This window comes from Anolis carolinensis, unplaced genomic scaffold, assembly GCF_035594765.1.
Source record: "Anolis carolinensis isolate JA03-04 unplaced genomic scaffold, rAnoCar3.1.pri scaffold_13, whole genome shotgun sequence".
NCBI classification, from domain to species: domain Eukaryota; kingdom Metazoa; phylum Chordata; class Lepidosauria; order Squamata; family Dactyloidae; genus Anolis; species Anolis carolinensis.
This window is the reverse complement of record NW_026943824.1, coordinates 16,028,325-16,100,413: the sequence shown is the minus strand read 5'-3', so window position 1 is coordinate 16,100,413 and position 72,089 is coordinate 16,028,325. Positions and strand designations below refer to the sequence as shown.

The 72,089-nt window shown below is 36.0% G+C and overlaps 2 protein-coding genes across 4 annotated transcripts in view; both read right to left on the bottom strand.

Moving 5' to 3' along the window:
- The window catches only part of vrk3 (VRK serine/threonine kinase 3), a 37,216-nt gene extending 6,678 nt beyond the window's left edge, over positions 1-30,538 (bottom strand). For 2 of the 3 annotated variants that reach the window (XR_010001130.1, XM_062964226.1), the window contains exons 1-11: positions 30,384-30,538; positions 26,686-26,816; positions 23,436-23,579; positions 20,070-20,210; positions 18,647-18,699; positions 13,121-13,187; positions 10,457-10,541; positions 8,089-8,191; positions 5,729-5,821; positions 3,237-3,369; positions 1,287-1,407 (exon numbers count right to left, since the gene is read on the bottom strand). Coding sequence is in view for 2 of the 3 variants with exons in the window: in XM_062964226.1 (XP_062820296.1) it covers positions 1,287-1,407; positions 3,237-3,369; positions 5,729-5,821; positions 8,089-8,191; positions 10,457-10,541; positions 13,121-13,187; positions 18,647-18,699; positions 20,070-20,210; positions 23,436-23,579; positions 26,686-26,816; positions 30,384-30,469 (1,157 nt within the window). In the remaining variant the exon portion in view is untranslated. The remainder of the gene's footprint in view (positions 1-1,286; positions 1,408-3,236; positions 3,370-5,728; positions 5,822-8,088; positions 8,192-10,456; positions 10,542-13,120; positions 13,188-18,646; positions 18,700-20,069; positions 20,211-23,435; positions 23,580-26,685; positions 26,817-30,383) is intronic. The other variant, XM_062964227.1, reaches the window with a different exon arrangement.
- Positions 30,539-33,473: 2,935 nt separating this feature from the next.
- Positions 33,474-61,192, bottom strand: ccnf (cyclin F). Its single transcript, XM_062964225.1, has 17 exons — positions 61,070-61,192; positions 56,244-56,398; positions 54,713-54,819; positions 54,493-54,560; positions 53,494-53,690; positions 53,041-53,094; positions 49,959-50,063; positions 47,893-47,970; positions 47,652-47,803; positions 45,090-45,254; positions 41,981-42,104; positions 41,621-41,801; positions 39,039-39,126; positions 38,852-38,951; positions 37,480-37,604; positions 37,053-37,222; positions 33,474-36,687 (listed from the first exon to the last, which is right to left on the bottom strand). Exons 1-17 carry the CDS (start codon positions 61,080-61,082, stop codon positions 36,230-36,232), a joined length of 2,340 nt encoding a protein of 779 aa, XP_062820295.1. The 5' UTR covers positions 61,083-61,192; the 3' UTR covers positions 33,474-36,229.
- Between the last annotated feature and the right edge of the window lie 10,897 nt (positions 61,193-72,089).

Genomic DNA, 72,089 nt, shown 5'->3' with positions numbered 1-72,089 from the left:
TACTTGTATTATTTTCCTGTATTTATTATTATTATTATTACATGTATTATTTTACTCTATTTATTATTAAAAGGATACATAAGCACATTTACATTGAAGAAGATGAGAATCATGATTTGATCAGAGTTGGACAGCCTTATCTTAAATTTGAGCTTTATGTCAATATTCAAGAACCTTTAACCTACTGATGCCTCAATTAATGTACAGTAGAGTCTCACTTATCCAACATTCTGGATTATCCAGCGCATTTTTGTAGTCAATGTTTTCAATACATCGTGATATTTTGTTGCTAAATTCGTAAATACAGTAATTACAACATAACATCACTGTGTATTGAACTACTTTTTCTGTCAAATTTGTTGTATAACATGATGTTTTGGTGCTTAATTTGTAAAATCATAACCTAATTTGATGTTCAATAGGCTTTTCCTTAATCCCTCCTTATTATCCAAGATATTTGCTTATCCAAGCTTCTGCCGGCCCATTTAGCTTGGATAAGTGAGACTCTACTGTACTTGTATTATTTTACTGTATTTATTATTATTATTACTATTACATGTATTATTTTACTCTATTATTATTAAAAGGATACATAAACACATTGACATTGAAGAAGATGAGAATAATGATTTGATCAGAGTTGGACAGTCTTATCTTAAATTTGAGCTTTATGTGAGTATTCAAAAACATTTAACCTACTGATGCCTCAATTAATGTAATTTTATCGGTATCTGTTTTTATTTCTGAAATTTACCACCCTCGGCTTATACCGGAGTCAATGTTTTCCCAGTTTTTTTGTGGTGAAATTAGGTGCCTCGGCTTATATTCGGGTCGGCTTATACTTGAGTATATATGGTATCTTCAAAAAGACAGTGCCACAATGCTGCCACGCAGTTCTTTACATAATAGCAGTGGTTTTCCTGACCTTTCCTTGCTTCCCCAAATGTTTTTTCTCTACTCCCAGAGTATAGAGAGTGCTCAAGATATAAAACAAGGGTTTTTGTCGTCACAGTATACACATAATAATAATAATAATAATAATAATAATAATAATAATAATAATAATAATAATAACAACAACAACTTTATTTTTATACCCCGCCCCATCTCCCCGAAGGGACTCGGGGTGGCTTACATGGGGCCTGGCCCGATAAAACAAACAAATATCAAAACACAGCAATAAAACAGTTATCCAATAAAAACATCAATTACAGTAAAAACAATCGTTAAAATCAACATAAAACATACAATATTAACACTGGAGACTAATTCATAGTTCCACACACCTTTCCTTCTTTTCCATGACTGCGCATGGATTCTTCAGGTCCACAGACCACGGGAGAGAGCCACAGAGCCACTTGACTAAACAGTAACCCAAGGACTCGAGATCACTCCGACGGGATGGTGCTATTAGGACAGGAAAGAAAACACATTCAACATTAGGAACAGTATACTATATAGAGTGATAAACAGCAGGCATTGGCAAACTTTGGCCTTCCATGTGTTTTGGGCTTCAACGTCCACAATTCCTGGAAATTCCTGGAAAAGGAAAGGGCCGAGGCCAGGAATTGTGGGAGCTGAAGTCCAAAACACCTAGCGGGTCGAACTTTATCCATATCTGATATACAGCCTTAGGAGTCACATAAAGTAGAATCATTCAGTGCTGCTTAAAATGTGCTTTGGTTTCTTGCTCGTCATTCCAGGCTTCTGCTTGCTCGAAAATGTCCAGAGCCATTAATAAGGTTTTGTAGGCTCAGGGGCCCCTGGTGGCGCAGCGTGTTGAAGCGCTGAGCTGCTGAACGAAAGGTTGCAGCTTCGAATCCGGGGAATGGAATGAGCGCCCGCTGTTAGCCCCAGCTTCTGCCAACCTAGCAGTTCAAACACATGCCAATGTGAGTAGATCAATAGGTACCGCTCCGGCGGGAAGGTAACAGCGCTCCATGAAGTCATGCCAATGGTCACATGACCTTGGAGGTGTCCATGGACAACGTCGGCTCTTCAGCTTAGAAATGGAGATGAGCACCAACCCCCAGAGTGTGAGTAGATCAATAGGTACTGCTCCGGCGGGAAGGTAACAGTGCTCTATGCAGTCATGCCGGCCACATGACCTTGGAGGTGTCTATGGACAAAGCCGGGTCTTCGGCTTAGAAATGGAGATGAGCACCAACCCCCAGAGTTGGACATGACTGGACTTCATGTCAGGGAAAAACCTTTACCTTTTACGTTAAGATTTGTCTTACTAGGGTTGTATTCACAATTCCATTGAATACTCACTGATAAACCTCACTGATCAGTCTGTTGTCTTAGTTTGTAAAGATAGGCATAAAAGTTGCAATTACTACTCAGGATTAATTTAATTCTTAGTGTTTCTGTATCACAAAAAAATGAGATATTATACTTGTCATTCCAGTAGAAGAGTAAGAGGCTCCTTTAGACACCTCCAAGGTCATGTGGCCGGCATGTCTGCACGGAGCGCCGTTTTATATACAGTAGAGTCTCATCCAAGCTAAACGGGCTGGCAGAACCTTGGATAAGCGAATATCTTGGATAATAAGGAGGGATTAAGGAAAAGCCTATTAAACATCAAATGAGGCTATGATTTTACAAATTCAGCACCAAATCATCATGTTATACAACAAATTTGACAGAAAAAGTAGTTCAATACGCAGTAATGTTATGCTGTAATTATTGTATTTACGAATTTAGCACCAAAATATCACGATATTTTGAAATCATTGACTAAAAAAATGTGTTGGATAATCCAGAACGTTGGATAGGCGAGTCTTGGATAAGTGAGACTCTACTGTAGATACAATATATCATAGTTATGGTTTAAATGCTGGAGAGAAGAATGGCATGGAGCGCTGTTACCTTCCCACTGGAGCGGTACCTATTGATCTACTCACATTTGCATGTTTTCGAACTGCTAGGTTGGCAGAAGCTGGGGCTAACAGCAGGCGCTCACTCTGTTTCCCGGATTTGAACCTGCGACCTTTTGGTCTGCAAGTTCAGCAGCTCAGCACTTTAACACACTGCGCCACCAGAGGCTCCCAAGACAAATCTTAGCTGTTACAAACAAAACAAAACTAAAATATGATGAAGAAATTAATCCTTTGCACAAAACTTGGGCCGTCCAGGTGTTCAATTGTGGGCGTTGCAGTCCCAAACACCTGGAGGGAGGGCAGAAGTGGTCCCATGGCAGATGGAACATCTATTCCCAAGGGAGAGAAACTCACCGGCTCCTTTGTGGCTGTCGAGGCTGATGAACTCCAGGGTGCCCTGGTGGGGGGTCTTGCTGCCCTCTCGCTCGGGCACATGCTTCCCGGCAGGGCTGTAGCGGAAGGCAAAGCAGTAATCTGCCAGGGTGACCTAGCAGAAGGGGAGAGAGGGCTGAACAAGGTGCAAGGGCATCCCAGCAGGAGAAAGAGAGATGAAAAGCTAGAAACCCAGCCTGGTTTGCAAGACCCTCTTTGATCCAGTTGCTCAGGATTTTTAGTCACTGCCACGTGCTGCAAAGCCCCTCTCTCAATCTTTGCAACAGCCAGGAAAAAAAACTAACATCAAGAATGGGTTTAGTGGCATCCGTTACAATGTGCTACACAATAAGAATGTAAATACTAGAGCTGTGCACAGCATCGGAGATCCATTTCGTAATTCGGAGATTTGTATGATTCGGTAATTCAAATCTCCAAATGACTAATGGAAATGGGACCCTTCCAGAGCATTACGAAACAAAATGGAAGCCTCCAAAACATTTCAGAGAGATTATTAAAGATTTGTGTAATGAAGTACGAATTTGGTTTACAGATGTTATGTTTAATTGTGTGTTTATGTTTTAAAAGGGTAAGTATTACAGTTATTGCATCTCAGCACTCAGAGGCTGGTTGCCATGGAAAAGTAGGCGGAGCCAACTACCGTTTAGTTGAAGAAGTGCAGAGTTTAAAAAAGAAAGCCAGTCTGTGCTCTGATGAGGCACAGGGAAGATTGATTCTAGGTTGATGGGATCAAGGAGACTCAATTGTTCATTTTGAGTGAGTTTTAAATAAGTTTGGTGACTTATTTAATGTAGTCTGTGTCCTGGTAAGGCACAGAGAATCTGTGACAGTATATCACAGGGGTGACTGTGGTTTGAAGTCACTGGATAGTTCAAGTTTCAGACTTTGGGAACCAATCCCAGCTGGACTCACAGAGATCCACTGAAGTAACAGTTAGAAAGGAGCAGAGGAATAGGTTTTAACTACTTTAAGTAAAAGAAGTGATACTTTAGAGAGTTTGATTCATCTCATTCTAGTATTGTAACTGTTAATAAGAATACCTCTAAGTGAGAAACAACATTGTAACCACTAGGCTCTGTGCCTGAATAAACTTGTTATTGTTCTTCCAACATCTAAGCCTCTGTCGCATATATTCTAAACCAAGTTACGCTACCATCTAAAGTGAATAAGAAGAAAGGAAAAACATAGGAAATGGTCTCCTCCCTGAATCTTTGGTGGTTGCATCTTTCTAAATTGGTGGCAGTCGTTATTAGTTCTTTACAAATTTGGGGCAGCGGGTGGGATAAAAAGATTCCTCCTGACTGAAAGAACTTTAGTAGTTATAAAGTCCTTACAATTTGTTTTGGAGAGTTTCAAGCTGTATTTTGTTTGAAGTGGAAGGGGGCTGATGTGATTGACAACGGTAGCTGAATGCTGTTTTTTTCCCCTTGTCAGCCAATTACACGGCTTTCTGCAAAGCTGGTCTCCTCCCTCTCAGTATAGTGGCACCTCTTGTGGTTTTTAAAAAATAATTTTTAATTCATTAAAAAAAATTCTTAAAAATTAGTAGACAAATGAATCTTTCTAAAACTTTGCAGGATTAATGCCCTGCTTATGTTGTCTTGTTGTGCAGATATTCAAGTGAATATTTTTTATTGTTATTGTTGTGCAACATTGTTGTCATCATATTGTTGTGCAGACATTCAAGTGAATAGCCTTATACAGTTGGGATCCAACCTATCCTAAAGACTGTATCTCTTTCTATGAATTGGTGCGGGCCCTAAGATCTGGCGGGATACAATTAAAGATTATTATTATTATCAGTTGTAGTTTTAATTATTTGTAAAAACTTTTTTTAAAATGCTAGAAATCAGTGGATGACCAAAACGTTCTGAAACTTGGCAGGCTTAAAATGGTAAATGTTGCTTACAAGTGTGCCAAGTCTCATCCTGACAGCTGTAAAAATGACAGAGATATTAGCCCGGGGAACATTTTCCCCATTGCCATTAATGGAACAAATCTTAACGAAACAATAACGAAGCTTCGGAGATTTGGATTACTAACCCCTCTGAATCTTTACAAAACAAAGCAGAAGCATACGAATCTCTGAAACAAAATACTAAGAGGATTTCAGCCGCTTTGCACACTTCTAGCAAAGACAATTTTTTGTATCTTTCTAGCTTTCATTCCCCAAGAAGATTGTGTGCAAGTGAGTGTGTGTGTATTTCCTCTGAGCTTGGAGCAGTGTCTTTTTTACTATGGTTCAGAAAACCCACGTCTTTAAAGCAACAACAATCAATGTTTGCTGGCAGGAGGAGAAAAAAACCCTCACATTTATCGAGGTAGAATTGTCTTTAATGGAACTTCTTAACATCTACACTTGGGAAAGCTTCCTAGAACAACTGAAAAAGTTCTCCGAGTCTATAGAAACTTTCTTCAGCCAGACAGAATATATTCCCTGCCTTATTCCTTACCACACTAGGATCGGTTGGATTCACATAGATGTTCTCAGCAGCAATGTCCCCATGGGTGTATTCATTCTCATGGAGGAATTCAAGGACATCCAACTAAAGACAAAGTTTACGGCAGAGAAGGAATGTCATTCAGAGCAGAGATCCAAACACTGTAAGCATCAAGGACCGCCTCAGACTGCCTCTGGATTATCTGAGTCTATACTACCATATAATCCAGTCCAAAGCAGATCATCTGGATTTTGCATGGCAGTGTGGATCCAGCCTCATATAATGCAGATTGAATGGCATTGAATTGGATTATTTGAGTCTACTTTGCCATATAATCCAGTTCCAAGCAGTCAATTTGCACTCTGAAACTGCATAATAATAATAATAATAATAATAATAATAATAATAATAATGATGATGATGATGATGATGATGATGATGATGATGATGATGATGATAGGAACTTATGCCTCAAGTACCACCTGCCAGCAGCAAAGAACTGGTGGGATCACAAACCTGCAAAAGTATTGGAAAATGAGCACGCAAAGATACTGTGGGACTTCCGAATCCAGACTGACAAAATTCTGGAACACAACACACCAGACATCACAGTTGTGGAAAAGAAAAAGGTTTGGATCATTGATGTCACCGCATTGACATCAATGTCGCATTGATGAAAAACAACAGGAAAAACTCCGCCGCTATCAGGACCTCAAGACTGAACTGCAAAGACTCTGGCAGAAACCAGTGCAGGTGGTCCCGGTGGTGATGGGCACACTGGGTGCCGTGCCAAAAGATCTCAGCCGGCATTTGGAAACAATAGACATTGACAAAATCACGATCTGCCAACTGCAAAAGGCCACCCAACTGGGATCTGCGCGCATCCGAAAATATATCACACAGTCCTAGACACTTGGGAAGTGTTCGACTTGTGATTTTGTGATACGAAATCCAGCATATCTATCTTGTTTGCTGTGTCATACAATAAAATAATAATAATAATAATAATAATAATAATAATAAAATCCTAGACACTTGGGAAGTGTTCGACTTGTGATTTTGTGACACGAAATCCAGCATATCTATCTTGTTTGCTGTGTCATACAATAAAATAATAATAATAATAATAATAATAATAATAATAATAATAGTAATAGTCCTAGACACTTGGGAAGTGTTCGACTTGTGATTTTGTGATACGAAATCCAGCATATCTATCTTGTTTGCTGTGTCATACAATAAAATAATAATAATAATAATAATAATAATAATAATAATAATAATAATAATAATAATAATAATCCTAGACACTTGGGAAGTGTTCGACTTGTGATTTTGTGACATGAAATCCAGCATATCTATCTTGTTTGCTGTGTCATACAATAAAATAATAATAATAATAATAATAAAATCCTAGACACTTGGGAAGTGTTTGACTTGTGATTTTGTGATACGAAATCCAGCATATCTATCTTGTTTGCTGTGTCATACAATAAAATAATAATAATAATAGTAATAGTCCTAGACACTTGGGAAGTGTTCGACTTGTGGTTTTGTGATACGAAATCCAGCATATCTATCTTGTTTGCTGTGTCATACAATAAAATAATAATAATAATAATAGTAATAGTCCTAGACACTTGGGAAGTGTTCGACTTGTGGTTTTGTGATACGAAATCCAGCATATCTATCTTGTTTGCTGTGTCATACAATAAAATAATAATAATAATAATAATAAAATCCTAGACACTTGGGAAGTGTTCGACTTGTGATTTTGTGATACGAAATCCAGCATATCTATCTTGTTTGCTGTGTCATACAATAAAATAATAATAATAATAGTAATAGTCCTAGACACTTGGGAAGTGTTCGACTTGTGGTTTTGTGATACGAAATCCAGCATATCTATCTTGTTTGCTGTGTCATACAATAAAATAATAATAATAATAATAGTAATAGTCCTAGACACTTGGGAAGTGTTCGACTTGTGGTTTTGTGATACGAAATCCAGCATATCTATCTTGTTTGCTGTGTCATAATAAAATAATAATAATAATAATAATAATAATAATAATAATAATAATAATAATAATAATAATAATAGATGGGGCCAGAGACTGGTTTGATTGAATGGCAAAGTTAACACAATCACGAACAACATGAACGCAACCACTATTTCCCATCTGGAAAATGGTGCTCAAGGCACAGTTGCTATCAAGGCAGGAAGTGATGGGGCCTCTATTTAAGTCACTTTGTCACAATAGCATAGCCACCCCCACAATCCCCTTTGTCAATGGCAAACCCTACCGTTGTATGGCTTAACTAATAATTTTGAAAAACCCACTTCTCTTTTGTTTGGCATTTTTTCATACCAGCCTGACAGCAAGTTGCAGGGCCGCTTTCTCTGTCATCTTATTTGCACAATCTTCCAGGATTGACTGAAGCGAGCGACCCAAATGAGGGAACACCAGGAACCTGCCAATCAAAGGAAATAATGATGTGCATGAACTGTATCATCTGTTGGCGATCTCCAGCCATTATTAAAGCCTTTTATCTCTCTGTCAGTTAATTTAATTCCTCTTCAGTTCCATGGAGAGCTGGAAGTGAAAACTATCAGCAATCAGTATGAAATGGGAGGAAGGCAGTCTATCTCGGCTGTATTTGCTGCAACACAATGGCTATGGCTTCCCAAAATTACACTGCCTCCTTCCTCAAGCCGGTATGTCTCAAAAGTAGTATTATCAGAAGAAAGATGCAAAGTAGAAAATGTAGCAAAGAAAGATTGCAGACAAAAAAAGAGAGTCCTGGGTAGCATGACATGGCCCCAAGCAGTGTTAAACTGTGTTAATGCTACCGTGTAGATCAGGCTCGGGCCAACTTGGACCCTCCAAGTGTTTTATTTATTTATTTACTACATTTATATCCCGCTCTTCTCACCCCGAAGGTGACTCAGAGTGGCTTACAAAGCAAATATACATACAATATATTATTAGCATAGCACAATATAAGCATTAAATTACTATATTGTACTATATCATTATATAGTAATATTATTAGCAAAATTACATCTATATATATAAAAGAGTGATGGCATCACGGCAATTCACAAAACAACAAAAGTACAGGCCCCCCAACCTCAAAATTTGACAACACAACCCATCATCCACGCCTCTAGGTTGATACAACAAAAAGAAAAGAAAAATAAAGTCCTAATTAGAGAGAGAGGAATAATTGCTTTTATCCAATTGCTGCCAGTTAGAAGGCTAAGCTCCTCCAACTTGGTCTCCTAGCAACCCAATGAAAAATAATTAAAAACACTAAAAAATAATTTAAAACACTAAAAATTAACACAATAAAATACTATAATAACAGAAAATAACTAAAAATGATACAAGAAAATAATAAAATACAATAAATAAAAAGATAACTTACAATAAAATTAATTTAAAAAATACAAATAACGTCAAATAAAAATTACACAACATTTTTTAACCAATACCACCACCACTTTGCCACAGCAACACGTGGCCGGGCACAGCTAGTTTAATATATAATATGTAATTAATACTTTAAGGAAAAGCCTATTAAACATCAAATTAGGTTATGATTTTACAAATTAAGCACCCAAACATCATGTTATACAACAAATTTGACAGAAAAAGTAGCTCAATACGCAGTAATGCTATGTAGTAATTACTGTATTTACGAATTTAGCACCAAAATATCACGATGTATTGAAAACATTGGCTACAAAAATGTGTTGGATAATCCAGAACGTTGGATAAGCAAATGTTGGATAAGTGAGACTCTAGTGTACTATAAAAATTATAGAAACGCATATTAAAATGTAATTACATAAAGAATACAGATAAAAGCATTTCTATAAAATACACATATTTGTGTATTGTCTATTGGACCTTTTAATGCCTTGGATGATTGTTTAATATTTTAATTATGTCTATTTTAAATCATGACTTGTTAATTTGTTTTTAAATGCATTCTTTGATGTCTTAACTATTGATTTTATGATATATGATTTTACTAGCTGTGCCCGGCCATGCGTTGCTGTGGCGTTGTCTGGTGGTGTCTGTATTTTATAGGCAGTGTGGAAGAGGCCTAAGTGAGGCCTAACTTTGCCTGTCCCCTGGCTGAGTGGGTTGCTAGGAGACCAAGTGGACAGAGCTTAGCCTTCTAACTGGCAGCAATTGGATAAAAACAATTATTCCTCTCCCTCTAATTAGGACTTTATTTTTCTTTTCTTTTTGTTGTATCAACCTAGAGGCGTGGATGAGGGGTTGTGCTGTCAATTTTTGAGGTTGTGGGGTGTTTAGTTTTGCTGTTTTGTCGGTCGCCAGGATTCCATCACTCTTTTATATATACAGATGATATGTGAGCCGCTCCGAGTCCCCGTTGGGGAGATGGAGGCGGTATACAAAAATAAAATTATTATTATTATTATTATTATTATTATTATTATTAATAATAATAATAATCACACAGGATAGAGACTGAATATCTCACCTTCACTATGGCAAGATAGATTGGCATGAACTACCTTCTGAACTCATAGAAAAAGGGAGAAAAGGAAGTCACGGCAAGGAAGAATGGATTGAACCATTATATGAAAGATACCTAAAGGGCTGTGTTGGTGGTGGAAATGCAAAATATTGGACACAGAAAGATAGGGGCAATAAAGAGGACAGATGGTACACAATAATGCTTTTGCCAATGCTGCCTCACCTGTAGCAATCATTATGGATGCCAAAACCAACGCACTCCGGGATCCCCAGCAATGGCACTGAATGCTGTCTCTTCCATCTCTCTACTGAAAAAGGAGATTACAAGTTTTAGGAGAAGTTTGAGAGAACAGCATGTGAGAATACATCCAGGCTGACCATGTATTACATTACTAAGAATTGTCAGAAATATTAAAAATTAACCACTGTATATACTTGAGTATAAGACTCAAAATCACAAGTCGAACACTTCCCAAGTGTCTAGGACTGTGTGATGTAATAATAATAATAATAATAATAATAATAATAATAATAATAATAATTTATTTTAACACAGCAAACAAGATAGATACGCTGGATTTCGTATCACAAAATCACAAGTCGAACACTTCCCAAGTGTCTAGGACTGTGTGATGTAATAATATTAATAATAATAATAATAATAATAATAATAATAATTTATTTTAACACAGCAAACAAGATAGATACGCTGGATTTCGTATCACAAAATCACAAGTCGAACACTTCCCAAGTGTCTAGGACTGTGTGATGTAATAATATTAATAATAATAATAATAATAATTTATTTTAACACAGCAAACAAGATAGATATGCTGGATTTCGTATCACAAAATCACAAGTCGAACACTTCCCAAGTGTCTAGGACTGTGTGATGCCTTTTCGGATAATGCGCACAGATCCCAGTAGGGTGACCTTTTGCAGTTGATAGATCATAATTTTATTTATTTATTTATTTATTTATTTATTTATTTATTACGATATTTATATCCCACCCTTCTCACCCAACAGGGGACTTAGGGCGGCTTACAATAAAACGCATATATAAAAATTATACAGTGCCATATAAATCAGTTAAAAAATTATTAACTTACATCAGTATTCATAAAACACATTATAAAATACAGGTAGGCGTGTTCAGTTAAAAAAAACTTGTCAATGTTAATTGTCAATGTTTAATTAACAATGTTAACTTGTTAATTTTGTCAATGTCTATTGTTTCCAAATGCCGGCTGCAAGGATCAGGCCTTCAGTCTCCTTCTTCAGGGTCCCATTCGTGAGCCAGAGCCAGGTCTTCTCCTTATCAGCTTTTCCTTCAATTTTGTCAAGGAACTTTCCATGCAATGTTTTGTTGTGCCAGCTGTCAGCTCTAGTTTGTAGTGCGGTTTTCTTGTGTGGCCCAAATGATTCACTGGAACTTATGCCTCAAGTCCCACCTCCCAGCAGTAAAGAACTGGTGGGATCACAAACCAGCAAAGATAATGGGAAATGAACACGCAAAGATACTGTGGGACTTCCGAATCCAGACTGACAAAGTTCTGGAACCCCACACACCAGACATCACAGTTGTGGAAAAGAAAAAGGTTTGGATCATTGATGTTGCCATCCCAGGTGTTTTTGTTCTTTTTATCACTTTTGGCTGGGTCACGTCGCTGTTAATATGATAAGTTACTCTGCTAAACATTTATGGGGAGGGTCTTTTGTTAATAAGCCCACTCACCTAACAAGAATAGTGCCATACACACACAGAGAGAAGGACATTTTGTGTTAAGAGTACAAAGTGGACAGATGAGGTTTGTGAAAAATACAAAATGTATATTCCAAAATATACAAAATGTATATTTTGGAATATACATTTTGTATTTGGAATATATATTTATACTAGCTGTGCCCGGCCACGCGTTGCTGTGGCGAAGTATGGTGGTATGGGAAATAAAGTATCTTATATTATCTGCTTAGAACTGGATTATATGAGGCCCCTTCTACACAACTGTATAAAATGCACACTGAAGTGGATTATATGGCAGTGTGGAGTCAAGATAATCCAGTTCAAAGCAGATAATATAAGATTATAAATGGGTTATATAGCTGTGTGGAAGGGCCTTGAGTCTACACTGCCCTATAATTCAGTTAAAATCAGATAATCTGTATTTTATAGGCAGTGGGGAAGAGGCCTAAGTGAGACCTAACTCTGCCTCTCCCCTAGGCTGAGTGGGTTGCTAGGAGACCAAGTGGGCGGAGCTTAGCCTTCTAACTGGCAGCAATTGGCTAAAAAGAATTATTCCTCTCCCTCTAATTAGGACTTTATTTTCCTTTTCTTTTTGTTGTATGAACGTCGAGGCATGGATGAGGGGTTGTGCTGCCAAGTTTAGTGTTTCTGGGATGTGTAGTTTTGTTGTTTTGTCCTAGGCCGAAATTTCATTACCCTTTTATATATATAGATGTATATTATAGGCAGGGCCGTAGCCAGAAAAAAATTCCGGGAGGGGTTTTGAAAATTTTGGGGGGGGGGGGGGCGGTTGAACCCCTAGCACATACCCTCCCCGCTACAAACATGTCAATATCTGCTTGAGATAGTGCCTGGTGGAGGGACTCTTAATGTTTTGCATCTCATAGACTTAGCATGAGGATTTGGTTAACCAGTTAAAATTCATGAGTAAACGAGATTTTTTTTATAACTTGAAAAATTTGTCAGTCTGGATTCGGAATCCCTAACCCCCCCCCCCCCCCCCTCGCTACAGGCCTGATTATAGGTATACATTTTGTATTTGGAATATATATTTTGGAATATACATTTTGTATACAAACAAGTCTCCTATAGATGCAGTTTTGTCTCTTAATGTTATGTTGGCTCCTTCCCCAGTCTTACCTGTGACTTTCTTTGCGGCTCGCTGAAGGAAGTTTTGTTCATTGAAGATCATCCCGTCTTTCCAGTCCTAAGATAGAAGACTGGAGTTGGCAATAATACAACTTGTTTTCTGCCACTTCACCACATTTTCTTTGATTACCACTAAACATTTTTATCCTTGAACACTGAGCAGTATTCTTAGGCAATGGCAAGACTTCCAATTTTGTTTTACAGATGGGAAATTACGTAGCGGAAACGAAATGTACTTCCATACAGAGGAAGGAAGACTAAAATGTCACTAGGTAGGTCTTCCTTTTATTTATTATTATTTATTTACTACATTTATATCCCGCTCTTCTCACCCCGAAGGGGACTCACAGCGGCTTACAAATCAAATGAACATACAATATATTAATAGCATAGCACAATATAAGCATTAAATTACTATATTGTACTATATCATTATATGGTAATATTATTAGTAATATTACATTTAATATATAATATATAATTAATATTATTATATGGTATCATTAGTATAATATTGTATTATAATATATAATACTCACTGATAAACCTCACTGATCAGTCTGTTGTCTTAGTTTGTAAAGATAGGCATAAAAGTTGCAAGTATTCCATTATATTATTATTATTATTATTATTATTATTATTATTATTATTATTATTATTATTATTATTTTGAACGATAGGCAACAATTTGTGTGTTTACTATTTTTCAAACCCCCCATGAAGGGCATTGGATAAACAATCTGTCCTTTTTTCACTTTTTAAAGAAGATAAATATTTGGTATACGTCGGGACAAAGCACCCAAATGAGCAAAGTCTGAAATGACATGCAGTCCCCATCTACACTGCCATTATAATACAGATTATAAGTAAGTAAAACTTTTATTTCTATCCTGCCCTATCTCCTTCTTCAGGACTAAGGGCAGCTCCCAACATAAAAGGCAAACATTCAATGCTGTAAAATACAACAATTTAAATAGATAGTATAGAACATTCAACAAAAAACAACAACACACAAAAAACAAACCACATAAAAACAATAATGACAAGTTACACAATATTAATAAAAACAAGGTTTGTGACTATATGGCAATGTAGACTCAGGCCCCATCTACCCTGCCATATAATCCAGTTTGAACCACATTATATGATCAGTGTAGACTCATATAATGCAGGCTGAATTGCATTAAACTGGATTATATGAAGCCTCATCTATCTCGCCATATAAACCAGTTTGAACCACATTATATGGTCAGTGTAGACTTTTATAATGCAGACTGAACTGCATTAAATTGGATTATATGAGGCACCATCTATCTTGCCATATAAACCAGTTTGAACCACATTATATGGTCAGTGTAGAGTCGTATAATGCAGATTGAACTGCATTAAACTGGATTATATGAGGCCCCATCTATCTTGCCATACAATCCAATTTGAACCACATTATAGGGTCAGTGTAGACTCATATAATGCAGAATGAACTGCATTAAACTGGATTATATGAAGCCTCGTCTCTCTTGCCATATAATCCAGTTTGAACCACATTATATGGTCAGTGTAGACTCGTATAATGCAGGCTGAATTGCATTAAACTGGATTATATGAGGCCCCATCTACTCTGCCATATAATCCAGTTCCAGTATGCAATTTAACTGCATTGAGCTGGATTATGACAGTGTAGCCCAGTTAAATCTGCATTATATGAGTCAACACTGAGCATATAATGCAGTTTAAACTGCATTATATGACAGTGTAGATGGGGCCGAAGTGAAAGCTTCTCTGATTATGCAGCTTGGAGTCCCTATGCCTTACAAAGCTTATAAACCCACTCCACATAATAGTTCCTACCACTCAGTGTTCGTCTTTTTTTATTACTTATGCCCTTGAGAAGTCATTAGATTTGCTTATTAAGCACAAGAGAGATTATAGATGAAAATGATTGAGTAAATTTGCCTGCAAGTTTAATTCGATTATGATTATTTAAATCTCAGAGAACAGGAAACAGAATAGGAAAGAATACACAGTTTAATAACTGTAGAGATACATGTCTGAGTTACAAAGACAGGGGATAGAAAATGTAATTTCCAAAGGAAACAGGGGATTTGGGTTGAAAATGTAAGCAAGCCCTGATTATTTAAAGCCAGCAACAGAATCAAAAGAACCCAGTCTTCACAATAGATTAGATTCCAACCCTCCCTTTGCTATACAAATTCCTGTCTGTTGTCATAACAAACAGGTAAAGCATCACAGATTATCCAGTGGTCAAAAGTGTTAGTGCCTTTTAATTAGGATAGAAATGTTTACAAGCTTTAATACAAACTAAGGTCCTCCAAGGTCATTTACCTGGCCCCTGCCCTCAGTTTTATAATATAATACTTTTATATCAGTTTTAATAATATAATATATTGTATATACATGTAATGTTGATAATAATATTATCATGTTATACAATATAATACTAATAATAATACCATATAATAATATTGATTATATGTTATATATATCTATATATATAAAAGGGTAATGAAATTTCGGCCTAGGACAAAACAACAAAACGACACATCCCAGAAACACTAAACTTGGCATCACAACCCCTCATCCATGCCTCTATGTTCATACAACAAAAAGAAAAGAAAAATAATGTCCTAATTAGAGGGAGAGGAATAATTGTTTTTATTCCAATTGCTGCCATTTGGAAGGCTAAGTTCCGCCCACTTGGTCTCCTAGCAACCCACTCAGCCCAGGGGACAGGCAGAGTTAGGCTTCACTGAGGCCTCTTCCACACTGCCTATAAAATACAGATTATCTGCCTCTACGTTCATATAACAAAAAGCTCCAGCTACTCCAGAAAACAGCCAGGCTTTGAGACTGCAAGGCTATTTGCTGCTATTCCACCTGGCCAACAAAGGATTCCCATAAGCCACAGCAACGCATAGCCGGGCAAAGCTAGTCTATATATATAAAAGGGTAATGAAATTTCGGCCTAGGACAAAACAACAAAACTACACATCAAGGACAAACACTAAACTTGGCAGCACAACCCCTCATCCATGCCTCTACGTTCATACAACAAAAAGCTCCAGCTACTCCAGAAAACGGCCAGGCTTTGAGACTGCAAGGCTATTCACTGCTATTCCACCTGGAAAACAAAGGATTCCCATAAGCCACAGCAACGCGTGGCCAGGCAAAGCTAGTTACATATAATATTACATTATAGTGGTATAATTCAATATAGTAATATATAATGCTAATATTGTGCTATGCTAATAATATAATATATTGTATGTACATACAGCTGCTCTGAGTCTCCTTCGGGGTGAGAAGGGCAGGATATAAATGTAGTAAATAAATGTAGTAAATGAATAAATAAATAATTTTAGACTTAGGCTCACCCAAAGTCTGAAATGACTTGAAGGCACACAACAACAACAATCCTAATTAACTTGACTATCTCATTGGCCAGAAGCAGGCTCACAATTCCCATTGAAATCCTGATAAGTTTATGTTGGTTAACATTGTTTTCATTTTTAAATATTGTATTGTTCTTTCATTGTTGTTGTTGTTGTTGTTGTTTTGCACTACAAATACAGTAGAGTCTCATTTATCCAACACTCACTTATCCAACGTTCTGGATTATCCAAGGCATTTTTGTAGTCAATGTTTTCAATACATCGTGATATTTTGGTGCGTAAATACAGTAATTACTACATAGCATTACTGCGTATTGAACTACTTTTTCTTTCAAATTTGTTGTATAACATGATGTTTTGGTGCTTAATTTGCAAAATCATAACTTGATTTGATGTTTAATACGCTTTCCCTTAATCTCTCCTTATTATCCAACATATTCGCTTATCCAACGTTCTGCCGGCCTGTTGGATAAGCGAGACTCTACTGTATTTAAAGCCAGCAACAGCAGCAAATGGATCCAGTCTTCACAATAGAAAAGGTATCAAGATTAGACTCCCTTTGCTATACAAATTCCTGTCTGTTGTCATAACAAACAGGTAAAGCATCACAAATTATCCAGTGGTCAAAAGTGTTAGTGCCCTTTAATTAGGATAGAAATGTTTACAAGCTTTAACATTTTAACATCTGTGTGGTGTTCAAAAAAGAAGAAGAAAGGACACAATACTAATTTACTAACAAGGGAAATTAAATTTTAAGGTGTATATGGTAATACAGTAGAGTCTCACTTATCCAACATAAACGGGCTGGCAGAATGTTGGATAAGCGAATATGTTGGATAATAAGGAGACATTAAGGAAAAGCCTATTAAACATCACATTAGGTTATGATTTTACAAATTAAGCACCAAAACATCAGGTTATACAACAAATTTGACAGAAAAAGTAGTTCAATACACAGTAATGCTATGTAGTAATTACTGTATTTACAAATTTAGCACTAAAATATCACGATGTATTGAAAACATTGACTACAAAAATGTGTTGGATAATCCAGAATGTTGGATAAGCGAGTCTTGGATAAGTGAGACTCTACTGTAATTAAAATTAGATAATATATACAGTAGAGTCTCACTTATTCAACATAAACGGGCCGGCAGAACGTTGGATAAGCGAATATGTTTGATAATAAGGAGGGATTAAGGAAAAGCCTATTACACATCAAATTAGGTTATGATTTTACAAATTAAGCACCAAAACATCATGTTGAACAACAAATTTGACAGAAAAAGTAGTTCAATACGCAGTAATGCTATGTAGTAATTACTGTATTTACGAATTTAGCACCAAAATATCACGATGTATTGAAAACATTGACTACAAAAATGCATTGGATAATCCAGAATGTTGGATAAGCGAGTGTTGGATAAGTGAGACTCTACTGTATTAAATAAATAAACTGATGAGAAAAATTAAGACGGACTTTGTTATAGAATAAATTTGGAATTTTTAGTACAGTAGAGTCTCACTTATCCAACATAAACGGGATGGCAGAACCTTGGATAAGCGAATATCTTGGATAATAAGGAGGGGTTAAGGAAAAGCCTATTAAACATCAAATTAGGTTATGATTTTACAAATTAAGCACCAAAACATCAGGTTATACAACAAATTTGGCAGAAAAAGTCATTCAATACACGGTAATGATATGTAGTAATTACTTATTTACGAATTTAGCACCAAAATATCACGATGTATTGAAAACATTGACTACAAAAATGCATTGGATAATCCAGAACATTGGATAAGCGAGTGTTGGATAAGTGAGACTCTACTGTAATTAAAATTAGATAATATATATTAAATAAATAAACTGATGAGAAAAATTAAGACGGACTTTGTTATAGAATAAATTTGGAATTTTTAGTACTTTAGAGCAGTCACGGGCAAACTTGGGCCCTCCAGGTGTTAGGAATTGTGGGAGTTGGGAGTCCAAAATATCTGGACCCATGCCTGCTAGAACCCTTTCCATTGTGTTTGCTATTTTGGATTTGTTGAGCTCCAGTTTAAATAACATTCTGTTACACCCGACACAGAGGTCTGGACTCACAAGTTTGAGGGTGTATCTCTGCTTAGGAAGGCAGGCTCCAGAGGCTGACTCTGCTGTGAAAGGATGAAATACATTCACGGTTATGGATAAATACAAATCACAGTGCTTTTAAAAAAAGGAAGACCCTATCAAGCCCAAAAGCGCTCTAATCTCTGCTTTTGATGAACAGGAATACATTGCTGCCGAGGCCTTCTGCATTCTAGGTATTATTATTATTATTATTATTATTATTATTATTATTATTACAGTAGAGTCTCACTTATCCAACATAAACGGGCCAGCACAACGTTGGATAAGTGAGTATGTTGGATAATAAGGAGAGATTGAGGAGAAGCCTATTAAACATCAAATTAGGTTATGATTTTACAAATTAAGCACCAACACATCATGTTATACAATATATTTGGCAGAAAAAGTCATTCAATAGGCAGTAATGTTATGTTGTACGTAATAACTGTATTTACGAATTTAGCACCAAACTATCACGATGTATTGAAAACATTGACTACAAAAATGTGTTGGATAATTCAGAACGTTGGATAAGCGAGTGTTGGATAAGTGAGACTCTACTGTATTATTATTAAGGTAAAGGTAAAGGTTTCACCTGACGTTAAGCCCAGTCATGTCCGACTCTGGGGGTTGGTGCTCATCTCCATTTCTAAACCAAAGAGCCGGCGTTGTCCATAGACACCTCCAAGGTCATATGGCTGGCATGACCACATGGAGCGCCGTTACCTTCCTGCCAGAGTGGTACCTATTGATCTACTCACATTTGCATGTTTTCGAACTGCTAGGTTGGCAGAAGCTGGGGCTAACAGCAGGTGTTCACTCCAGGTTCGAACCTGCAACCTTTCAGTCTCCAAGTTCAGCGCTTTAACACACTGCACCAACGGTGGCTCTATATTATTATACTGCATTTATTATTATTATTACATTTATTATTTCGTTGTATTATTATTAAAAGGATACATAAGCACATTTACATTGAAGAAGATGAGAATAATGATTTAATCAGAGTTGAACAGTCATATCTTAAATTACAGTTTGATGTAAAGATTCAAAAACATTTAAACTGCTGATGCCTCAATTAATGTAATTTTATTGGTATCTCGGCGTATACTGGAGTCAATGTTTTCCCAGTTTTTTGTGGTAAAATTAGGTGCCTCGGCTTATATTCTGGTCGGCTTATACTCGAGTATATACGGTATTTTATTAAGAACTGCTTTGGGTGTTTATTTTAAATGGAAAATCACGCTTTAAAGGAAACATCAATAAAATGAAGAAGCCCAAAATAACAATCAGCTTGAAATAAGTCTACAAAAATGGTTCTGGTCCACATACAGGGGCAAGTTATATTAGTTTCATCACAAAGATGAAACTAGAGCATAGAACAGAACAGCATATTGGGTCCAATATTTTGTACCTTCATAGGTGAGCCCACAGTCATCCTCGCCGAGAAGACTTCTAAGAACCCAGTGTTTATCATTCAGGTCGGTCAGGATCTGGCCTTCGGGGAGAGGCCTCACGCTTCGGCTCTTTTTGGGAGAACGGAGGCTGGTTTTTGCTTTCCAAAAGAAAAACAAATATTTTATTTATCTATTTATTTACAGCATTTCTACCCCACCTTTCTCACCCGAGGGGACTCAAGGCGGCTTACAAAAACTGGCAAAATTCAATGCCTTCTATTGTTATATTGCTGTTTTGATCTTATGTTGTACTGTTTATTTTATGTAATGTATTATTTAATTGTATTATGTTATGGTTTATTGTATTGTCTTGGGCATGGCCCCATGTAAGCCGCCCCGAGTCCCCATTGGGGAGATGGTGGCGGGGTATAAATAAAGTATTATTATTATTATTATTATTATTATTATTATTATTATTATTACTTCTATTCGCAAGCACCTGCATCACAAGGGCAGACAGTCATGCCTTGTTGTTGACAAAAAATAAAATGCAAACACTATTTTTGTACAACACCAAGGTGCCTCCAACATCTTTCCATTTGAGCAATTTTAAGAGAGGCAGGTATGTGCCATTTCATTATCGCTATTGCTAAAACAAACTCCCAGCAGGACTGTTGAAACAGGGGGTCTATAATATAATAATAATAATAATAATAATAATAATAATAATAATAATAATAATAATAATTGCAAGAGGCCACCCTACTGGGATCTGTGCACATCATCCGAAAATACATCACATAGTCCTAGACACTTGGGAAGTGTTCGACTTGTGATTTTGTGATACGAAATCCAGCATGTCTGTCTTGTTTGCTGTGTCATAATAATAAAATAATTAATAATAATAATAATAATAACTTTATTTGTATTCCTCCCTATCTCCCCAAGGGGACTCTATTAGCAAACACACCTCTTCCCTCCACACTATGGAATTATATCACTTTGATAGCACTTTGATTGCCATAGCTACCCTTTTTCCCCTAAAATAAGACATCCCCAGAAAATAAGACCTAGTAGAAGTTTTGCTGAACTGCTAAATATAAGGCCTCCCCCGAAAGTAAGACCTAGCAAAGTGTTTGTTTGGAAGCATGCCCGCCAAACAGAACACCAGAGCATGTAGGATTGGTAAATGTATGTACCATAGAGTGTTGTACATGGAAATAATGGTAGTAACAAGAAATTCTTGATAGGATTCACAGTTTGTCTGGTTATGCTGGTTTGTGATGACAACTACTGTACAGTATAGAATAAATGTTCATTTTATTTGTTCAACAATAAATGTGAATTCTTCTTCATGGAAAAATAAGACATCCCCTGAAAATAAGACCTAGAGCATCTTTGGGAGCAAAAATTAATATAAGACACTGTCTTATTTTCGGGGAAACACGGTAGGTCCTGTGAGATAATGGGATTTGCTGATTGTCGTGGTATCAGAGCTCTCTGACAAGAAATAAGAGAAAGGTACTGTATATACTCGAGTATAAGCGTAGTTTTTCAGCCCTTTTTCTAAGACTGAAAAAGCCCCCCTCGGCTTATACTCGGGTGAGGGTCCTGGTTGGCTTATATTTGGGTCAGCTTATACTCGAGAATATATGGTGCATTTATTATTTTTCTCTATTATTATTGGTATTATTACATTTATTATTTTTCTCTATTATTGTTGCTACTATTACATTTATTTTACTCTATTTTTAATTATTATTAATACATTTATTATTTCACTCTGATCTTATTATTATTACATTTATTATTTTATTCTATTATTACATGTATTATTTCCTGTATTTTTATTATTATTATTATTATTATTATTATTATTATTATTATTATTACATGTATTAAAGGCCTGGCTCTTCAAACAGGCCTTTGAAGAAGTACCGCCCACTGTATACTAAACCCTGGTACTAGTGGGTTCTTCTGACCAGTTGTACCTCTTGGTTAACTCCTTGACATAGCCTCAGTGTTCACCCCAGTCTAAGGCTCTTCCCATGACCTAGTAGCACCCTAATAATAATAATAATAATAAAAATAAAACTTTATTTATACCCCGCCACCATCTCCCCAACGGGGACTCGGGGCGGCTTACATGGGGCCATGCCCAGACACCATACAATATAACAAAATAAAACAACATATCATAACACATATCTTAACTTCCTTCTTGTTTACAAGTTCCACTCAGTGCACTTTGCCCAGCTCATTTTATGTTTTTATTGCTGTGTTTCTCAAGTGTTTTATAATGATTGTGATTTTTTAATGCCTTTTAAATTTATTTGTGTGTTTTTGTATTTGGTATTATTGAATGTTGGTTTTATATCTGTAAGCCGCCCCGAGTCCCTCTGGGGAGATGGTGGCGGGGTACAAAAATAAAATTATTATTATTATTATGGATGGCAAAGAAGTTTTCCCCCTCTGCTTCTGCAAAAAAAATTCTATTATTATTAAAAGGATACATAAGCACATTTACATTTACATTGAAGAAGATGAGAATAATGATTTGATCAGAGTTGGACAGTCTTATCTTAATTTAGAGCTTTATGTAAATATTCAAAAACAACCTACTGATGCCTCAATTAATGTAATTTTATTGCTATCTATTTTTATTTCTGAAATTTACCACTCTTGGCTTATACTTGAGTCAATGTTTTCCCAGATTTTTTTGTGGTAAAATTAGGTGCCTCGGCTTATATTTGGGTCGGCTTATACTCGAGTATATACGGTATATCACTCTGATAGCACTTTGACTGCCATAGCTCTGTCCTATGGGATAATGGGATTTGCCGTTTGTTGTGGTATCAGAGCTCTCTGGCAAGAGACAAAAGAAAGGTAAATATCTCATAAAATAAACAAAAAAATCCCAGGATTCTATAACATTGAGGCATGGTAGTTAATACGTTATCAAACCACTACAATTCTTCAATGAGGATCTGCTTTACTATGAGAGCGATTCGACAGTGGAATACATTGCCTTGGATGGTAGTGGATTCTCTAGTTTTAGAGGTCTATAAACAGAAGTTTGGTGGCATTCACTCCTTTAGGATTTTTTGAGATTTAAAGACACGATTTCCTGGGTTCACAGGAGGAGGAACAGGATAAAAGTGCCATTAAATGAATAAAAAGATCAAATTCAATGCAGGAAAAGAGGCAGGAAATAACTGAGAGCCAGCTAATATTATTTTCTCAGACAAAGTGTAACTTTTGGCACGTCTTTTGGATTCACAGGGGAAAAAAGAACCCAAATAGAAGTCTGGAAATCCCTAAGAGGCACGATGAAGCATTGCTATCTGCAAAAGGGAATCTTTGCAATGCCCAACAATACTCACTTTTTGCTTTTGGAGACACAGTAGGTGTTGATTTCTGTGCAAGGGCTGCTTTAGGTGAAGAAGAGGCTTTTTCTTTGTCTGGTAAAAACAGCTCCACTTTTTTCTTTGCAGCAGGTAGCTGATCCTGGATTGCCTGACTTAGTCCTGTGCAAAAACAAAGGTGACATTATCATAATGACAAAAGTTTGTTTTCTAAAAAGGTAAGCATGATGCCAGTAGTTCTAGAAGATGGCATCTGAGGCAACCTGGCAGCAGCGAGGAATAACATAGGACTAGCATTCATATTCCAAAATATTTCTTCCCCTTCGTCCATTTTTGGATCGCCCACATTTTAAAAATCGAAATAATTTTCACAGTTCACGTCTCGGGGAAATTTGAGGATTTATAAAACCAGAATCTGTTCATTAAAAAAAACTGTAAAAGCAGAGCAACTGCAAATAAAAAAGAAAACTTCATGAATGGTTTTCTGCAAGTCTCTTGGTTGGCATCTTACTTATATAGATAAAAATAAAGGTTTTCCCCTGACATTAAGTCTAGTCGTGCCTGACTCTGAGGATTGGTGCTCATCTCCATTTCTAAGCCGAAGAGCCGGCTTTGTCCCTAGACACCTTCAAAGTCATGTGGCCATTGGCATGACTGAATGGAATGCCGTTACCTTCCTGCCAGAGCGGTACCTATTGATCTACTCACATTTGCATGTTTTTGAACTGCTAGGTTGGCAGAAGCTGGGGCTAACAGCGGGAGCTCACTCTGCTCCCCATATTCGAACCTGCGACCTTTTGGTCCACAAGTTCAGCAGCTCAGGCTTTAACACGCTGTGACACCAGCAGCTCCCTCTTATTTATATAGACTTGTAGAATTTCCAAGAGCATTATTTTGAGACCCAATGTGCAGCAGAAGCAAGCAAACAATTGGATTAATCCTCATTGGATTGACTATGACTTTTGGCAACCCTATGAATGGGAGACCTCCATGATACCCAGTTATCAAGAGCCCAGATTACCTCTGGCAAACCAAAATGTCACAACCAAACTCAAAGTTGTATCAGTCAATCATTCTTTATTACGGTCCAATTTGTACTATATAATATAATAATATTGTGCTATGGCAATAATATAATATATTGTATATACATGTAATATTGATACTAATATTATAATGTAATGCAATATAATACTAGAAATTAATACAATATAATAATATTAATTATATATTATATATTAAATCGGGGTCCCTGGTGGCATAGTGTGTTAAAGCGCTGAGCTGCTGAACTTGCGGACCAAAAGGTCCCAGGTTCAAATCCCGAGAGCGGAATGAGTGCCCAGAGTTAGCCCCATCTCCTGCCAACCTAGCAGTTCGAAAACATGCAAATGTGAGTAGATCAATAGGTACCGCCCCGGCGGGAAGGTAGCGGCGCTCCATGCAGTCATGCCGGCCACATGACCTTGGAGGTGTCTATGGACAACGCCGGCTCTTCGGCTTAGAAATGGAGATGAGCACCAACCCCCTAGAGCGGAACACGACTGGGCTTATCATCAGGGGAAACCTTTACCTTTTACCTAATTTCCGACAATGTTGCTACTGTATGTTCATTTTATGCAATTCTATATTTATTTGTAGTCAATTTGTTAGTGTATTTATTATTATTGGATGGATACGTAATCGCATTTACATTGAAGATTAAAGTAATGATTTAATCAGAGTTGGACAGTTTTATCTTAAATTACAGTTTCATGTAAATATTCAAAAACATTTAACCTACTGATGCCTCAATTAATGTACAGTAGTCTCACTTGTCCAAGCTTCACTTATCCAAGGTCCTGTATCATCCAAGGTAGTAATTTTGTAGTAAATGTTGCAATGTTTTGGTGCTAAATTCGTAAATACAGTAATTACTACTAACGTTACCGTGCTTTGGACTGCTTTTTCTGTCGATTTGTTGTAAAACATGATGATTTTGGTGCTTAATTTGTAAAATCATAATGTAATTTGACGTTTAATAGGCTTTTCCTTAATCCCTCCTTATGACCCAACATTTTTGCTTATCCAACGTTCTGCCGGCCCGTTTATGTTGGATAAGCGAGACTCTACTGTATTTAAGAGCCCGCTACCAAGCTCTTGTTGACAAGGGGATTTCCCTGGATTCTAACAGCAAGACACAGGATAGCACAACTCAAGGTTGTAAGCTGTTTGGGTTGTGTGTCCAGCTGTAGTGTGATCTCCGCACTACTATGCTTTCATTCTGCCTGGACACTGTTGTAGAAACTAGCCTGTCCAATTCTAAGCTACTAAATACTCTCTATAGCAGGGGTCCCCAAACTTTTTAAGCAGAGGGCCAGTCCACAATCCTTCAGACTGTTGAGGGGCCGAATTATCATTTAAAAAAAATACAAACAAATTCCTATGTATACTGCACATGTCTTATTTGTAGTGCAACAACAACAACAACAATGAAAGAACAATACAATATTTAAAAATGAAAACAATTTTAACCTATTTTAACATAAACCTATTAGGATTTCAATGGAAAGTATGGGCCTGCTACTGGCCAATGCGATAGTCAAGTTAATTAGGATTGTTGTTGTTGTTGTGCGCTTCAAGTCATGTCAGACTTTGGCCGAGCCTAAGTCTAAAATTAATTATTTATTTACTGCATTTATTTACATTTATATCCCACACTTCTCACCCCGAAGGGGACTCAGAGCAGCTGTATGTACATACAATATATTATATTATTAGCATAACACAATATTAGTATTATATATTACTATATTGAACTATACTACTATACTATTATATAATATGTAATATATAACATATAATTAATATTATTATATGGTATTACTATTAGTATTATATTGTATAATATAAGATTATTATCAATATTATATGTATATACAATATATTATATTATTAGCATAACACAATATTAGCATTATATATTACTATATTGAACTATACTACTATACTATTATATAATATGTAATATATAACATATAATTAATATTATTATATGGTATTACTATTAGTATTATATTGTATAATATAAGATTATTATCAATATTATATGTATATACAATATATTATATTATTAAAACTGATATAAAAATATTATATTATAAAACTGAGGGCAGGGGCCAGGTAAATGACCTTGGAGGGCCGCATCCGGCCCCCGGGCCTTAGTTTGGGGACCCCTGCTCTATAGCCTTCAGACAAGGCTTGTCTGTGTTTCAGAGACCTATATTTGTACCTTTCTGTGAAGAAGATGGTGTGATTTGCATAGGCTCCTCTTCTTGTTTAGGCAACCGGCCTCCGCAAGAAGGGCAGAAGTTAAACACTGCCTCTGCTTTCTGTCCGCATTGTGGACAAAAATGAGCCATTCTGGGGAAAAAAGAAATCAAGAAGAAAAAAAGATCAAATCAATGTCAAAACAGAAAAAACACATCTTAATCCAAATAGGGAGGCTACATCATCTAGATAGGGCTCGTTTGTTTGCAAAGGTAATAATTGTTGCTTTGATGTAACACAATGAAGTACAACAAAAACAAAAGAGAAAAGAAGCAATTACTGTATATACTCGAGTATAAGCCTAGTTTTTCAGCCATTTTTTAGGGCTGAAAAAGCTCCCCTCGGCTTATACTCGAGTGAGGGTTCTGGCCGGCTTTTATTCAGGTCAGCTTATACTTGAGTATATAGGTACAGTAGAGTCTCACTTATCCAACACTCGCTTATCCAATGTTCTGGATTATCCAACGCATTTTTGTAGTCAATGTTTTCAACACATCATGATATTTTGGTGCTAAATTCGTAAATACAGTATTTACAACATAACATTATTGCATATTGAACTACTTTTTCTGTCAAATGTGTTGTATAACATGATGTTTTGGTGCTTAATTTGTAAAATCATAACCTAATTTGATGTTTAATAGGCTTTTCCTTAATCCCTCCGTATTATCCAACATATTTGTTTATCCAACATTCTGCCGGCCAGTTTATGTTGGATAAGTGAGACTCTACTGTATTCAGAGTTTATTTATTTATTTATTTATTATTTATTAGCGACATTTATATCCCGCTTTCTCACCCCAAAGGGGACTCAGGGCGGTTTACAAGTATAAATACATACAATATATTATATTAAATGACTATATTGCAATATTATTAGTAATATTGCATGTAATATAAATATTATATTAAATGTAATATTACTAATAATATTACAATGTAATGATATAGTACAATATAGTAATTTAATGCTAGTATTGTACTATGCTAATAATATAATGTATTGTATGTGAATGGAATTTGTAAGCCGCTTGAGTCCCCTTTGGGGTGAGAAGTAAATATAAATGTAGTAAATATAATAAATGTAGTAAATATAAGTATAAATGTAGTAAATAAGAAATAAATAAATAAATAATAGATATACATCTGCTTGGAGTTTCCTTCGGGAGAGATAAAGCGGGGTATTAATAAATATAATGATTAGATCATAATAATAATAAGATCATAATAATAAGTATGTAATAATAATATATTATATAATAATATATTATATTATAATATAGTAATAATAATATAAAATATAGTAATAATAGATACACAGCCACTTGGAGTTTCCTTCGGGAGAGATCAAGCGGGGTAGAAATAAATATAATAATAATATAATATATAATGTTAATAATAATATATAAACATAATAAACATAATAATAATACATATATAATAATATAATATAATATAGTAATTATTACTATATTATATTATAGTAATAATAATATAAAATATAACAATAATAGATACACAGCCGCTTGGAGTTTCCTTCAGGAGAGATCAAGTGGGGTATAAATAAAAAAAATATATATATAATATATAATGTTAATAATAATATATAAACATAATAAACATAATAATACATATATAATAATATAATATAGTAATTATTACTATATTATATTATAGTAATAATAATATAAAATATAGTAATAATAGATACTTAATAATATAGTAATTATTACTATATTATATTATAGTAATAATAATATAAAATATAACAATAATGTATATACAGCCGCTTGGAGTTTCCTTCGGGAGAGATCAAGTGGGGTATAAATAAATAAAATAATAATATAATATATAATGTTAATAATAATATATAAACATAATAAACATAATAATAATACATATATAATAATATATTATAATATAGTAATAATTACTATATTATATTATAGTAATAATAATATAAAATATAGTAATAATACACAACCACTTGGAGTTTCCTTCGGGAGAGATCAAGCGGGGTATAAATAAATATAATAATATAATATATAATGTTAATAATAATATATAAACATAATAAACATAATAATAATACATATGTAATAATATATTATAATATAATATATAATGTTAATAATAATATATAAACATAATAAACATAATAATAATACATATGTAATAATATATTATAATATAATATATAATGTTAATAATAATATATAAACATAATAAACATAATAATACATATATAATAATGTAATATAGTAATTATTACTATATTATATTATAGTAATAATAATATAAAATATAGTAATAATACACAACCAGTTGGAGTTTCCTTCGGGAAAGATCAAGCGGGGTATAAATAAAAATAAAAATAATATAATATATAATGTTAATAATAATATATAAACATAATAATAATACATATATAATAATATATTATAATATAGTAATTATTACTATATTATATTATAGTAATAATAATATAAAATATAACAATAATAGATAAACAGCCGCTTGGTGTTTCCTTCAGGAGAGATCAAGCGGGGTAGAAATAAATATAATAACACATATATAATAATATATTATAATATAGTAATTATTACTATATTATATTATAGTAATAACAATATAAAATATAACAATAATGTATACACAGCCCGCTTGGGGTTTCCTTCAGGAGAGATCAAGCGGGGTATAAATAAATATAATAATACATATATAATAATATAATATAGTAATTATTATTATATTATATTATAGTAATAATAATATAAAATATAACAATAATGTATACACAGCCGCTTGGGGTTTCCTTCGGGAGAGATCAAGCGGGGTATAAATAAATATAATAATACATATATAATAATATAATATAGTAATTATTATTATATTATATTATAGTAATAATAATATAAAATATAACAATAATGTATACACAGCCGCTTGGGGTTTCCTTCGGGAGAGATCAAGCGGGGTATACATAAATATAATAATACATATATAATAATATAATATAGTAATTATTACTATATTATATTATAGTAATAATAATATAAAATATAACAATAATGTATACACAGCCGCTTGGGGTTTCCTTCGGGAGAGATCAAGCGGGGTAGAAATAAATATAATAACACATATATAATAATATATTATAATATAGTAATTATTACTATATTATATTATAGTAATAACAATATAAAATATAACAATAATGTATACACAGCCGCTTGGGGTTTCCTTCAGGAGAGATCAAGCGGGGTATACATAAATATAATAATACATATATAATAATATAATATAGTAATTATTATTATATTATATTATAGTAATAATAATATAAAATATAACAATAATGTATACACAGCCGCTTGGGGTTTCCTTCAGGAGAGATCAAGCGGGGTATAAATAAATATAATAATACATATATAATAATATAATATAGTAATTATTATTATATTATATTATAGTAATAATAATATAAAATATAACAATAATGTATACACAGCCGCTTGGGGTTTCCTTCGGGAGAGATCAAGCGGGGTATACATAAATATAATAATAATATAATATATAATTTTAATAATAATATATGTTAATAATAATAATAATAATGGCAACATAGCTGCTTAGAGTCTGCTCCGTTACTTGACACACCTGTCGCCCGCAGGCCTTTCTTTCATGGCCTGCTGCTCCGTCCTTCCCGACCCGGAGCGGGGTCTCTTGCCCGGCTGCCGCTTCATGGTGCCCGGGAGGACGCCTCACGCGACTCCCCGGCCTGAGGCCTCGCTTCGGAAGTAGGAAAGAGGAGGGAGGAGGCCGGCCTATCAGGAGCCAAGAAGCGCCGGCAGGCCCGCCCACAACAACTCCCTTAATAATAAAAAATATTAATAACAACAATACTAAAGTATATCATTTTATTATTTTTAATATTATTTCCTTATTATCATTGTTTTATTGCTATATTACTTTACAATAATATTTTATTTTTACATTATTATTTTACTATAATGGTTATTGTATTGCTTTATATCATTATTATATTTTATTATTACATTATTTTCATAATATGTATCATTCTATTATTTTTAATATTTTTCCTTATCATTGTTATATTGCTATATTATTTTACAATAATATTTTATTTTTTACATTATTATTTTATTACTATAATGGTTATTGTATTGCTTTATATCATTATTATATTTTATTATTACATTATTTTCATAATATGTATCATTCTATTATTTTTAATATTTTTCCTTATCATTGTTATATTGCTATATTATTTTACAATAATATTTTATTTTTCACATTATTATTTTATTATAATAATGGTTATTGTATTGCTTTATATCATTATTATATTTTATTTTTACATTATTTTCATAATATGTGTCATTCTATTATTTTTAATATTATTATTTTATAATTATTATAATAAATAAGAATATCATTTTATTATTTTTAATATTATTTCCTTATTATCATTGTTTTATTGCTATATTATTTTACAATAACTTTTATTACATTATTATTTTATTATAATAATGGTTATTGTATTGCTTTATATCATTATATTTTATTATTACATTATTTTCATAATATGTATCATTCTATTATTAATATTATTTCCTTATTATCATTGTTTTATTGCTATATTTTTTACAATAATATAACTTTTTACATTATTATATTATTATAATGGTTATTGTATTGCTTTATATCATTATTATATTTTATGATTACATTATTTTCATAATATGTATCATTCTATTTTTAATATTATTTTATAACAATAATAAGTAAGAATATCATTTTATTTTTAATATTATTTTCTTATTATCAGTTTTATTGCTATATCATTTTACAATAATATAACTTTTTACATTATTATATTGTAATAATGGTTATTGTATTGCTTTATATCATTATTATATTTTATTATTACATTATTTTCATAATATCAGTATATTATTTTTAATATTATTACTTTATAATTTTATTATATTATTATTATGGTTATTGTATTGCTTTATATCATTATATTTTATTACATTATTTTCAGAATATAATTATATTATTTTCAATATTATATTATTATTAATAATAATAATATATTAAATATTATAACTATTATTGCTTTATATTATCATTTTATAGTCCAAAACACCTGGAGGGAGGGTCAAAATTGGCCCAGGCCTGGGCACTGACCATTGTATTCCATTTCCAGGTGTATTATATAGAATCACTAGCATTTCCCGGCCACGCGTTGCTGTGGCTTATGGGAATCCTTATGGAATAGCAGTGAATAGCCTTGCAGCCTCAAAGCCTGGCCATTTTCTGGAGTAGCTGGAGCTTTTTGTCGTATGAACGTAGAGGCATGGATGAGGGGTTGTGCTGCCAAGTGTAGTGTTTCTGGGATGTGTAGTTTTGTTGTTTTGTCCTAGGCCGAAATTTCATTTATATATATATATATATATATATATATATATATATATATATATATATATATATAAAAATAAATAAAAAAAATAAAAGCTGTGCCCGGCCACGCGTTGCTGTGGCGAAGTATGGTGGTATGGGAAATAAAGTCTTGAGGAATTGGTGGTAGTTAAAGTAAAGGGTCAAGGTGTGGAGTCCAGATAATCCAGTTAAAGCAGATAATATAAGATTATAAATGGGTTATATAGCTTTGTGGAAGGGCCTTGAGTCTACACTGCCATCTAATCCAGTTAAAATCAGATAATCTGTATTTTATAGGCAGTGTGGAAGAGGCCTAACTCTGCCTGTCCCCTAGGCTGAGTGGGTTGCTAGGAGACCAAGTGGGCAGAGCTTAGCCTTCTAACTGGCAGCAATTGGATAAAAACAATTATTCCTCTCCCTCTAATTAGGACTTTATTTTTCTTTTCTTTTTGTTGTATGAACGTAGAGGCATGGATGAGGGGTTGTGCTGCCAAGTTTAGTGTTTCTGGGATGTGTGGTTTTGTTGTTTTGTCCTAGGCCGAAATTTCATTACCCTTTTATATATATATATATATATAGATTATATTGTATTACAAAATAATATTATTACAGTAGAGTCTCACTTATCCAACGTAAACGGGCCGGCAGAATGTTGGATAAGCCAATATGTTGGATAACAAGGAGGGATTAAGGAGAAGCCTATTAAACATCAAATTAGGTTATGATTTTACAAATTAAGCACCAAAACATCATGTTATACAACAAATTTGACAGAAAAAGTAGTTCAATACGCAGTAGTGCTATGTAGTAATTACTGTATTTACGAATTTAGCACCAAAATATCATGATGTTTTGAAAACATTGACTACAAAAATGCGTTGGATAATCCAGAACGTTGGATAAGCGAATGTTGGATAAGTGAGACTCTACTGTATATAGATTATATTGTATTACAAAATAATATTATTAATATTATACGCATATACAATATGGCCATGTTCCAGAAGTATCCTCTCCTGACGTTTCGCCCACATCTATGGCAGGCATCCTCACAACCTCTGAGGATGCCTGCCATAGATGTGGGCGAAACGTCAGGAGAGAATGCTTCTGGAGCATGACCATATAGCCCTGAAAACATACAACAACCCTGTGATCCCGGCCATGAAAGCTTTCAACAACACAAGAGAAGTTCTGCAGGCTTGTTCTTTAGTTCTTTAAGATGTCCCACACAGACCTTTTCTCTGAGCGCCGTCACTTGTAAACAAAGTCCGAAACCAGTCGTTTTAATATAAAAATCGTTTGCTTTTATAAAAAAATATCACCACTAAGCAACGTGAACTGCCATTGGCATTACTATCTTTAAAAAGGACTCATTTAACCTGTCCAGTGTTTTCTTTTTTTTCTTCAAAATCGTTGTTAAGAAGTGCACACATTTTGTACCATTGACATACATTCTAAAGGAGGCATAATTCATCAAACCCTGTTGTGGATAGATCCCTTTTCTAGACAGAACAGAGGATGTTGTTCAAATTATTTTTTTCCCCCTAGTACAAAAATCACAATAATAACAGGGATTGTGCCATCAAAGTGTTGCTCACATGCAAATCCAAGAGAATAACGTTCAAGCCCTTAAATCCATGATAAATGAATTCAAATTGCAGGCATATCAGTTTGGAGTTTTTGTGAACAATGAGCTATAGGGCATCAGATATGATAGGAATCACACATTCCTCACCCTTAATTTGGGTTCGATTTATGGGTTTAGTGACGGTCATCACATTCTTTTGTAAGGTGAGATTGGAGGAGACAAGACACAAAAGAATTCTAGTTTGGCATCTTAAAGGCACAGGAAAAAAGGAAACAAATATATAGAGGGGAAAAAGAGTATTACAAAATTATTATTTTTTAAAAAGCACAGAAAAAAATATCCAATTTGTTATACAATGGCCACAAAAATAGCACCTAGCCTTTAAAACAACAACATAAAAAAGAGTGAGTAAACAGGCTCCTTGGCAAACTCTGGAATCAACCAAAACAATTAAAATAAGGCAATGCAAGTCACTTGGGCAAATCCAAATACGAATTGAAATTATTCAATTCATAGGTGGGGAAATGTTCCTCCCAAAGACTAATGTTTTGAGAAGCATATAGAGAACTTTGTTTGCAAATGTTTTCATTTTCTTCATCACTTCCATTTGTTGCAAGATGAACGAAAAGGAGGAGAAGGAGGTGTTCTCAGCCATGTTCAAGATCCCCAAAATGAAAATGATAAAAAAGGCAGATTGAAAGGCAACAATGGGGCTATCTAGGTATGTATTTTGGACTCCAGTTCCCAGAACTCCTGGCCATCGCACAAATAAGCCATGGCTTTTGCAAACTGGAAAGCCGCTGTTGGAAGCTAAGCCAAGACAGACCAGAAACAAAGTGTCCCAAAAAAATGTATACACACTTTAAAAGCTCAGTTGGTGTTTCTTTTTTCCCATTGGAAATCAGATCAGAAACAGTGTCCCAAAAAAATGTATACACACATTTTAAACACTCAATTGGTGTTTCTTTTTTCCCATTGGAAATCAGATCAGAAACAGTGTCCCAAAAAAACGTATACACACTTTAAAAGCTCAGTTGGTGTCTCTTTTTTCCCATTGGAAATCAGATCAGAAACAGAGTGTCCCAAAAAAAATGTATACACACTTTAAAAGCTCAGTTGGTGTTTCTTTTTTCCCATTGGAAATCAGATCAGAAACAGTGTCCCAAAAAAACGTATACACACTTTAAAAGCTCAGTTGGTGTCTCTTTTTTCCCATTGGAAATCAGATCAGAAACAGAGTGTCCCAAAAAAAATGTATACACACTTTAAAAGCTCAGTTCGTGTTTCTTTTTTCCACTGGAAATCAGGCTAAGCTTTGAACAAAGCAAAATGCATTTTTAAATGCTCCTGGAAGTAATAATGTCTAGATTCTATTCCATTTTGAAAACGAAATTCATTTTGATAAACATTGACTTTATAGCATTGTTGTATATTTTCCGGGCTGTATGGCCATGTTCCAGAAGCATTCTCTCCTGACGTTTCGCCCACATCTATGGCAGACATCCTCAGAGGTTCTGAGGTATATGGAGAAACTAAGCAAGGAAGGTTTATATATCTCTTTTTTTTGTCTGTTGGAGGCCAGTGTGGAATTCCAGACAGGAATCAATCAGGGGGCAGCTAATGACTCTGAACAAAGGATTCCCCCAGGCCAGGATGTGAGGCTGGGAAGGCCATTTAATGCTAGCAAAGGTGATTAATTCCAACATTCACACTGGCCTCCAACAGACAAGAGTTCTTCTCTCCACCCAGATATATAAACCTTCCTTGCTTAGTTTTTCTATATACCTCACAACCTCTGAGGATGCCTGCCATAGATGTGGGCAAAACGTCAGGAGAGGATGCTTCTGGAATATGGCTGTATAGCCCGGGAAACATACAACAACCTTGTGATCCCGGCTATGTAAGTGTTATTTATTGTTATAATTGTATTATTTTACTTTGTTTAATAAACATACAACAACCTTGTGATCCCGGCCATGTAAGTGTTATTTATTGTTATAATTGTATTATTTTACTTTGTTTAATAATGTGTTATTACGTTGTTATGTAATGTTTGTGTTGCTTTTATGACTGTAAACCGCCCTGAGTCCCATCCGGGAGATAACGCGGTATATAAATAAAGTTTTATCATTTATTATATGAAAGCCTTCGACAACACGTTGACTTAATAATTTGGGAATGTTGTGTGTATACATTTTTTCGGGACACCTTGCATATGCCCTGGCACAAGGGTCAGATTATGGAGGCGATCCCGGCCACGTCGCCCACAGAACTGGTTAAACCTGCTAACAATGCCTTAAGCCTTATTAAATTGGGTTTCAAAGCTGAACCACAAGAGGAGGTGCCGAATCCGTGGGGAAAGCCTTTAGTAAACAAGAGAACGAGACCAGCCCTGCAAAGGCCACAACCCAACGTGTGCAATGTGGACTTCAACTCCCATGTTGCGGCATCAGAGGCTTAAGAAGCCCAGGTTCATCCTCTCCTCCTCGCTGTACTCGGCCACGTTTTTCCGCTTAGCTTGCCTCCGTTCGGGCTGTAAACGCAAGACAGGGTTGCGTGGCAGCCGTGGGCCTTTGCTCATAGTGGTAACCAACGGCTGTGCTGCTGAGGTAGCGGCTTTGCACGAAGTGCCGAAGTTGCAATCGACGGCGGAGCCGGGGCTGGTGCTGTGGACCGAGGAATACCCAGAGCTGGCATCCATGGAAGAGGCCGGTAATAAGCCACGTTGGCCCGCGGACCATTTCTTCTCAGCCACAGGATGGCCATCCTCCTTGAAACTGGACACGGACGCTTCTTTCGCAAGGCTCTCTTCGTCGCTGGATGCGTCACAGCAGCACCCGCCAACAGCACGCTTTTCGGGGTCCATGCAGGCCACGGCCACGTCTAGGACTCCACTGGGAATTGTAACTGGACAGAAAGAGCATCTCATCAGGGAGGAGAATGCATGGAATCTGGTCAAGAACTTATTTAACACACACAGTAACACATGGACCTGATGATGATGATGATAATTATAATAATAATAATAACCAGTACAAGAAAGCCGCACTACAAACTAGAGCTGACAGCTGGCACAACAAAACATTGCATGGAAAGTTCCTTGACCCGAACATAAGCCAGCCAGGATCCTCACTCGAGTATAAGCCGAGGAGAGCTTTTTCAGCCCTAAAAAAGGGCTGGAAAACTAAACTTATACTCGAGTATATACAGTAAATAAATTGCTGGTAATACCAGTAAAAAAAGGAGAGGAAGAAGAAGAAAAGGGAGCTTACTGTCTCCGTCCTTCTCGCCTTCGCTTTCTTGGTCGCCTTCGTAGCCGGAGCAGGAATCCAAACTCCAGTCCAGAAAGTTGTCCAGAAGACTCTCCTCCTGGTTGGAAAGCTCGGCCGTGGGGGTCGTCACAAAACTCCCCCGGTCCTCTTGGATGCTGTCTTCTCTTCTCCTACAACACATACAGTCCACATGACCTACTATACATCCTGGCACTGTTTGGAGGGGGATGGACCATGGATGATGGGACTTGCATATGGGAGTTGTAGTTCACCTGCAACCATGTAACCTGACCCTGGACCTAAACTTGGAACACAGGCAAACAATGCCTTTCCCAAATGACCCGGGCACCGCCGGGTCCCCAAGCTAGTAAATAAATGAATGAACTGGGAGAAACGGGTACCAAGCACACCTCTCGGTAAAACTTGCCTTTTAGTTCTTTTTCCCGACGGGGAGGTGAGGAAGGTTTCCACCGTGTTCATGTACAACGAACCGGTCTCCGGATGCTCTTCCTTCACTCCTAGCAGCGAGCAGAGCTGGCCGTAACTCATCACCTAAGACACAAATACAGTAGAGTCTCACTAATCCAAGCTAAACGGGCCGGCAGAAGCTTGGATAAGTGAATATCTTGGATTAAAAGGACTGATCAAGGAAAAGCCTATTAATCATCAAATTAGGTTATGATTTTACAAATTAAGCACCAAAACTTCATGTTATACAACAAATTTGACAGAAAAAGTAGTTCAATACGCTGTAATGTTATGTTGTAATTACTGTATTTATGAATTTAGCACCAAAATATCACGATATTTTGGAAACATTGACTACAAAAATGGCTTGGATTATCCAGAGGCTTGGATAAGCGAGGCTTGGATTAGTGAGACTCTACTGTAATACCAAATAGTAAGATCGGAGAGCTAGACTGACAAGCAGTCATGGCTTCTGCACATACCAACACTGCTGCCATATACTGCATATACTCGAGTATAAGCCTAGTTTTTCAGCCTTTTTTTTAAGACTGAAAAAGCCCCCGTTGGCTTATACTTGGGTGAGGGTCTTGGTTGGCTTATATTTGGGTCAGCTTATACTCGGGAATATATGGTACATTTATTATTTTTCTCTATTATTGTTGATATTATTACATTTATTATTTTTCTCTAAGGGGGCTCGGGTCGGAGCACAACATATAAATGGCAAGCATTCCATGCCGGATATAATCTATATATATAAAAGGGTAATGGAATCACGGCACCGGACAAAACAACTAAACACCCCACAACCTTGAAAATTGACAGCACAACCTCTCATCCATGCCTCTATGTTCATACAACAAAAAGAAAAGAAAAATTAAGTCCTAGCCACAGCAACGCGTGGCCGGGCACAGCTAGTAATATAATATATAGTTTATTATACATATAAAAGCCTATTACACATCAAATTAGGTTATGATTTTACAAATTATGCACCAAAACATCATGTTTTACAACAAATTTCACAGAAAAGGCAGTTCAATACGCAGTAATGTTATGTTGTAATTACTGTATTTACGAATTTAGCACCAAAATATCATGATATATTGAAAACATTGACTACAAAAATAGCTTGGATAATCCAGAAACTTGGATAAGTGAGTGTTGGATAAGTGAGACTCTACTGTACATCCAATTGGGTTGACATTGGATTATATTCGCATAAATACCGGGAGACTATAACTCCCAGCGGCAACACGTTAGTCCAAATAAGCAATGGCGCTCGGATAAATTGGACAATTATTTCTCCATTTGAAATGGGACGGACGCACCTCCTCTTTGCCGACTTCTTCATAGCGCTCGTCTTCAAAGCGCTGCTTCACTGCTGTGAGTGACACCTGCCTGTAATCTTTCGGGACGTCCTCGTGGAAACTGGGAGAGAAAAAGCAATTGTTTCTACTACGAATGGCCCAGGATCTGCTATATAGTTCCATTCTCATTCTCCAGTCTTTACTTTACCATTTCTTGTGCAGGCTCAGCGCACAAGGTATCAGCTCTTCGAGGGAAAATCCAGTGCTTTCCGACAGCGGGCTGTTCCAAGGATGTGCTGGAGGAAGAAAAAATTGAAAGCGATCAGACGTATAATCCCATTGTGTGGGTTAACGCCGCCAAGGTCTGCATGGAGCACCAATGTTACCTTCCCGCCGGAGCAGTACCTATTCATCTACTCTCGTTTGCATGTTTTTGAAGTTTAGGGTTGGCAGAAGCTGGGGCTAACAGTGGGGGCTCTCTCCGCTCCCCCAATTCAAACCTGCGTCCTTTCAGTCCAGAAGGTCAGCAGTTCAGCGCTTTAACACGCTGCGCCATCAGGGGATATTATTTCCTTAAGGTTGTGAATGTACAATATTTCTGATTGGGTTTTTTTTTTCTGTTGGAGGCAAGTATGACTGTTGCAATTAGGCAAAATGATTAGAATGTAATGGCATTGCAGCTTTAAAGCCTGGCTGCTTCCTCCCTGAGTGATTTTTTTTGTTGGGAGGTATTAGCTGGCCCTGATTGTTTCCTGTCTGGAATGCCCTTGTTTTCAGAGTGGTGTTCTTTATTTACTGTCCTGGTTTTAGAGATTATAATGTTCTGTATTATTCTACCACAGTAATTATTTCATAGTACAGTAGAATCTCACTTATCCAACATTCGCTTATCCAATGTTTTGGATTATCCAACGCAGTCTGCCTTTTAGTAGTCAATGTTTTAAATTCACTGTGATATTTTGGTGGTAAATTTGTAAATACAGGAATTACTACAAAGCATTACTGCGCATGGAACTACTTTTTCTGTCAAATTTGTTGTATAACATGATGTTTTGGTGCTTAATTTGTATAATGATTACTTAATTTGATGTTTAATCGGCTTTTCCTGAATCCCTTATTATCCACCATATTCACTTATCCAATGTTCTGCCAGCCTGTTTATGTTGGATAAGTGAGACTACTGTATATTTATAACCTTATATTATCTGCTTAGAACTGGATTATATGAGGCCCCTTCTACACAGCTGTATAAAATGCACACTGAAGTAAATTATATGGCAATGTGGAGTGAAGATAATCCAGTTCAAAGCAGATAATATAAGATTCTAAATGGGTTATATAGCTGTATAAGGGCCTTGAGTCTACACTGCCATATAATCCAGTGCAAATTAGATAATCTGTGGAAGAAGCCTAAGTGAGGCCAAAGTCTGCCTGTCCCCTAACTGAACCCTGGCTGTTCCTTGGCTGAGTTGGTTGCTAGGAGACCAAGTGGGCAGAGATTAGCCCTCTAAACTGGCAGCAATTGGATAAAAACAATTATTCCTTTCCCTCTAATTAGGACTTTATTTTTTTTTCTTTTTGTTGTATCAACCTAGAGGCGTGGATGATGGATTGTGTTGTCAAATTTCGAGGTTGGGGGGCCTGTAGTTGTTGTTTTGTGGATCGCCGTGATGCCATCTCTCATTTATATATATAGATACTAGCTGTGCCCGGCCAGCTAGGTGGTATGGGAAATAAACTCTGCCTGTCCCCTGGACTGAGTGGGTTGCTAGGAGACCAAGTGGGCGGAGCTTAGCCTTCTAACTGGCAGCAATTGGATAAAAACAATTCTTCCTCTCCTTATAATTAGGACTTTGTTTTTCTTTTCTTTTTGTTGTATGAACGTAGAGGCATGGATGAGGGGTTGTGCTGCCAAGTTTAGTGTTTCTCGGATGTGCGGTTTTGTTGTTTTGTCCTAGGCCGAAATTTCATTACCCTTTTATATATATAGATATATATACTAGTTGTGCCCGGCCACGTGTTGCTGTGGCAAAGTATGGTGGTATGGGAAATAAACTCTGCCTGTCCCCTGGACTGAGTGGGTTGCTAGGAGACCAAGAGGGCAGAGCTTAGCCTTCTAACTGGCAGCAATTGGATAAAAACAATTATTCCTCTCCCTCTAATTAGGACTTTATTTTTCTTTTCTTTTTGTTGTATGAACGTAGAGGCATGGATGAGGGGTTGTGCTGCCAAGTTTAGTGTTTCTAAACTATTACACACTTCTTTTGTTACTCCCCCATCATCTACCCTCTAGATTGTTTTTATCTTATGTCCCTGGTCTCCGTGATTGTATTCTTATCCTTTTCTCACCCCAAGTTTTAATTAAGTGTCTCATGCGGCCCGCCCTGTTATATATATATATATATATATATATATATATATATATATATATATATAGTGTTGCAGTGTATATGATTATTTATTGTATTGTTTAATTGTATTGTGATATGTTGTTTTATATTTTGCTATATTGTACTGTTCTGGGCATGGCCCCATGTAAGCCGCCCCGAGTCCCCGTTGGGGAGATGGTGGCGGGATATAAATAAAGTTTTATTATTATTATTATTATTATTTCTGGGATGTGTAGTTTTGTTGTTTTGTCCTAGGCCGAAATTTCATTACCCTTTTATATATATAGAAGATATCTCGATGAACATGGATAGATTAACTTTTTAAATGAAAAAACATGCAGGAAGACCAATTCTTTTATTTTATTTTTCTAAATGTATTGCATAGTGTTGTTCTTCTCACCTTGTTTGTGTAACACTTTGGCTAGCAGCAAAGCCGCGGCGGCCAAACGGGCCGGAGAGTAAACGCAAAGGCCCGTGTTGAGCAGGGAGAGCTCGCAGATAAAGCTGTAGAGGTAAGCAGTTCTTTTCTCCATTGGAGTTATGTTCAGTAGCACTTCTTTGTAGTCCACAATCGTGGGAATCTTTAAGAAACAAGGCAAGTCAGAGAGGCCTGTCTGAGTAAAAAAGGTTTGATGTGGTCTTACTTTCAGTTGAAGGCTGCTTTGAGGCTCTTTCGGGAGAGATAAAGTGGGGTATACATAATAATAACAACAACAACAACAACAATGTCTCTTTCCCCATGCAAGTATTAGACCCTTACCCGTATCTTCCCCTCTAAGGCAGAAATGATCTCTCCCATCATCCTGACCAGGTCTTCATACTTGTAAGTGTTGTCAGTGAGCCAAACCGCTTCCCTTATCGTCAGGATCTCTTTGCTGATAAAACTGTAACAATAAGATTAATGGCGACGCTTTGAGTCTCCCTCGGGAAAGATAAAATGGGTTATAAATAATAATAATAATAATAATAATAATAATAATAATAATAATAATAGATATTTAGCTGCTTTGAGTCTCCTTTGAGAGAGATAAAGTGGGGTATAAATAATAATAATAATAATAATAATAATAATAATAATAATAATAATAGACACATAGGCACTTTGAGTCTCCTTTGGGAGAGATAACGTGAGGTATAAATTAATATAATAGTAGATATATAACTGCTTTGAGTCTCCTTTAGGAGAGATAAAGTAGGGTATAAATAAAATGAAATAATAATAGATACATAGCTCCTTTGTCTCCCCGGGAGAGATAAAATGGGGTATAAATAATAATAATAATAATAATAATAATAATAATAATAATAATAGACACATAGGCACTTTGAGTCTCCTTTGGGAGAGATAACGTGGGGTATAAATAAAATGAAATAATAATAATAGATACATAGCTACTTTGTCTCCCCGGGAGAGATAAAATGGGTTATTAATAATAATAATAATAATAATAATAATAATAATAATAATAATAATAATAATAATAGATATTTAGCTGCTTTGAGTCTCCTTTGAGAGAGATAAAGTGGGGTATAAATAATAATAATAATAATAATAATAATAATAATAATAATAATAATAATAATAATAATAGACACATAGGCACTTTGAGTCTCCTTTGGGAGAGATAACGTGAGGTATAAATTAATATAATAATAGATATATAACTGCTTTGAGTCTCCTTTGGGAGAGATAAAGTAGGGTGTAAATAAAATGAAATAATAATAGATACATAGCTCCTTTGTCTCCCCGGGAAAGATAAAGTGGGGTATAAATAATAATAATAATAATAATAATAATAATAATAATAATAATAGACACATAGGCACTTTGAGTCTCCTTTGGGAGAGATAACGTGGGGTATAAATTAATATAATAATAGATATATAACTGCTTTGAGTCTCCTTTAGGAGAGATAAAGTAGGGTATAAATAAAATGAAATAATAATAGATACATAGCTCCTTTGTCTCCCCGGGAAAGATAAAGTGGGGTATAAATAATAATAATAATAATAATAATAATAATAATAATAATAATAATAATAGACACATAGGCACTTTGAGTCTCCTTTGGGAGAGATAACGTGGGGTATAAATTAATATAATAATAGATATATAACTGCTTTGAGTCTCCTTTGGGAGAGATAAAGTAGGGTGTAAATAAAATGAAATAATAATAGATACATAGCTCCTTTGTCTCCCCGGGAAAAATAAAGTGGGGTATAAATAATACTAATACTAATAATAATAATAGATATGTAGGTGCTTTGAGTCTCCTTCGAGAGAGATAAAGTGGGGTATAAATAATAATAATAATAAAAATAATAAAAATAATAGATACATACATAGCGGCCTTGAGTCTCCCTCGGGAAAGATAAAGCAGGGTATATATAAATATAATAATAGTAATAATGGATACATAGCTGCTTTGAGTCTCCTTTGGGAGAGATAAAGTAGTGTATAAATAAAATGAAATAATAATAATAGATACATAGCTACTTTGTCTCCCCGGGAGAGATAAAATGGGTTATAAATAATAATAATAATAATAAAGCAGGGTAACAACAACAACAACAATGGATACATAGTCGCTTTAAGTCTCCTCTGAGAGACATGAAGTGGGGTATAAATATAAATATAATAATAATAATGAATTCCCGAAGTACCCATGGCTTGCAGTTGGCCTAATGCAGGGGTCCTCAAACTTTTTAAGCCGAGGGCCGGTCCACAATCCTTCAGACTGTCGAGGGGCCGGATTATCATTTGAAAAAAAATACAAACAAATTCTGATGCACACTAAATATGTCTTATTTGTAGTGCAAAAACAACAACAACAACAAGAACAATGAAAGAACAATACAATATTTAAAAATAAAAACAATTTTAACCAACATACATTTATCGGGATTTCAATGGGAAGTATGGTCCTGCTTCTGGCCAATGAGATAGTCAAGTTAATTAGGGTTGTTGTTGTTGTTGTTGTGTGCTTTCAAGTCACAACATTTCAGACTTTGAGTGAGCCTAAGTCTAAAATTTATTTATTATTTATTTACTGCATTTATTTACTACATTTGTATCACACCCTTCTCACCCCAAAGAGGACTCAGAGTGGCTTACAAATTATATGTACATACAATATATTATATTATTGGCATAGCACAATATTAGCATTATATATTACTATATTGAACTATACCACTATACTGTAATATTCTTAGTAATATTATATGTAATATAGAATATATAATTAATATTATTATATGGTATTATTATTAGTGTTATATTGTATTACATTATAATATTATTATCAATATTACATGTATATACAATATATTATATTATTAGCATAGCACAATATTAGCATTATATATTACTACATTGAACTATACCACTATACTATAATATTATTAGTAATATTATATGTAATATAGAATATATAATTAATATTATTATATGGTATTATTATTAGTGTTATATTGTATTAGCATTATATATTACTATATTGAACCATACCACTATACTGTAATATTATTAGTAATATTATATGTAATATAGAATATATAATTAATATTATTATATGGTATTATTATTAGTGTTATATTGTATTACATTATAATATTATTATCAATATTATATGTATATATAATATATTATATTATAAAACTGAGGGCGGGGGCCAGGTAAATGACCTCGGAGGGCCGCATCCGGCCCCCGGGCCTTAGTTTGGGGACCCCTGGCCTAATGAGTCCAAATCCACAAAGGAAACCTCACGAGCTGCGAGAACGAACAACATTCAGGAAACTTTTCCAGCCACGGGTTTGTCGTAAAAAAGAATGACAACAATGGAATGAAGGGGTGTTGTGACTCTTACCGTGTGCAAATCACCATGCATGCGATTCCCAAGAGCTGCAGAGAAACCCTCGGTACGGGCCGTATTTTCAAGTACCGGTCCACGCAGCCGACGGTCAGGTGGAGGCAGAGGCTGGAGAAGTCCTTCATGGTGGCCACCTCCACCAGCCAGTCCACCAGGATGTACCTAGGACACGAGGCAAGGTCTCGACTCGTTCAGCACAAATACAAAGTTCCCGGAGTACAAATACAGCACGCTGTCATTAAAAATATATATGGCAATTGCATAATGTAATGTTATTACTGTATGTTCTCGAAGATAAGCCCTTTGTATGAGCTGAAAAAGCCTCCCCTGGCTTATAATCGGGTCCCTTATCAGTGTTTACTTTTCCGTTGCTTGCAATATATGACATATTTATCTCTCATCTTACCCTCCCTTATCAGTGTTTACTTTTCCGTTGCTTGCAATATATGACATATTTATCTCTCATCTTACCCTCCCTTATCAGTGTTTACTTTTCCGTTGCTTGCAATATATGACATATTTATCTCTCATCTTACCCTCCCTTATCAGTGTTTACTTTTCCGTTGCTTGCAATATATGACATATTTATCTCTCATCTTACCCTCCCTTATCAGTGTTCACTTTTCCGTTGCTTGCAATATATGACATATTTATCTCTCATCTTACCCTCCCTTATCAGTGTTTACTTTTCCGTTGCTTGCAATATATGACATATTTATCTCTCATCTTACCCTCCCTTATCAGTGTTTACTTTTCCGTTGCTTGCAATATATGACATATTTATCTCTCATCTTACCCTCCCTTATCAGTGTTTACTTTTCCGTTGCTTGCAATATATGACATATTTATCTCTCATCTTACCCTCCCTTATCAGTGTTTACTTTTCCATTGCTTGCAATATATGACATATTTATCTCTCATCTTACCCTCCCTTATCAGTGTTTACTTTTCCGTTGCTTGCAATATATGACATATTTATCTCTCATCTTACCCTCCCTTATCAGTGTTTACTTTTCCGTTGCTTGCAATATATGACATATTTAGCTCTCATCTTACCCTCCCTTATCAGTGTTTACTTTTCCGTTGCTTGCAATATATGACATATTTATCTCTCATCTTACCCTCCCTTATCAGTGTTCACTTTTCCGTTGCTTGCAATATATGACATATTTATCTCTCATCTTACCCTCCCTTATCAGTGTTTACTTTTCCGTTGCTTGCAATATATGACATATTTATCTCTCATCTTACCCTCCCTTATCAGTGTTTACTTTTCCGTTGCTTGCAATATATGACATATTTATCTCTCATCTTACCCTCCCTTATCAGTGTTTACTTTTACGTTACGTGCAATATATGACATATTTAGCTCTCATCTTACCCTCCCTTATCAGTGTTTACTTTTCCGTTGCTTGCAATATATGACATATTTATCTCTCATCTTACCCTCCCTTATCAGTGTTTACTTTTCCGTTGCTTGCAATATATGACATATTTATCTCTCATCTTACCCTCCCTTATCAATGTTTACTTTTCCGTTGCTTGCAATATGACATATTTAGCTCTCATCTTACCCTCCCTTATCAGTGTTTACTTTTTCGTTATTTGCAATATATGACATATTTAGCTCTCATCTTACCCTCCCTTATCAGTGTTTACTTTTCCGTTGCTTGCAATATATGACATATTTAGCTCTCATCTTACCCTCCGTTATCAGTGTTTACTTTAGTTATTTATTTATTTACAGCATTTCTATTCCGTCCTTCTAACCCTGAAGGGGACTCAGGGCGGATTACATTACACACATAAAGGCAAACATTCAATGCCATGGCATAGAACAGAGACAGAGACAAGACGCAGGCACCGGGCTGGCCTCGAACTCATGACCTCTTGGTCAGAGTGATTTGTTGCAGCTGGCTTGCTTTCCAGCCTGCGCCACAGCCCAGTCCTACTTTTCCGTTGCTTGCAATATATGACATATTTAGCTCTCATCTTGCCCTCCCTTAGTGTATACTTTTCCATTGCTTGCAATATATATTTATCTCTCACCTTACCCTCCCTTATCAGTGTTTTCTTTACCAAAGCCTCCCTCGCTCTTAACCAAGGGAATGTCCTTACTTTGAAGGCAATTTTTCTAATCCAGAAACTTTGTTTTTGTGGCTGCCACAATCTACCGTATATACTCGAAGATAAGACAGTTTTTTCAGCCTTTTTATGAGCTGAAAAATCCTCCCCCAACTTATAATCGGGTCAAGGTCAAGCCGGCAGTGTTGCTTGCAATATATATTTATCTCTCATCTTACCCTCCCTTATCAGTGTTTTCTTTTCCAAAGCCTCCCTCGCTCTTAACCAAGGGAATGTTTTGAAAAGGGAAAGAAGCCCTTGCAAGTCAGGAAAAAGAATATATATATATCCTATAAAAGCATTTTCCCCCTGAAATATTTGTTAATCTCTGCTACAGATATATAGGCATTTCCCCCTGCAAGCCTTTGCAATCCCTATGTACCTTTATATTGGTATCTATCTATCTATATTAATTTTTAGAAGAAGAAACCACACCTCATGGTCTCGTTCATTCCCTTCTGGACGGTGAAGATGCTCTGCTTGCGGAGAGGAGGGGCGGCTTGGAAGAGCTGAGACACCGTCTCGTTGGCAGCCTTTGTCTCCAGTCCCAGTTGGTTCCCATTCCCACAAGCTTTGGCTAGAGCGAGCTGTAGATTCGGAAAGACAACAGTGCAGGGATAAACAATAAATAATGAGATCTCGCCTTTTCAGAATAAGAGGACCCTGCTCTTCTTACCTGGGCTTCCCAAGAGCCTTTGGCGGCATAGTCTCTGAGTTTCCTCAAGCTCTGGAGGTATCGGCCAGGGTCTGCCATCTACAAATACAGCACGCTGTCATTATATATATATATGGCAATTGCATAATGTAATGTTATTACCGTATATACTTGAAGATAAGTCCTTCGTATGAGCTGAAAAAGCCTCTCCCGGCTTATAATCGGGTCAAGATCAAGCGGAGCCCGGGGGCCGTTACTTGCAATATATGATATATTTCTCTCTCATCTTCCCCTCCCTTATCAGTGTTTACTTTTCCGTTACTTGCAATATATGATATATTTATCTCTCATCTTCCCCTCCCTTATCAGTGTTTACTTTTCCGTTACTTGCAATATATGATATATTTATCTCTCATCTTACCCTCCCTTATCAGTGTTCATTTTTCCGTTACTTGCAATATATTATATATTTATCTCTCCTCTTACCCTCCCTTATCAGTGTTTACTTTTCTGTTACTTGCAATATGATATATTTATCTCTCATCTTGCCCTCCCTTATCAGTGTTTACTTTTCCATTACTTGCAATATATATTTACCTCTCATCTTGCCCTCCCTTATCAGTGTTTACTTTTCCGTTACTTGCAATATATGATATATTTCTCTCTCATCTTGCCCTCCCTTATCAGTGTTGACTTTTCCGTTACTTGCAATATATGATATATTTATGTCATCTTGCCCTCCCTTAGCAGTATTTACTTTTCAGTTACTTGCAATATATGATATATTTATCTCTCATCTAACTCTCTCTTATCAGTGTTTACTTTTCCGTTACTTGCAATATATGATATATTTATCTCTCATCTTGCCCTCCCTTATCAGTGTTTACTGTTCCAAAGCCTCCCTCGCTCTTAACCAAGGGAATGTTTTGAAATGGGAAAGAAGCCCTTGCAAGTCAGGAAGAAGAATATATATATATAATATATACCCATTAATCTTATAACATCATTTTCCCCTGAAATATTTGTTAATCTCTGCTACAGATATATAGGAATTTCCCCCTTGCAAGCTTTTGCAATCACTATGTTCCTTTATATTTGTATCTATCTATATTTTTATATGAATTTCCCCCTCATATGTTTGGAAGTCTTTGCAAATCCTATATACATATAGATATCTAGAAATTTCCATGTACCTGTATATCTGCATCTATGTGTATACATTATTTTATATATGAATTTCACCTCATATGTTTGCAAGTCTTTGCAAATCCTATACATTTTATCTATATACAGAGAGATGTCTAGATAGATATATATGAATATAGATATATAGTGCTTGCAAATATTGCAGGGGAAATGCACACACACACATATAGATTTCTAGATAGATATAAACATAAATATATAGGGCTTGCACATATATAGAGAGATTTGCAAATGTTTCAGGGGGAAATGCATATGTGAAATTAGTATATTTAATTATAGATCTGTATCTAGCTCTGAATTGTTTATGTAGGCATTGAATGTTTGCCTGTTATTATGTTGGAAGCTGGCCTGAGTCCCCATGGGAAGATAGGGCAGGGTACAAAGGAAGTTATTATTATTATTATTATTATTATTATTATTATTATTATTATTATTATTCTGTTGTTAATACCATATTGTTTTTGTTGCCCCTACTTTTCCACTTACAGAGCTAGTTTACTGTTTTTCTTTGAAATACGGTAAATATTGAAAAACCTTTAACCTACTGATGCCTCAATATAATTTCATTGGGATCTATTTTCATTCTGAAATTGACCCGTAGCTGCTGCATTTTCCACCCACGGTTTATACTCGAGTCAATAAGTTTCCCATTTTTTTTGTGGTAAAATTAGGTGCCTCGGCTTATATTAGGGTCGGCTTATACTCGAGCATATACGGTACGTTACTATAATATTTTACACTATGTGACATGATGATTGTTGCTCCTGTGTTATAAATGTCATTATTTCCGAATTGGTTCTATCATAAAAAGTGGGAAAAGTTGATTCAACTGCAAAAAACTTTTATGTATGCAATGCAAAATCTCTTGTACGAAAACTCACCGAAGCTTTCCTATTGCTTTCCCAGAGGAGGTAAGAACTATGCAAGCAGCCTTGCTTGGAGGAGTTCTCAAACATCTCTAGAGCTTCTTTCCTCTTTTCTTCATCCTTCAAAGAAGAAAGATTAATATTAATATTAATTTTATTCCTTACCGCCTCACGTTGTGGCAGGTTTCGGCATAATTAATGCACACAAACATTGCAAAAATTTTATAAACACACATATTAAAATGGTAGTTCTATTTAAGATGCCTATTAAAATATTCTATTATTTTATTATGACACAGCAAACAAGATAGATATGCTGGATTTCATATCACAAAATCACAAGTCGAACACTTCCCAAGTGTCTAGGACTGTCTATTATTATTATTATTATTATTATTATTATTATTATTATTATTATTAGAAACACGACAAGATGAGTCCACAGCAGACACTCTGCTGGCTGTTGTATTGGATCACACGTCGGACACTTTATTATTATTATTATTATTATTATTATTATTATTATTATTATTATTTGAAACACAACAAGATGAGTCCACAGCAGACACTCTGCTGGCTGTTGTATTGGATCACACGTCGGACACTTTATTATTATTATTATTATTATTATTATTATTATTATTATTAGAAACACGACAAGATGAGTCCACAGCAGACACTCTGCTGGCTGTTGTATTGGATCACACGTCGGACACTTTATTATTATTATTATTATTATTATTATTATTATTATTTGAAACACAACAAGATGAGTCCACAGCAGACACTCTGCTGGCTGTTGTATTGGATCACACGTCGGACACTTTATTATTATTATTATTATTATTATTATTATTATTATTATTAGAAACACGACAAGATGAGTCCACAGCAGACACTCTGCTGGCTGTTGTATTGGATCACACGTCGGACACTTCCCAAGTGTCTAGGACTATTATTATTATTATTATTATTATTATTGACACAACGACGTTGTATGACACAGCAAACAAGATAGATATGCTGGATTTCGTATCACAAAACCACAAGTCGGACACTTCCCAAGTGTCTAGGACTGTGTGATGTATTTTCGGATGATGCGTGCAGATCCCAGTCGGGTGGCCTTTTGCAGTTGGCAGATCGTGATTTTGTCAATGTCTATTGTTTCCAAATGCCGGCTGAGATCTTTTGGCACGGCACCCAGTGTGCCCATCACCACCGGGACCACCTGCACTGGTTTCTGCCAGAGTCTTTGAAGTTCAATCTTGAGGTCCTGATAGCGGCTGAGTTTTTCCTGTTGTTTTTCGTCAATGCGACTGTCACCTGGGATGGCGACATCAATGATCCAAACCTTGTTCTTTTCCACAACTGTGATGTCTGGTGTGTTGTGTTCCAGAACTTTGTCAGTCTGGATTCGGAAGTCCCACAGTATCTTTGCGTGCTCATTTTCCACGATCTTTGCTGGTTTGTGATCCCACCAGTTCTTTGCTGCTGGGAGGTGGTACTTGAGGCATAAGTTCCAGTAGATCATTTGGGCCACATGGTTGCGCCTCTGTTTGTAGTCTGTCTGTGCAATTTTCTTACAGCAGCTGAGGAGATGATCAAGGGTTTCGTCGGTTCCCTTGCACAGTCTGCACTTTGGGTCATCAGCTGATTTTTTGATCTTGGCCTGAATGGCCTTTGTCCTGATGTCTTGCTCCTGGGCTGCAAGGATCAGGCCTTCTTTCTCCTTCTTCAGGGTCCCATTCGTGAGCCAGAGCCAGGTCTTCTCCTTATCAGCTTTTCCTTCAATTTTGTCAAGGAACTTTCCATGTTTTGTTGTGCCAGCTGTCAGCTCTAGTTTGTAGTGCAGTTTTCTTGTACTGGTTTTTTGTCTGCTGTGCTTTAAGGAGTTTCTGATTTTTGACTTCAATCAAAGCAGGTTCTATTATTATTATTATTATTATTATTATTATTATTATTATTATTATTATTATTATTTGAAACACAACAAGATGAGTCCAAAGCTGACGCTCTGCTGGTTGTTGTATTGGATCACACGTCGGACACTTCCCAAGTATTATTATTATTATTATTATTATTATTATTATTATTATTATTATTAATTTATTTGTTTCTATCCCGCTTTTTCCCCAGATTGGGACTCAAAGTGGCAAACAACATGTAAGCAAAAAGTTTACAACCATAAAATAAACAGTCATCAAAAGATAACTCATGAAAAATTATAAAGCACGCAACAACGTAATAAACAGTTAACTCAACAGTTAACTCAGTCCTAAAAAAGGGCTGAAAAACTAGGCTTATACTTGAGTATATACAATAACTTAAAACATAAACCATACATTGAAATAAACACTAATTATATCAAGTAATACAGTTACTTCCTGGGTCTGCAATGAGTTGATTTAAACGATAAAGTTCAATTAAAATGTATAAAATACCTATTAAATACACAGGACAAGGGATTCAACACACAGGACATGAGTTTAAAACTGGCCGGATTCATGGCATTTGCATTGCTTTTATCCAGGAATAAAGAACGATGAACATCTATCTATAACTACAGTAGAGTCTCACTTATCCAACATAAACGGGCCGGCAGAATGTTGGATAAGTGAATAGGTTGGATAATAAGAAGGGATTAAGGAAAAGCCTACTAAACATCAAATTAGGTTATGATTTTACAAATGAAGCACCAAAATATCATGTTAGACAACAAATTTGGCAGAAAAAGTAGTTCAATACACAGTAATGCTATGTAGTAATTACTGTATTTATGAATTTAGCACCAAAATATCACGATATATTGAAAACATCGACTACAAAAATGTGTTGGATAATCCAGAACGTTGGATAAGCGAGTGTTGGATAAGTGAAACTCTACTGTATTGGGAAAATAAAATTAGAAAGCCACTTTTGAGTCCCATTTGGGAACAAAAGAAAGGTATAACAATAATTTGAATACTGGAATAAAAATATCTATGTAACTTCTAAGATTCTGCAGAAGAGCAAAATTCAATGCATTTGCTATACAATGAAGTTTTCAAAGTGTCAAAAAAAGAAAGAAAAGGTATTAGCATCAAAAAAAAAGCCTTACCTCAAAGAGATTAAGAACCTTGGCCAAACAATAGAGAATGGAGCCTCTTTGTGTCTAAAAAGGGCAAAAAAGAAAGACCGAGAACATGAGAAACAAGAAGTGGGACTCAATGTGGATTCACAGCAAAGAAACGGCTTCGTTTGAACTTCTAGAGATGGATCGTTCATGTGAAAACGCTTCCAAAGGCGATGAGCAGAGAATATGTGTGATTTAACAGAGTGCCGTTACCTTCCCACCGGAGCAGTACCTATTGATCTACTCGCATTTGCATGTTTTCGAACTGCTAGGATGGCAGAAGCTGGGGCTAACAGCAGGAGCTCACCCCCCTCCCCGGATTCTAACCTCCGACCTTTCGGTCAGCAAGTTCAGCAGCTCAGTGGTTTAACCCGCTGCGACACCATGAGCTCCAGAAACATTTATATTTAGAGGAAATTGTGAACCAAAAGAGCTTACCCCGTTTTGCAGCCGGCACTCGGCCTTGAGGCTCTGGAAGACCACGGCTTTGCAGCAGCTTCCGCTCGGGGACCACGGTGGGCGGATGAAGAGCCAGACGAAGGGGGCGGCCGAGGCGTTCAGGCGCTCCGCCAGGCTGAAGAAGCGGGACGCTTTCAGCCCGTTCACTTCCGCACGGCCCTCGTCCGAGACCGATACTAAATACACCAAAAAGAGAGCAGTACCTATTGATCTACTCATACTCTGGGGGTTGGTGCTCATCTCCATTTCTAAGCGGAAGAGCCGGCGTTGTCCGTAGACACCTCCAAGGTCATGTGGCCACTGGCATGACTGCATGGAGCATCGTTACCTTCCCACTGGAGCAGTACCTATTGATCTACTCATACTCTGGGGGTTGGTGCTCATCTCCATTTCTAAGCGGAAGAGCTGGCGTTGTCCGTAGACACCTCCAAGGTCATGTGGCCACTGGCATGACTGCATGGAGCATCGTTACCTTCCCACTGGAGCAGTACCTATTGATCTACTCATACTCTGGGGATTGGTGCTCATCTCCATTTCTAAGCCGAAGAGCCGGCGTTGTCCGTAGACACCTCCAAGGTCATGTGGCCACTGGCATGACTGCATGGAGCATCGTTACCTTCCCACTGGAGCAGTACCTATTGATCTACTCATACTCTGGGGGTTGGTGCTCATCTCCATTTCTAAACCGAAGAGCCGGCATTGTCCATAGACACCTCCAAAGTCATATTGGCATGTCTGCAAGGAGTGCCATTACCTTCCCACCGGAGCAGTACCTATTGATCTACTCACATTTGCATGTTTTCGAACTGCTAGGTTGGCAGGAGCTGGGGCTAACAGCGAGCACTCAGTCTGCTCCCCAGATTCGAACCTGCGAACTTTCAGTCTGCAAGTTCAGCAGCTCAGCGCTTTAACACGGGGGCTCTGCTACAGACTCATAAATACATTTTACATGAGCGTGTTTCATACCCCAGTACTTACAGCCTTCGTTGTAGAGGTAAGCGATGCCAAGCTTCACGGCTGCTTCGAAGTTGCCTTTTCCTGCAGCTCTGAAACAGAGAAAGCACAGACGGGGAAGCCTTAGCATTGAACGGTTGTGTTGTTAAAGTGCAAAGTATGGAACCCTGTGCAGACAGGGAAGCCTTAGCATCGAACGGTTGTGTTGTTAAAGTGCAAAGTATGGAACCTCGCACAAAGTTACCTTTCGAACATGTTCAAGTTACTGGGCGACGGCCACACTTCTTGGAAGCTTGCACAGGCCCAGACGCTTGAGTGGTTATCGACAAGGTACTTAAGGTGAGAGTGAACCTACAAGAGAGAGAAGCTGGACGTTACATGTGGTCATACTTTTAATTGTAAGCCGCTTTCAATCTCCTTTGGAAGAAATAAAGCAGAGTATAAATAAACATCACAATTAATAATAATAGTACAGTAGAGTCTCACTTATCCAACATAAACGGGCCAGCAGGATGTTGGATAAGCAAATACGTTGAATAAGGAAGGATTAAGGAAAAGCCTATTAAACATCAAATTAGGTTATGATTTTACAAATGAAGCACCAAAACATCATGTTATACAACAAATTTGACAGAAAAGGTCATTCAATACGCAGTAATACTATGTAGCAAATACTGTATTTACGAATTTAGCACCAAAATATCACAATGTATTGAAAACATTGACTACAAAAATGGCTTGGATAATCCAGAACGTTGGATAAGCGAGTGTTGGATAAGTTGGATAATACAGTAGAGTCGGTCTCTTGGCATGGATAAGTGAGACTCTACTGTATTATCCAACTTATCCAACACTCGCTTATCCAACGTTCTAACTGGCAGCAATCGGATAAAAACAATTATTCCCCTCCCTCTAATTAGGAGTTTATTTTTCTTTTCTTTTTGTTGTATGAACGTAGAGGCATGGATGAGGGGTTGTGCTGCCAAGTTTAGTGTTTCTGGGATGTGTCGTTTTGTTGTTTTGTCCTAGGCCGAAATTTCATTACCCTTTTACCTATATATATATATAAAAGGGTAATGGGATCACGGCACCGGACAAAACAACTAAACTAAACCCCCCACAACCTCGAAAATTGACAGCACAACCTCTCATCCGCGCCGCTACGTTCATACAACAAAAAGAAAAGAAAAATAAAGTCCTAGCCACAGCAACGCGTGGCCGGCCACAGCTAGTATATATATATTTTTTCAAATAACCCAGGCATCGCCGGGGTCCCTAAGCTAGTCTATATATATAAAAGAGTGATGGCATCACAGCAGCGGACAAAACAACAAAAGTAAACACCCCACAACCTCGAAAATTGACATCACAACCCCTCATCCATGCCTCTGGGTTGATACAACAAAAAGAAAAGAAAAATAAAGTCCTAATTAGAGGGAGAGGAATAATTGTTTTTATCCAATTGCTGCCAGTTAAAAGGCTAAGCTCTGCTCACTTGGTCTCCTAGCAACCCACTCAGGCCAGGGAACCCTTTACCTTAACTACCACCAATTCCTCAATACTTTATTTCCCATACCGCCATACTTCGCCACAGCAACGCGTGGCCGGGCACAGCTAGTTGTCTTATATAAGCATCCCTACGACTCTCCAGAGCTGCAAACAGAAACAATTCCCCAAAACACAGGTGCAGTTTTGCATTAGGAATAGGCAACAATTACGCAGCTATAGTCTTAATAAACGGAATAAGCCGGGCTTGCAACGGGGTTGGGACTTACAGCTCGAAGGGAGAGGAGATCTTCAGCAGGAAGCCCTTTAAGGACATGGAAGAGGACGTCTTCCGGGAGGCAGAGGAGCGTCAGGACTCGGGGACGCTTCTTCATCCGGCGTTTGGACGGGACGGAAAAGCACCGGGAACACCTGCAGTGGGTCACTAAAGGGAGGCAGGCGCACCTTGTCAGCATCAGGAACATCACTCTTCACATCGTGTACATTGGTACCCCGCTTTATCCCTCCCGAAGGAGACTCAAGGCAGCTACGTCTCTATTATTATTATTATTATTATATTTATGTATTTATATCCCGTGTTATCTCTCCCTAAGGAGTCAAAGCAGCTATGTATTTATTATTGTTATTGTATGACACAGCAAACAAGATAGATATGCTGGATTTCGTATCACAAAATCACAACTCGAACACTTCCCAAGTGTCTAGGACTGTGTGATGTATTTTCGGATGATGCGCCCAGATCCCAGTCCGGTGGCAGATTGTAATTTTGTCCATGTCTATTGTTTCCAACTAGCTCTAGTTTGTAGTGCGGTTTTCTTGTACTGGTTTTTTGTCTGCTGTGCTTTGAGGAGTTTCTGATTTTTGACTTCAATCAAAGCAGGTTCTTCACTCTGCTTTACATATTCTCCCATAATATTTATTATTATTATCAATATTAATATCCTGCATTATCTCTCCTGGAGACCCAAAGCAGCTATGTATCAATTATTATTATTATATATTATTATTATTAACATCCCACGTTATCTCTCCCAAAGGAGATTCAAAGCAGTTATGTATCTATTATTATTATTATTATTATTATTATTATTATTATTATTATATTTATTTATATCCTGCGTTATCTCTCCCGAAGGAGACTCAAGGCAGCTATGTATCAATTATTATTATTATTATTATTATATTTATATCCTGCATTATCTCTCCCGAAGGAGACTTAAAGCAGCTATGTATCAATTATTATAATAATATTATATTTATATCCTGCTTTATCTCTCCTGAAGGAGACTCAAAGCAGCTATGTATCAATTATTACTATTATATTATATTTATATCCTGCATTATCTCTCCCGAACGAGACTCAAAGCAGCAATGTATTATTATTATAATATTTATTTCTATCCCGCATTATCTCTCCCGAAGGAGACTCAAGGCAGCTACGTATCTATTATTATTATAATTATATTTATGTATTTATATCCCATGTTATCTCTCCCGAAGGAGACCCAAAGCAGCAATGTATTCTTATAATTATATTTATTTATATCCTGCTTTATCTCTCCTGAAGGAGACTCAAAGCAGCTATGTATTCATCATCATCATATTTATTTATACCCCACGTTACCTCTCCTGAAGGAGACTCAAAGCAGCTATGTATCCATTATTATTATTATTATTATTATTATTATTATTATTATTATTATTATTATTATTATCATCATCATCCCACATTATCTCTCCCGAAGGAGACTCAAAGCAGCTATGTATCACCATCATCATTATTATATTTATTTATATATAATAATAATAATATTAACTTTATTTTTTTGTACCCCGCCCCATCTCCCCAGTGGGGACTCGGAGCGGCTTACATGGGGACCAAGCCGAAACATACAACAATAAAACGATAAAACAATTATTCCAACAGTAAAACATCAATATCAATAAAACCATCATAGTAATCAACATACAGCATAAAGTATTAAAAACAGGAGACTAAAACAAGGATCTGGGCCAAAGTGCAGAATATATCAAATATAATAATTATATCCCTCTTTATCTCTCCCAAAGGAAACTCAAAGCGGCAATGTATCAATTATTATTATTATTATTATTATATGACACAGCAAACAAGATAGATATGCTGGATTTCGTGTCACAAAATCACAAGTCGAACACTTTCCAAGTGTCTAGGACTATTATTATTATTATTATTATTATTATTATTATTATTATTATATGACACAGCAAACAAGATAGATATGCTGGATTTCGTATCACAAAATCACAAGTCGAACACTTTCCAAGTGTCTAGGACTATTATTATTATTATTATTATATGACACAGCAAACAAGATAGATGTGCTGGATTTCGTGTCACAAAATCACAAGTCGAACACTTTCCAAGTGTCTAGGACTATTATTATTATTATTATTATTATTATTATTATTATTATTATTATTATTATTATTATTATTTTATGACACAGCAAACAAGATAGATATGCTGGATTTCGTATCACAAAATCACAAGTCGAACACTTCCCAAGTGTCTAGGACTATTATTATTATTATTATTATTATTATTATTATTATTATTATTATTATTATTATTATTATTATTATATGACACAGCAAACAAGATAGATATGCTGGATTTCGTATCACAAAATCACAAGTCGAACACTTTCCAAGTGTCTAAGATTGTGTGATGTATTTTCAGATGATGCGTGCAGATCCCAGCAGGGTGGCCTTTTGCAGTTGGCAGATCGTAATTTTGTCAATGTCTATTATTATTATTATTATTATTATTATTATTATTATTATTATTATTATTATAGAATCATAGAATAGTAGAGTTGGAAGAGACCTCATGGGCCATCTAATCCAACCCCCCCCCCCCCCCCGCTAATAATAATAATAATTATTATCCCACATTATCTCTCCCGAAGGAGACTCTGGAATTTTGGGGTTTGCCTTTTGCAAAAAAGAGACATCAGATGGAGAAATGCAGAGGAGCTGGAAATGCAAAGAAGACTTTTGGGAGAAGAGAAAAGGCCGAAAGCACCTCCCTTTGCAAGAAGCTCCTGGCCGCTTATAGGCCCGGCTTAGTTTTTAAATCCACCGCCCAAAAGCAGGCAAGCCCTGAACTTTGAAACAGAGCACAACTCAAGCCACAAAATCCTAGTAAGGGTCTCCTGCACAAAAGTAAACATTGCAAAGTTTGCAAAGACACCCAACACCAAGGGGCTGCATCTACACTGCAGATTTAGTGCAGTTCGATACCACTCTGAGCTGCCATGGCTAGTTGTTATGGAATGACAGGAGCTGTCGTTTTGAGTCTTTGGAGTCATCTTCATTATAGAATTAATTATCCCCAGTTTCTTGGAATTCTGGCATAAAAACCTAGATGGCTGGCTACTAGTACAGTAGTCTCACTTATCCAAGCTAAACGGGCCGGCAGAACATTGGATAAGCGAATATGTTGGATAATAAGGAGGGATTAAGGAAAAGCCTATTAAACGTCAAATTAGGTTATGATTTTACAAATTATGCATCAAAACAAATTTGACAGAAATTTGCACTAATGCTATGTAATAATTACTGTATTTACTAATTTAGCACCAAAATATCACGATGTATTGAAAACATTGACTACAAAAATGCATTGGATAATCCGGATAATGTTGGATGTTGTGAGACTCTACTGTACCAACAAAAGTATATAATAACAACAATAATTTTATCAAATTGAACTGGATGGATGGCTACTAGTACCAACAAGAGTTTAACAACAACAACAACAACAATAATAATCTGAACTGGATGGCGGCTAGTACCAACAAAAGTTTAAAGACAACAACAATAATAATATTAAATTGAACTGGATGGCTACTAGTATCAATAAAAGTAGAATAATAATAACAACAAGAACAACTTTATAAAATTGAACTGGATGGCTGGCTATTAGTAACAACAAGAGTTTAATAATAATAATAATAATAATAATAATAATAATAATAATAATAATTCTATTAAATTGAATTGGATGGCTACTAGTATCAACAAAAGAGTAATAATAATAATATAAAATTGAACTGGATGGCTACTAGTACCAACAAGAGTTGAATGATAATAATAATAATTCTATTAAATTGAACTGGATGGCTAATAGTCCCAATAAGAGTTCAATAATAATAATAATTCTATTAAAATGTATTGAGTGGCTACTAGTTCCAACAGGAGTTAAATTATTATTATTATTATATTACATTGAACTGGATGGCTACTGGGAGAAGAGTTAAAATTATTATTATTGCATTTATTTTACAGAACAAACTAGAATTATTATTATTATACCTATTTTATATTGAATATAATTGCATGGCTACTAGTCCCAATTATAGATTATTATTATTATTTTGACTGAACTGGCTGGCTGCTAGTCCCAACAAGAGTTAAATAATAATAATAATAATAATAATAATAATAATAATAATAATAATAATGTAATAATAGTAATTATTATTATTATTATATTACCTTGAACTGGCTGGCTGCTAGTCCCAACAAGAGTTAAATAATAATAATAATAATGTAATCTTGTTTGCTGTGTCATACAATAATAATAATAATAATAATAATGTAATCTTGTTTGCTGTCATACAATAATAATAATAATAATAATAATGTAATCTTGTTTGCTGTGTCATACAATAATAATAATAGTAATAATACTGTAATCTTGTTTGCTGTGTCATACAATAATAATAATAGTAAATATTATTATTATTATTATTATTATTATTATTATTATTATTATTATATTATCTTGAACTGGCTGGCTCCTAGAGCCAACAAGAGTTAAATAATAATAATAATGTAATAATAGTAGTTATTATTATTATTATTATATTACCTTGAACTGGCTGGCGCCTAGTGCCAACAAGAGTTAAATCATTATATTCTATTTATTTTCCTGACTGAACTGGCAAGCGACCAGTCCTCACTAGGGTTAAATAATAATAATATTTAATAAAATAATCACTGAATAAAGCATGATATTAAATACTTTAAACCGGATTAAAGCACTCACCGCCAACTTTCATGGCTTCGCCTCGCAGCGCCAAATCCCTACTCAGCGCTCTGGTAGGCCGGTGGGCGTGGCTCCCGTGAGGCCCCGCCCCCTCTCATTCACAAAACCGCCCACCTCCCTTTTCCGCCTCGAAGCCACGCCCCCGCTTCGAACCCGGCAGCCAATCGCCTGCGGTTCTGTCAAAGCGCCTCGGCTGAGCCACGCCCCCTCGATGACTTTTCTCCCTTTTATTCAAAATGCCACCGCGCGCTCACTTTTTCAAACCCCGCCGGGCTGCTGATTGGACGGGAGGCGGGGCGAAGCGAGAGCCGGCGGGCCGCGATTGGTCGGCGGGGTCCCGAAGAGGAGGGGCGAGTCTAAAGGCTTGGGTGAATTCTGCGCATGCGCAGCTAAGAGCAACAGAAAGGGTGATGCCTAAGATATCTTATTACATAATATAGAATATACAATAATAATAGTGTATTATTATTATTACCATAGCACAATATAAGCATTATATACTATATTGTACTATACCACTATACTGTCAGATTATTAGTAATATTACCTGTAATTTAGAATATACAATTATAATAGTGTATTATTATTATTAGCATAGTACAATATAAGCATTATATATTACTATATTGTACTATAGCACTATATTATTATTAGTAATATTACCTGTAATTTAGAATATACAATTATAATAGTGTATTATTATTATTAGCATAGTACAATATAAGCATTATATATTACTATATTGTACCACTATACTGCAATATTATTAGTAATATTACCTGTAATTTAGAATATACAATTATAATAGTGTATTATTATTATTATTATTATTAGCATAGTACAATATAAGCATTATATATTACTATAATAGCACTATACTGTCAGATTATTAGTAATATTACATGCAATACAGAATATACAATAATAATAGTGTATTATTATTATTATTAGCATAACACAATATAAGCATTATATATTACTATATTGTACTATACTGTAATATTATTAGTAATATTACCTGTAATATAGAATATACAATTATAATAGTGTATTATTATTAGCATAGTACAATATAAGCATTATATATTACTATATCACTATATTATTAGTAATATTACATGTAATATAGAATATACAATTATAATAGTGTATTATTATTATCAGCATAGCACAATATAAGCATTATATATTACTATATTGTACTATAGCACTAAACTTTATTACTATTAGTAATATTACATGTAATATATAATATACAATTATAATAGTGTATTATTATTATATTAGCATAGCACAATATAAGTATTATATATTACTATATTGTACTATAGCACTATATTATTATTAGTAATATTACCTGTAATTTAGAATATACAATTATAATAGTGTATTATTATTATTAGCATAGAACAATATAAGCATTATATATTACTATATTGTACTATACCACTATACTGCAATATTATTAGTAATATTACCTGTAATATAGAATATACAATAATAATAGTGTATTATTATTATTATTATTATTATTATCTATTTTAATATTTTTTAATCAATATTTGTATGTATGTATTTTTATCCTTTACAATTTTATCTTGTAAATCGCCTAGAGCATTGTGGATGGAGGGCGATTAATAAGTAATTAAATGATGATGATGATGATGATTATTATTATTATTAGCATAGCACAATATAAGCATTATATATTATTATAATGTGCTATAGCAATATACTGTAATATTATTAGTAATATTACATGTAATATAGAAGATACAATTATAATTGTGTATTATTATTATTAGCATAGTACAATATAAGCATTATATATTACTATATTGTACTATACCACTATATTGTAATATTATTAGTAATATTACATGTAATATAGATTATACAATTATAATAGTGTATTATTATTATTATTATTATTAGCATGGCACAATATAAGCATTATATATTACTATATATATCAGGTTGCTCCTGTCATGAAAAAAACAAAACTATATTGTATGTTGCCTGGTAAATGGATGCAATTCCAAGGAATTACATATTTTATGTAATCTCAAGATCAAAAACAAGCTAAAAATTTACAATCAACCCACCGCCAGATGGCACCAGGTTCCTTTTCCATTGCATAACTAATTAATTTACTTTCTTCTCTTTCCAAAGAAGTGCAGGGATGCAGCCGGACTACACTATAAAACCCAGTTTGATCCTGGTTTGACAGTATTATTTCCTATTTAATTGCGCAATACTTACTTTGAAAGTTGTTGTTCTCCTCCAGAAACTTCATTTTTGTGCCACAAACTCTGTTGACTCGGTCGAGACTCAATGATGAGATTGAAAAACTAGAGCAAAATGTGCTGTAGCAGGATATCCCTCCTGCAAAATAAAATAAAATAAATTTTGGTAATTTAATAGACTTTTCCTGTGTTTTTATGATAGAACCAATTAGGAAATGGCTTTTATAACCCAGGAACAAAAATATTATATTAATCATACTTACATTTATGATTATATAATACAACTAGCCGTGCCCAGCCACACGTTGCTGTGGGGGAATCGTTTGTTGGGAGGTGTTAGCTGGCTATGGTTGTTTCTTCTCTGGCATACCCTTATTTTCCGAGTGTTGTTCTTTATTTACTGTCCTGATTGTAGAGTTTTTTAAAAAAGTTGAGAGCCAGGTTTTGTTCATTTTACTTATTACTGCAAAGTACAGTAGAGTCTCACTTATCCAACACTCGCTTACCCAACGTTCTGGATTATCCAATGCATTTTTGTAGTCAATGTTTTCAATACATCGTGATATTTTGGTGCTAAATTCGTAAATACAGTAATTACTACTGTCAAATTTGTTGTATAACATGATGTTTTGGTGCTTAATTTGTAAAATCATAACCTAATTTGATGTTTAATAGGCTTTTTCTTACTCTCTCCTTATTATCCAACATATTCGCTTATCTAACGTTCTGCCAGCCCGTTTACGTTGGATAAGCGAGACTCTACTGTAGTAATTACTGTATTTACGAATTTAGCACCAAAATATCACAATGTATTGAAAACATTGACTACAAAAATGCGTTGGATAATCCAGAACGTTGGATAAGCGAGTGTTGGATAAGTGAGACTCTACTGTATTATTTTCCTGAATTTATTATTGTTATTATTACATGTATTATTTTAATGTATTATTATTAAAAGGATACATAAGCACATTTACAAAGAAGATGAGAATTATGATTTGATTAGAGTTGGACAGTCTTATCTTAAATTTGAGCTTTCTGTAAATATTCAAAAACATTTAACCTACTGATGCTTCAATTAATGTAATTTTATTGGTATCTGTTTTTATTTCTGAAATTTACCACCCTTGGCTCATACTGGAGTCAATGTTTTTTGGTGGTAAAATTAGGTGCCTTGGCTTATATTCGGGTCGGCTTATACTCGAGTATATACGGTAATATTTCTGGTTAATAGTTCCAGGGACTCAGAGTGGCTTACAAGTCAAATTATCTTGAAGAGCCACGTTTCTATAGCAGCCCAGATAGTAATTTGCTTCAAGAATGGCTCCCATTATTTTTCTCGGCTATCTTTTTTCCAGGCAGAGTTGTGCTTGCCAATTATTTCCCGGGTCTCTTGTGGCAGATTAAGCTGAAAAAGGCACAGAGCTAAGCAACCGCATGAAAAGAGCCTTCTGCACAATGGGCAGAAGGAGAGAACCATTGGTTGGTACAAGGCGGATTTCTCCCTTTGGCAAAGGAACATGTCAGTCAAATTATTTTGGCACCCGAGGCAAAACGACACTACGAGCGATTCTTCCCGTTCTTGACAGTGAAATATGTCATGCCTTTAATGGCACTCCAGATGTGCAGCAGAATCACAGAATCCTAGTTTTGGAAGAGATCCCACAGTCCAAACCCATTCTGGCAAGAAACGGGAAAAACCCATTCAAATCACCCCCGACAGATGGCCATCCAGCCTCTGATTCAAAGCCTCCACCACACTCCATGGCAGAGAGTTCCACTGCTGAATGGCTCTCTCTCAACATCAGGACATTTATTTATTTAGTGACAGTGCAGTAGAGTCTCACTTGTCCAACATAAACGGGCCGGCAGAATGTTGGATAAGCGAATATGTTGGATAATAAGGAGAGATTAAGGAGAAGCCTATTAAACACCAAATTAAGTTATGATTTTACAAGTTAAGCACCAAAACATCATGTTATACAACAAATTTGACAGTAAAAGTAGTTCAATACGCAGTAATGCTATGTAGTAATTACTGTATTTACGAATTTAGCACCAAAATATCACGATGTATTGAAAACACTGACTACAAAAATGCGTTGGATAATCCAGAACGTTGGATAAGCGAATGTTGGATAAGTGAGACTCTACTGTATTTATATTCCGCCCTTCTTTCTCACCCCGAAGGGACTCAGGGCGGATTACAATGAACACATATATGGCAAACATTCAATGCCAACAGACAAACAACATATATAGACAGACACAGAGGCATTTCACATTTTTCCAGCTTCATGATTACAATGAACACATATATGGCAAACATTCAATGCCAACAGACAAACAACATATATAGACAGACACAGAGGCATTTAACATTTTTCCAGCTTCACGATTACAATGAACACATATATGGCAAACATTCAATGCCAACAGACAAACAACATATATAGACAGACACAGAGGCATTTAACATTTTTCCAGTTTCACGATTACAATGAACACATATATGGCAAACATTCAATGCCAACAGACAAACAACATATATAGACAGACACAGAGGCATTTAACATTTTTTCCCCCAGCTTCACGATTCCGGCCACAGGGGGAGCTGTTGCTTCACCGTCCACTGGAGAACGTTGGATAAGTGAGTGTTGGATAAGTGAGACTCTACTGTATGTATGTATGTGTATATATATATATATATATATATATATATATATATATGACTATTCAGTGCAATTCAAGCTGGACAAACAAGGATTCCCCTATAAAGTAAGTAGCCAGGCTTCAAATCTTTGATCAAAGGTGCTACTCCAGCTCGCCAAACAAGGATTCCCCTCAGTATAAAGGGTGCTCACCAATGCGTCGTCTTCATCATGGAAAGAAGTGACAAGTGGAGTGCCGCAGGGCTCCGTCCTGGGCCCGGTTCTGTTCAGGATCTTTATTAACGACTTAGACGAAGGGTTAGAAGGCACGATCATCAAGTTTGCAGACGACACAAAACTGGGAGGGAGAGCCAACACTCCAGGAGACAGAAGCAGAATCCAAAACGATCTTGACAGACTAGAGAGATGGGCCAAAACTTACAAAATGAAGTTCAACAGGGACAAATGCAAGATCCTTCACTTCGGCAGAAAAAATGGAAATCAAAGATACAGAATGGGGGACGATGCCTGGCTTGACAGCAGTGTGTGCGAAAAAGACCTTGGAGTCCTCGTGGGGAGGAAGGGGAACATGAGCCAACAATGTGATGCGGCTGCTAAAAAAGCCAATGGGATTCTGTCCTGCATCAATAGGGGAATAGCGTCTAGATCCAGGGAAGTCCTGCTCCCCCTCTTTCTATTCTGCCTTGGTCAGACCACTTTACCTGGAATCACACTGGGTCCAATTTTGGGCACCACAGTTGAAGGGAGATGTTGACAAGCTGGAAAGCGTCCAGAGGAGGAAGACTCAAATGATGAAGGGTCTGGAGAACAAGCCCTATGAGGAGCGGCTTAAAGAGCTGGGCATGTTTAGCCTGCAGAAGAGAAGGCTGAGAGGAGACATGATGAGAGCCATGTACAAATACTTGAAGGGAAGTCCTAGGGAGGAGGGAGGGAGCTTGTTTTCTGCTGCCCTGCAGACTAGGACACAAGGGAACAATGGCTTCAAACTACAGGAAAGGAGATTCCACCTGAACATCAGGAAGAACTTCCTCACTGTGAGAAGGGCTGTTCGACAGTGGAACTCTCTCCCCGGGGCCGTGGTGGAGGCTCCTTCTTTGGAGGCTTTTAAGCAGAGGCTGGATGGCCATCTGTCGGGGGTGCTTTGAATGCGATTTCCTGCTTCTTAGCGGGGGGTTGGACTGGATGGCCCATGTGGTCTCTTCCAACTCTACTATTCTATGATTCTATGATTCTAGGCACCTGGAAAAGCTTCTCAGCTGCAAAGCTCCTTGGACTTAAGACAATCAAAGACTGTAATGGATATTTTCCTTTACCCCTCTGAAACCTCCAGCTTATTGGGATAACCTTTTGTGAACAATAAAACCAGTTTTTGAGTTATCTACAGTGTTTTGGTCCTTGGGAGTTCCAGTTTCCCTAAAGGAAGGCAAGAAGCAATCCCCTGGGGAAAGATGTCACGTCCATGCCTCTTTCGCTAAGAGTTACAGCCCCGTTTAGCACAGGCCCGTTTAGCTTGGATAAGTGAGACTCTACTGTAGTCACAACAGTACATCTAAGGCGGCCTTATGAACAATGTTTTTGTGTCTATATTTAAATACAGGGATGTTTTGATTGAAAAAATAAGGTTATTGAGAGGATGAACTATTTCTGCTTCTGCCATAAATAGAAAGGCACCTGAACATTCTGCTCATTTTTAAAAAAAAAATCACAGAAGTGCTTCTTTATAGCAGCTGTTAATATACTTAGAAACTTAGGCAGCTGCTTGATACAAAGGAAGCCTATGGCATTCCCTTCAACATTTCCTAGTAAAGAACTGGGAGCCATAAAGAAAAAGGAAAAGTTATTGAAGTGAATGGAGGCTGCAGCAGTTTGCTTTTGCGTGAGCCACTGTCTATGCTTTGGGACACAAAAAGCAAGGCAAGCAAGCAAGCAAGCATCTCTCTAATGAAATATATTACGATATCCGTTTAGATGCCGTAATATATTTAAGTTCTGTCTCTTCTCTCCAGCCCTCAAGGCAGTTCTCCAGACAAACATCAATCAACAAAATAATGTACCTGAAAGAAATAATAAAACCCGGTAAAGAACATGCATTCGTCAGGCCGGCGGGAGAACAACAAATGCTAAATGTAAATAATGCAAAGCAGCAAAAAAAGCTTCGACTTGAAGCCCACAAATAGTTTCAACTAATTGTCGAAGGCTTTCATGGCCAGAATCACTGGGTTGATGCGAGTTTTCTGGACTGTATGTTAGTTTGTCCATATTCATTATTTCTAATATCTTATTTATCCGGCACTTCATTTTCGGAGTTTCTTTATCTCCAGGATTTGGCTAGGGTCATCCTTGCAGCGGTAATCAGGTAAATAAATAGTACTTCTTTGTTTTTGTCTTTTTCTATATTAACATTCCTAATAACATAATTTTAGGGTCCATATTTCATCCCCTCAGGAGAAGGTTAAATTGCCTCTGCGTCTGTCTGTCTGTTGTCTTTGTCTCGGTTCGATGTGTTTATGGGCATTGAATGTTTGCCCTATATGTACATAATGTGATCCACCCTGAGTCCCCTTCGGGGTGAGAAGGGCAGAATATAAATACTGTAAATAAATATTTATTCTAATTTGTAACATCTTTTGGATTTTAAGATTTATTTATTTCCAAAATGCTTTGACTTTATTACAAGTCCACCAGCAGTTGTAGAAGGTTCCAACTTGTTCGTCGCATTTCCCGCATTTATCGGATGCTTCCTTATAAAAAATTTGAGATTTTTTTGAGGTGTTAAATACCACCTGTAAAATCATTTAGAAGAGTGGGAAAAAGCGTGGAACCAAAGACTCAAAGACACCTATGCAACAGACCTGAAAGAAAATTGGATTAAATTATTTTAGGAGCCACTTTCGACATTTCTGCAGACGCATGTGAAAAGCTTTGCCATTCACTGAACATGGAGAAAAACAAACTGCTCGTCCATGAGCAAAAGGCAGCAAATGATGCCCATGTGTCCGTGCCATTGAATTATGGCACAATGCAAATACTCGCTCAGCTCTGAACTTGCATCAAGTATGAATCCAAGGTCTTGCTTCCCTGGAGTGAAGGTGAAGGTGGGCGGTGTTACCGTTAAAAATGCTAACCCGGCAATGCTCCATGACTGTCCTCCTGGAGATATTGATTAACGTGGTTCGTCCGATGAGGATGAATCACCAATGCTGGCTGCTCGGTAGTCGCAGTGACTCAGCTCCCTGTTCTGCTTGAAGCAAGACATTATGACAAAATGTTGGCTGCTCACAGAGAGGGACTTTCCATCTTCCCTGCCTTGTTTCACTCTGGTTTCCTACTTACAAGACAGAGCCATATATATATGAGTACAATTCAACTGCCTAGGAACAGCCCATTTGTCCATTTGATAGCTGACTCTAAGGTACAAAAGCATCAAGGACAACCAATGCACCATTGGTCAGCTCCGGCGGTCACGAATGTCAGAGTATTTACGAAGGTGGAGGCATTACTTTTCATTCAACCCTTGAATTGTCAGAGTATTTGCAGCGCAGCAGTAGTTGGATGGAAGCAGTGGAACACAGAACGAAGAAACACTCAGAGACATTGGTAAAACTATTTACAAAGTTTTACTGTATGTAGCAGTAATCAACACAAACAGACTTACAGACGAACATAGGACTGCTCTGTTCTCCAACAGAACTTGACTCGAACTCTAGGCAGACAGAACTCAACTGAACTGAACTGATGCAATCGTTATGCACAAAAACTTGTGTCTGGATACTCCCTAGTTCTAGCCACACATCAAGGACATCATAGCTTCTTGGCAATTAACTCTTTCCACATTATGGTACAATCTGGATGATGCAATCAGTTGCAATACAAGCATGGCACAAATTGCATTTAAACCCTATCAATACACAAATCCCACATTAACAACTAATACACACCAGTGGTCACTTTTCAGCTTGCAACACAACAGAAGGAGAGGCACCCAAGGAAAGTCGCAGTAGACCAACCCACACAACCAAACAATCACAGCTGGCGATTGAGGAGCGCCATTTATTTCTGTAGCAACCACATATGTTTAAGGAACATGTACCTACTCAATCTGGATCTTTTCATGATTCTTATTATTTCTCTGCCTCTTGCAAAGAACAGCCTGTTCTGCACCAGGCGGATTCTAGATGGAGATGTTGGTGAACAGAGGCACGTTTTGTTTCCAATAGATATTAGTGATGTGCATAGTATTTGTTTCATCTGTTTCATTCGTCTATCTGTTTAGTATTGTCCATTTGGACATGAAAGAGAAAGCTGCATGGTCATCGTGCTTGCTTTAGTTTTCCTTTCGTTTGGGCTTTATAACAATAAGCCGGTACTGACAGAGGGCTGCTTTTCCATTACAGCTGATGTGTACTAATGGTTGTTAATAATAATATTAATAACAATAGTTATTTTGGGACCATAAGCTAAGTCTGAGAGAGGGCTGCTTCCCCATGACATGTGTACCAATGGGTGTTTATAATAATAATAATAATAATAATAATAATAATAATAATAATAATAACAACAACAACAAAAAACCAGTACAAGAAAACCACACTACAAACTAGAGCTGACAGCTGGCACAACAAAACATTGCATAGAAAGTTCCTTGACAAAATTGAAGAAAAAGCTGATAAAGAGAAGACCTGGCTATGGCTCACAAATGGGACCCTGAAGAAGGAGACAGAAGGCCTGATCCTTGCAGCCCAGGAGCAAGCCATCAGAACAAAGGCAATTAAGGCTAAGATCGAAAAATCTGCTGATGACCCAAAATTTATTTATTTATTTTTCAAACTTATATGCCGCCACTCTCCTAGGGCTCGGAGCGGCAGACTGTGCAAGGAAACCGATGAAACCATTGATCATCTCCTCAGCTGCTGTAAGAAAATCGCACAGACAGACTACAAACAGAGGCACAACTACGTGGCCCAAATGATTCATTGGAACTTATGCCTCAAGTACCACCTCCCAGCAGCAAAGAACTGGTGGGATCATAAACCTGCAAAAGTATTGGAAAATGAGCACGCAAAGATACTGTGGGACTTCCGAATCCAGACTGACAAAGTTCTGGAACACAACACACCAGACATCACAGTTGTGGAAAAGAAAAAGGTTTGGATCATTGATGTCGCCATCCCAGGTGACAGTCGCATTGACGAAAAACAACAGGAAAAACTCAGCCGCTATCAGGACCTCAAGATTGAACTTCAAAGACTGGCAGAAACCAGACAGCTGATGTCTGCCAATGGGTGTTAATAATAATAATAATAATAATAATAATAATAATAATAATAATAATAATAATAACAACAACAACAGTTTTCTGGGACCCTAATCTGAGTCTGAGAGAGGTCTGCTTCCCCATTACATCTGATGTGTACCAATGTGAACCATGTCCTTTCAACCACAAACACGAGTTAACCTCAAACACTGGGGATGATATTGACTGGAGCGGTTATGGAGGAGGTGGGGATGATGGGAGCAGCAATGTTCTTTGGCCCTGAACCATAACAGTCAGAAAAACCTCGCTTCTTGATAATATAATTCCATGTACATAACCATATTTTTCATGCCTCCCACATCCCAAGCTAATGGAGTAAGTCTCAGTGCCTGGAATCCTGTGCCAGTCAGCTGAATTTATCCTGCCTGGTGATTTAATAATCCATTAAACACAATCAACCGGTTGCCAGATTTGCCATTAATCTTGTTTTTGGCTCCATGCTTCGAGAGACTCGCAGATTATTTTTTTCCTTTTTTAAAGCACCAAATAGTCTAGGATGACTGTTTTGCTTTTCAAATACAATGTTGATATTGGAAGATTTCTTGATGGGCAACTAGCACTGCTTATAGTGGACTTCTGCTGCCAATCTGCGATGTTCATTTTGATGTTCCTTTTCAAAGCTAACTTCTAGAAAGGTGTATCCGGGGGGGAAACTATATCATAGTAACTTCCAAAATGATCTTCTTTGCCTGAACTCCCTCAAACTGGTTCCACGCAGTCACATGCCTTCTCGTAGTTGACAAAAGTGAGAACGAGTGGCATCTGGTAGCCAATAATAACTACTATGT

Coding starts and splice junctions, on each gene's coding strand:
- ccnf (XM_062964225.1), bottom strand. Junction 53,095..53,493: donor AGTGCCGGCTGCAAAACGGG/GTAAGCTCTTTT, acceptor TGCCCTTTTTAG/ACACAAAGAGGCTCCATTCT. Junction 41,802..41,980: donor CCTTAGAGGGGAAGATACGG/GTAAGGGTCTAA, acceptor TGTTTCTTAAAG/ATTCCCACGATTGTGGACTA.